The sequence below is a fragment of the Ambystoma mexicanum genome, chromosome 11 (assembly GCF_040938575.1).
Source record: "Ambystoma mexicanum isolate Mex_15411 chromosome 11, UKY_AmexF1_1, whole genome shotgun sequence".
In the NCBI taxonomy this organism is placed as follows: Eukaryota; Metazoa; Chordata; class Amphibia; order Caudata; family Ambystomatidae; genus Ambystoma; species Ambystoma mexicanum.
The window spans coordinates 221,394,451-221,466,539 of NC_090934.1; the positions used below are offsets into that span (position 1 = coordinate 221,394,451).

Genomic DNA, 72,089 nt, shown 5'->3' on the forward strand with positions numbered 1-72,089 from the left:
GAGATCCCCTGCATCTTATTCTAAAAGAGATTAAGTGCTTTCCCCACTCCCTTCCAGTAACCAAGTTCCTCTGCATCTCATTCTACCAGAACTGAAGTGCTTTCCCCACTCCCTTCTAGTAACCAAGTTCCTCTTTGTCTTATTCTACCGCAGATTAAGTGCTCTCCTCACTCCCTTCTAGGAACCGAGTTCTTCTGCGTTTTATTCTACCAGAGATGAAGTGCTTTCCTCACTCCCTTCCAGTAACCAACTTCTGCTGCATCTCATTCTACCAGAGATGAAGCGCTTTCCCCACTCCCTTCCAGTAACCAAGTTCCTCTGCATCTCATTCTACCAGAAATGAAGCGCTTTCCCCGTTCTCTTCAAGTTCCTCTGCACCTCATTCTACCAGAGATGAAGCGCTTTCCCCGTTCTCTTCCAGTAACCAAGTTCCTCTGCACCTCATTCTACCAGAGATGAAGCGCTTTCCCCGTTCTCTTCCAGTAATCAAGTTCCTCTGCATCTCATTCTACCAGAGATGAAGCGCTTTCCCCGTTCTCTTCCAGTAACCAAGTTCATCTGCATCTCATTCTACTGGAGATGAAGTGCTTTCCCCACTCCCTTCCAGTAACCAAGTTCCTCTGCATCTCATTCTACCAGAGAGGAAGTGCTTTCCCCACTCCCTTCCAGTAACCAAGTTCCTCTGCGTCTCATTCTACCAGAACTGAAGTGCTTTCTCCACTCCCTTCTAGTAACCGAGATCCTCTGCGTCTTATTCTACCAGAGATGAAGTGCTTTCCCCGTTCCCATCTAGTAACCAAGTTCCTCTGCATCTCATTCTACCAGAGATGAAGCGCTTTCCCCGTTCTCTTCCAGTAACCAATTTCCTCTGCACCTCATTCTACCAGAGATGAAGCGCTTTCCCCGTTCTCTTCCAGTAACCAAGTTCCTCTGCACCTCATTCTACCAGAGATGAAGCGCTTTCCCCACTCCTTTCCAGTAACCAAGTTCTGCTGCATCTCATTCTACCAGAGATGAAGCGCTTTCCCCGTTCTCTTCCAGTAACCAAGTTCCTCTGCATCTCATTCTACCAGAGATGAAGCGCTTTCCCCGTTCTCTTCCAGTAACCAAGTTCCTCTGCATCTCATTCTACCAAAGATGAAGCGCTTTCCCCGTTCTCTTCCAGTAACCAAGTTCCGCTGCATCTCATTCTACCAGAGATGAAGCGCTTTCCCCGTTCTCTTCCAGTAACCAAGTCCCTCTGCATCTCATTCTACCAGAGATGAAGCGCTTTCCCCGTTCTCTTCCAGTAACCAAGTTTGTCAGCATCTCATTCTACCAGAGATGAAGTGCTTTCCCCACTCCCTTCCAGTAACCAAGTTATTCTGCATCTCATTCTACCAGAGATGAAGTGCTTTCCCCACTCCCTTCCAGTAACCAAGGTCCTCTGCGTCTCATTCTACCAGAACTGAAGTGCTTGCTCCACTCCCTTCTAGTAACCGAGATCCTATGCGTCTTATTCTACCAGAGACTAAGTGCTTTCCCCACTCCCTTCTAGTAACCGAGTTCCTCTGTGTCTTATTCTACCGCAGATTAAGTGCTTTCCTCACTCCCTTCTAGGAACCGAGTTCTTCTGTGTTTTATTCTACTAGAGATGAAGTGCTTTCCTTACTCCTTTCCAGTAACCAAGTTCTGCTGCATCTCATTCTACCAGAGATGAAGCACTTTCCCCGTTCGCTTCCAGTAACCAAGTTCCTCTGCATCTCATTCTACCAGAGATGAAGTGCTTTCCTCACTCCCTTCTAGTAACCGAGTTCCGCTGCACCTCATTCCACCAGAGATGAAGCGCTTTCCCCACTCCCTTCGAGTAACCAAGTTCCTCTGTATCTCATTCTACCAGAGATGAAGCGCTTTCCCCTTTCTCTTCCAGTAACCAAGTTCGACTGCATATCATTCTACCAGAGATGAAGTGCTTTCCCCATTCCCTTCCAGTAACCAAGTTCCTCTGCATCTCATTCTACCAGAACTGAAGTGCTTTCTCCACTCCCTTCTAGTAACTGAGATCCTCCGCGTCTCATTCTACCAGAGATGAAACGCTTTCCCCACTCCCTTCTAGTAACTGAGTTCCTCTGCGTCTTATTCTACCAGAGATGAAGCGCTTTCCCCACTCCCTTCTAGTAACCGAGTTCCTCTGCGTCTTATTCTACCGCATATTAAGTGCTTTCCCCATTCCCTTATAGTAACCGAGTACCTCTGAGTCTACCAGAGATGAAGTGGTTTCCCCGTTCCCATCTAGTAACCGAGATCCTCTGCGTCTTATTCTACCAGAGATGAAGCGCTTTCCCCACTCCCTTCTAGTAACTGAGTTCCTCTGCATCTTATTCTACCAGAGATGAAGTGCTTTCCCCATTCCCTTCCAGTAACCAAGTTCCTCTGCATCTCATTCTACCAGAACTGAAGTGCTTTCTCCACTCCCTTCTAGTAACTGAGATCCTCCGCGTCTCATTCTACCAGAGATGAAAAGCTTTCCCCACTCCCTTCTAGTAACTGAGTTCCTCTGCGTCTTATTCTACCAGAGATGAAGCGCTTTCCCCACTCCCTTCTAGTAACCGAGTTCCTCTGCGTCTTATTCTACCGCAGATTAAGTGCTTTCCCCATTCCTTTATAGTAACCGAGTACCTCTGAGTCTACCAGAGATGAAGTGGTTTCCCCGTTCCCATCTAGTAACCGAGATCCTCTGCGTCTTATTCTACCAGAGATGAAGCGCTTTCCCCACTCCCTTCTAGTAACTGAGTTCCTCTGCATCTTATTCTACCAGAGATGAAGTGCTTTCCCCATTCCCTTCCAGTAACCAAGTTCCTCTGCATCTCATTCTACCAGAACTGAAGTGCTTTCTCCACTCCCTTCTAGTAACTGAGATCCTCCGCGTCTCATTCTACCAGAGATGAAACGCTTTCCCCACTCCCTTATAGTAACTGAGTTCCTCTGCGTCTTATTCTACCAGAGATGAAGCGCTTTCCCCACTCCCTTCTAGTAACCGAGTTCCTCTGCGTCTTATTCTACCGCAGATTAAGTGCTTTCCCCACTCCCTTCTAGTAACCGAGTTCCTCTGCGTCGTATTCTACCGCAGATTAAGTGCTTTCCTCACTCCCTTCTAGTAGCCGAGTACCTCTGAGTCTTATTCTACTAGAGATTAGGTGCTTTCCTCACTCCCTTCTAGTAACCGAGTTCAGCTGCATCTCATTCTACCAGAGATGAAGCGCTTTCCCCACTCCCTTCTAGTGACCTTTCCCATGCCTACCAAAAGCCCAAACTGTTGGCTTTGACAGTGCTTGTTTGGATTAGATTTAAGATGATTTTATTTTGAGGGGTAATTTACAATATTTTTAGCAGTAGTGTCTTGTGTACCATGGAAAAAAAACAAGGAAAGTGGTCACACGGAACAACATGAATACATTCGACTCAGGTAGGTGGAAGAGAGGGGGCACTCGATCAGTAGTAACAATTATATAATCATATTTTATTCATGTAATAGACAATTTCATAAAACTAGACCAAGTATTAGTCATAACATGTATACAAATACATAAAAGGTGGCGGTGGCGGAGCAATCATAGGATCATGCTTCCGATTGTAGAGGTATGTGGCTGTTTTTCGTGATGTGACCTCTGCCCCTTGGATGTGTTTAGTCGGAGCTATGGGCCTCCGTTACGGCATGTGGTTACTGAAGCTTGACTGCACAAAATATGCAGTACGGCTGAATACAGCCAGTTTTTCGACCATACCAAACCGGAAGGAAAACAAATGCTAGTCACGGTGACCTTATGAACTGGGGGTTGTGGCTGGCATCCATCGGCGAGTATTATGGGCCTGCTTCAAAGGGACAAATTTGAATTACTCTTCTTCCATGTCCCGCTCCTCGAGCCTGGACCGCAGGTGCGTCCTTTCAAGGGAAGCCTGGACCTGATAAAGCTGGATCATCTTGACACCATGAGACAGAGGAGTGGAAGGGATGCATGGGCTGGTGTTTGGTGCACCCCATGGGCTTGTTTACTCCGTTGCTTCGTGTTGCATGTTTAGTCCACGGTCCATGTTTGGGAAGCATGCCTTTATATCCCCTGCTTTTTCCTTTCATCTCCTGAACTCGTACAGCGACTGGTCTCCTAAATATCAGATCCACTTCCACCTTTTGTTTTGGTAAAGAAGAAATGTTTAGCTGTCTTTTTTGGAATTGTTGTGCTATAATGACAGGCCTTCGCTTGGTGGAGTCTCTAGAGTGACATGTCCCTCTGGCCACCACATGGACAGGTGCAAGTAGTGGCGTGGTCAATCTCAGCATCATGGTGGGAACTAGAATGTTACTGAAGGTTTGTGGATGTAAAAGGGATCAGAATGCGGGCAGTTTTCGTTTTCAGGAGCAGGGGTTGCTTGGGTGTTGTGCGTCTAATGTTCCTATGCTTAAATATCTTTCCATTACTCTGTGGGTTCAGTTTGATGCCGGTTTCTGCTTTAAAGGTTCCTATTGTTTGTTGGTCAGGGGGGGGGGTTGAGGGTTTGGGTGTGAGTGCAATCTTCGTAATGGGTTTTTGATACGGTTTTTAGAAAATTATTACTTGTGTTATACAATTGTTGGACTCTGGGTTCCTTTGGGAGAGGTCCTGGGGAGGGTTCGGAATGTTGTTCAAATTGTTTTTTGGGCTGAATAGACTTCGCAGTCTTAACTGTTCTTTTTGTTTTATACTTTTTGTTTTTTCTCTATGTTTGAGTGTAGGGCCTTTTTCAGGCTTTTTTTGTACTGTTTTTGCATATGATGTTTTAGTCATACAGGGTGTGAAGATGGCTTTGTGTGCGGGCGGGGCGGGCAATGATCTCTGCATGGTCTCTTGGAATGTGAATGGGATCAATAACTTGCTTAAGAAGAAGAAAGTCTTTCACATGTTGCAGGATATGCATGCTGATATCTGTTTTTTGCAAGAAACTCATATTTTGGCGGACGAAATCTCTAAGCTAGAAAAGGAATGGGTTGGTTCAGCTTTTGGTTCTTCATTTTCGTCAAGGTCCAGGGGAGTTGCCATTCTGTTTCGGAAGAAACTGCCCATTAAAGTTTTAAGGGAGTGTGCGGACAGGGATGGTAGGATGATTGCCTTGTTGGTGGAAATTCAGGGGGAACTGTTGACGCTCTGCAATGTGTATGCCCCGACAGTGGACGATGGCTCTTTTTTTAGAATGGTGGCGCAGACCCTATTAGAATTGAATAATCCTAATATTCTACTCGGGGGTGACTTTAATACTGTGGTTGATCCTTTACTTGATAGAAGTCAGGTCAGGCGAGTGCTACGTTGTGATCATCATCATCGGGCGCTTAGATCGCTCTTGGAGGAACATAATTTGAAAGATTCTTGGCGCCTGAGGAACTTGGACAGACGTCAATATAGTTTCTATTCTAATGCACATAGTGTGTTTTCTAGGCTAGACATGTTTTTTGCGGGTGGTAATGTTTCGGAAAATATTGTTTCTAGTGATATTGGTAATATTTTGTTGAGTGATCATGCCCCTGTGGTGATACATATGAAATTTAAATTTCGGAGTGTACGGACTTTCTCTTGGAAACTGAATACCTCAATCTTATTGGATGATGATATATTGGAGCGGATTGTCTCGGAAGCTAACTATTTTGTTATGGAGAATCGCTCAGAAGAGGTCAGTGTGGCGAACACATGGGAAGCATTTAAATGTTGTATGCGTGGTGTCTGTTTAGGGCTGTCTAGTGGTAAACGTAAGAGGGAGGAGAGAAAGAGACAGGATCTTGACCTGCGTATTGGGGAGATCTCTAGGGATCTGATGCTAGATGTGACTGATTCAGTGAAATTGGCCTCTTTGAAAAAACTTAAAAAAGAAATGGAAGAATTTTTGTCGCTGAGGGCAGAACGTGGCTTGTTCTACTCCAAGTGTGCATACTTTGAAAAGGGTGAACGTTGTGACAGATGGCTGGCATACCGGTTGAAGAAAAAGATTTCGGAGTCAGCAATTGCTTCTATGCTAGACCAGGAGGGTAGGATTACATTCGATCCCATCAAGATTAACTCAATCTTTCGAGACTACTATGAGAATCTATATAGCAGTGAGGTGGGTGTTACTGGTAGGGGGGAGGACTTTTTTGGTAGTTTAAACTTGCCTAAGATTCAGGATGCTGAACGTGATCTTCTTGGTGATATGATAACGGTTGATGAGATCAAAAGTGCTATTTCAGAACTGAATGTGGGTAAATCGCCGGGCCCTGATGGCCTCCCTTGTGAGTTTTATCGGATCCTCCCGAACTCGGCCTTAGAGCTCTTGAGAGATATGTTTGTTTCCAGCAAATTGACTGGGACGTTGCCCAAAAGTACTAACCATGCGTCTATTTCGGTCTTTTTGAAAAAAGGCAAGGACTGTAATCATCCGGCTAATTATCGTCCAATCAGCCTTATTAATACCGACAATAAGATTCTCGCCAAGGTTCTTGCTATGCGCCTGGGGCAGTTTCTGCCTGTTTTAATTGGTGGGGAGCAGTCAGGATTTATGAAAAATCGGAGTACGTCAAGTAATATCAGGAAATTGCTGATTACCATGGAAATGGCGGACAGGATGGACTGTGAAGCCGCTGTCCTTTCCCTTGATGCGGAGAAGGCCTTCGACAGGGTTAGTTGGGATTTCTTGTTTTCAGTACTGAGGAGAATGAATCTGGGTGAGGATTTTGTTTCTTGGGTTGCTCTCTTATATGCCAATCCAACGGCTGCTGTTAAGACTAATGGGGTGGTGTCGGAACCTTTTTGTTTGCACCGAGGCACGCGTCAGGGTTGTCCTTTTTCTCCTTTATTATTCATTTTGGCGGTTGAGCCTCTTGCAGTTTGCATCAAAAATGAACCGGCGTTACATGGTGTTAAATGTTGGGGTGTTGTACAGAAGGCTTGGCTTTATGCGGATGATCTCTTGTTGGTGTTGCAGAATTTGGGAGAATCCCTGCCCTGTCTGATGAGGATTTTGTCGGATTATCACGATTGCTCAGGATACAAGATTAACCGCTTGAAGTCCGAAGTGTTGCCCCTGTCCAACCGGTGTGATAAAACTCTGGTTACGGGACTAGGTTTCACCTGGTGTGATGTGAGGTTGCGCTATTTGGGGGTGTGGTTAACGTACCCGATCTCCCGTATGGTAGATGAAAACATGAGTACTGTTATCCGGGATTGTAAAACGGATTTGGAAAGATGGTCACTTCTTAATCTTTCCCTATGGGGTAAGGTAAATGCCCTGAAAATGAATTTGACGCCTAGAATTAACTTTGTATCTAGCATGCTTCCGTTGAAAATTAATAACTGTTACTGGAATGATCTGGATCGTCTAGTTCAGGAATTTTTATGGGACCGAAAACCTCCGAGACTTCGTCTGTGGAAGTTGCAGCTTCCAGTCCATTTGGGTGGTTTAGGTGTTCCGAATTTTAGGGCCTACCATTTGGCCTTTTCCGCTCGTTCTTTTGTACCGTTTTTGTCGGATGATTTGGACAGCTGGGCGGTGGCGGAGTCGAGTGCCTACGGGCCGTTGGGCCCGGAAGCCTTGATGACAACTAATACAAAGATTCCTGGTGGAAGTCTGTTGACAACGTTATTCTTGCGCAAGTCATGGATTGAAGTCTGGTCATTGTTAGGTCGTGATGCATTCAAGTGCAGGAGTGCCTCTATCTGGTTGAATCCGAGGATTAGGGATAATTCTAGGACAATTTTCTGGCCTGAATGGTTTTTGATGAATATTAAAATGATTTCTGATTTAGGGAATCATGAACGATGGTTGACAGCTGCTGAGCTGAAAGAGCGATGGCATTTTGATGGTATTTCTGACTCGGCTTATAGACGCCTGAAGAAGGCAGTAGGTGAGGTGGACTGGTCAGACTCTTGGGATGTGAAGGCTTTCCTGACTGAATCAGATGTGAAGGGAGGTGGTTTGGCCAGTAGACTGTACAAGTTAATTGTTTCGCATTATCGGAGTAATGACAATTTACGGGGAATTTAGAGTAAAAGGATTGGGTCTGACATTGACTTAGATGCCTGGCGGAATATGTGTGGTAATGTCTCTATGTGTTCACTGAATCTGGGTGAACGGTCTAGGCAAATCAAGATCCTGAATCGTGTATACTGGTGTCCAGAAACACTTCATAAGAGAGGCATGTCAGACAGTGCTGGATGTTGGAGTTGCGTTCAGGCAGTGGGGTCATTGGAACACATGTTGTGGAGCTGTGTGCGGGTCAGAGATTTCTGGTGTGAGGTGTGTGATGTGTGTGTCAGGATTGTTGGAGGGGGGCCTGTCCTGGATTTTAGGACGGTGATTCTGGGTGATGATTCTGGGTTGGATGATGTCAGCTCAGCACACAAAAAGTGGATTTTTCGTGCATTTATTGTGGCCAAGAGGCTGATTCTACGTGGGTGGAAAGGCCGGGTCCCTCCTTCCTTCGAGGAATGGATTCAGGAGATGCATTGCCTGTCAAGGACAGAAAAGTTGATATACAAACTGAAAGGTAAATTGTGTTCATATGAAAAGATCTGGAATGTGTTTAATGATTTCTTTTAGTTGTGTTACTTTCACACATTCTTTCTACAGTTTTGATTTTGATCGGTTATATATTTATGTATATTATATGTATTTTGTATATATTGTAAATAAATGAATAAAAAAAAAAAAATAAAAAAAAAGTGGTAAAAGACATTGGGCCTCATTAGGACCCTGGCGGTAAGGGGTTTGCGCCAGCGTTAGCTGCGCCGACCCCTTACCGCCAACTACGAGTTCCCAAAGCGCCATGGTCATTTTTCCGCCCGCTTTTTGCGGGCGGAGAAATCCATGGCGCTATGGGACCTTGGTGTTAATTACGCCACCGTAATTTACGGTGGCGTAATTAACTCCTTCCCCACTCCCATTATACCCTATGGGGCCGAAATGGGAATGGGGAAGGGTAAATGGGTCAATGGGGACTTACCGCCCCGCCGACCTCGGAATGGGGCGGTAAGTCCACCATCCGCCATGGCGTAAACGGACTTTACGCCATGGCCGGAAAGTCCGTCGATGGCGGAAAAAATCCGCCAGGGTCGTAATGAGGGCCATTCTAATTTGATACTGCTTGAATGGACAGTATACAGTCTGTATATAAGGATCGTTGTCTAATGTGAATAACCCAAAACCAATAGGTACTGGGTTATCTTCATCATAGCTGTCCAATTGCCTATATAAAACTCATTTGGGATTAAGGCCTATGGCTATATTTCTCTCAAATTGTAAATTCGGTACTGCCTCAAATGCATAAATGCTGATGGCAAAAGTGCAAAATATCATAAAGTGCAAACACAGTGCATGAATGCTGACAAAAACCGCTGAGTGTCTAGGGATTGACACTTGTTGTGCACTTATATTTGCTGGTTACATGGCAGATCAGATTTTACAGCTGGGTAGTGGTCTCCCCTTGCGTAAAGGGTAAGCACGCCCCATAGAGGGCAACGCTCTGTGCTCAATGGTATGGACTGCTGGCAGAACTGGGGCGGAGCGTGTTGAGGGGGCTCAGACCCATGAAAGCCCAGGGGATCGAGGGGACTGGCCTGGGACAGCGACATGGCCTTATAACGGAGAAATATATTCCTTTCTATATTACTTCCATTCCGGGGCTTTAAATGTGCACTTTGCAGCGCTCGCATTACAAGCTATGTTTGCTGGAGCTCCTCTGGCCATCTCGTCCCTGTGGGTATACAGACGTGCTATCACACTATTGCCTTTGAACACAGGGTCTTCCACATCAGCCACTTGCTGAGAAAGAAGGATGTATAGCTTCCAGTGGGCATTTAGTGTTCCGTCTCAAGATAATTGAATGCTATTAGCCCCCCCCCCCGCTGTATTTCTTTGTCTCCATTCTAATGTATGCGTCATATGAGTGCGCCCCAGACTGTTTTCCACTTTAAACAAGGGGAGGTCCCAACCATCCTGTTGAAATGGGCCCCCACACATTTTCAGCCAGGCCTGGGACGGGCCTGGTAGCAGGGCTATCATGGTCCTCATGTCTGTGTACAAGTTGGTTTGAGACGTGGGGGGTGAGGGGTAGGTGTAGGAGGTCCAGTTTTTGGGAAGGTTCTCGAGACTCTTGCACGTTTACACGCTTGTTGGCGTAGGCAGCTGTCGCAGCCAATTAATTTCTAAATGATGTTTGATATTCCCGTTGGTGTGTGTAACTTTTTTTTTAAGAATTGCTAAATAAATAATAAACTTCTTGCCAAAATATTGATTTTCCTAACAAAGTGTAATGTCTGTGCTTCTTTCGTGCGGGGGTGTCTCTCGGGTATCACGCGTCCTTTGTCTGCTGAGGCCCATAGTCTCCAAGTGTGTGGCTTGAAATTAAATTAAATTAAAGGATATACAGTTAGCAGGTGTCTCGCACTAACCGAGGTGGAGCTACTGTGCTTCTAGAGAAGTCAAGACACACCTCACAGCAGGCTGAACAGATTCCATGGACTTCAATGGGATCAGCCACCCAGCCAAACTTCGTTACCCCCCCCCCCAATAAATGATTAGTCTCCTTTGAGTCCAAGGGGACCACCATCCATAAGCAGCAGACTTCATCCTCTGTGGGGACTCAAAGGATTGACAGGGTAAACTGGAGACCAAGCATGGAATGAGCTGTGAAGAAAAGGCAGGGAATGTGATAATGGGTGGGCTTAGAAGGCCAAGGTCTGTGGGGCTGATTCACAGGCAGCCGTAAGTCGGAGGTACTCCTAGCAAAGCATTTGTGAATCAAACAGCCCCCTGCAGATTTAAGTCAGGTGTAAGTCAGTGTTCCCCTTGGTACATGCTGTAGAATCTGCCCCTATCTTAGGCTGCCCACGTATATGTAGACTTGCAAATAACAGCCTATGAACCCCCAGGCGCAGAGCTTAATTTATGGGAGGCCTTGCCAGGACTCAGCCCTGGCAATGAGTGCTGATTCCAGCTTGATTATGTTCTGGTGTTTCGGCAGCTTTCGTATTTTAACTGTCAGTAAGTCATCGTGAGATGACAACAGCCGTGCGCACTGGCCAGGGTTCTGCATGGGCCGGCTCATTGCTATCCATGAGCCTGATGACCCAGGTTGGCAGGGCTGTTGATCCAGTATCAGGAATAACAATGAGTTGTACGGTGGCAACGCTGGGCACTGATGCTGGCCATGTCCCCACACTGTTCCACTCAGCCTGCATGACATTGCTGCAAATTCTCCACTGTAATAACCATCAGGGTGGGTTGCCAACAACAGAACAGTCAGCAGCCAGCAGCCCCAACACAGGGACAAGGTCAGTGACGATGCCAGTATGGAAGAGGAGTTCCGGTCATGATTGACCACCTCTACATGACAATCCTGCTGCAGTGTTAGATAGGGAAGCTCAGCAGATTAGTAATGGTTTTGCCTGCATGTGTCCATCAATTTACCGTAGGAGGGAAGCATGCCTGTCCTTTTCTATGGCTAGGTGGCTAACACGTTCCACTTGCCGCTGATAGAAGCAGGGCAAAATGGTAACGATGATGAGTTTTAAAGAAACACTTAAACATTTAGTATATTTCAAGACACAAATAATATTTATTTATTTAGTTACCTTTACGTTTGTATAGCGCACTAAGCCCTCAGGTATCAAGGCGCTTTTTCTTGACCAATCATTCGGAAAAAGGGAGAAAAAAGAACCACACAACACATAGCAGTAGGGAAGGATCAGGCGGAAGAAAGGTTCAAAGTGTATGCAAACAGCAGAGTTTTCAGCAATTTCCGGAAGGCCCAATGGGAGCATTCCGCTTGCAAGGTTGGCGGGAGTAGGTTGCAGCGTTTACCTGAGATGGTTCGGATATATCTGTAAATCGCACAGTGCAGATAAAGAATATAGGGCGAAAACCCTCTTTTTTTGTGGACGGGGGGCCTGACTCGAGAGGGAGAGTACGAATTCAAACAAAAGGAGCAGAGTACAGGCCACCCCTCCCTTTAAGGCACAGGTAGTGGTAGAAAACCTACGGGAGCTGTTTAAACTAGCCGTATGGGATCACACTTAGAAAGTGGGAGAATACAGATAAAAAAAGATTTATTTGAAATTGAAAAACATAGTAAAATCACAAAGGGGCGAGTGAACACCTTTGTCTTGCAATATACAGGTATGTGAACTCACTATATAGTCGGTAAGACATGACAGTGTGATGCCATATGGCTAGTTTAAATAGCTCCTAGCCTCCTGTAGGTATTCTACCACTACCTGTGCGTTGAAGGGAGGGGTAGCTTGTACTCGGCTCATTTTGTTTGAAATTGCACAGCGGATCCATCCTCCTGAACTAACTGGTGGGGGTTGTAGCTTTAATCGCAAATACATGTACATTGCGGAGCAGCCTTGGGCAGGGAGCTGCCCACCCCAACGTGTAGCAGGCGTGAGAGCAAAGGTTTGGGCCATGGCACTCATTTTGTTGCAGACGAAGCGCTGCCCAGGCCTGGAGTAGATTCATAGTGAGTGAGCCACTGAAGAGGCGCCCTCGCTGCCTCCCTCAGCCCTGTGGAGACTGGGTATGTATGATGCGGGAAGCTTGTTTTGGCTCGGCGGAGGGTGCTTTCTCTGGAAAGCTGGGGCTGGGAAACCGCTGCGCCCTACGGAAAGCCGAGCTGGACGTCAGGTTGTGATACGCTATGTGCTATATGTGCCTAGAGCCATATTTGCCCTCCAGTTCATATCTGCATCATACAAGGGCGGTCATGGGTTGTACAGCCTCATCATTCCGAAGAAAAAGCAGCTCCAGTCATTAACACTGCTCTAGCCCTGTAATCTGCCCTCATTTATTGTGTTTCCTAGCGCCAAGGGGCCGCCTTGGTGGACTATGACGGCGCTTTACAAAAATGCCCTGAATAGATGAATAAATATGTCACAGTTTATCCAGAAATCGTGAGTACTAACCCTGGCTTCCATATTTTGCACCGTGTGATCCTGGTCAAATCCTTCTTCCTCCCTGTGCCCGAGTCCCATTATTCCCCTATAAGGGGCTTTTACCATCCCGCTCACCACTACTGACTAAAGGTTGTTTCCAGTCGTCAAAAAGCCATATCGTGAGGGTTTATCAGGTTTGTATTTTAGGTGCTTCAAAAGAAGCCCAAACAATTGGAATGAATCCAACCCCCAATTTGGTTGCCAAATACCCCCCGTAGTTAAGGGGCCGTCCCTGGCAGACGGGAGGAGCGTTGGGGGAGGGGTGGGGGGCCTGGGCCGGACTCTCCGCGGCTACCCGGCCAGGGTGTTTTAATCTCATTGTGTGTGCGGGATCTTTCAGTCTTCCCAGGAGGAGGAGCAGCGCTGGGTCTGAGGGGCTCGGGGGAGGGGAGGCAGCTGAGGCGCTTTTCTGGCCGGCCAAGGAGCGGGCGCGACCGAAGGACACTTGGGAAATAAGCCGGACTCCCGTTCAGTGCCGGGCGGAGCTCGCGCGCGGCGCCGAATTTCATCCACCAGAGCACCGCACTGGCATCCTCACTGAACATGAAGGCTGGGCGCTGCTAGCGGCGACGCACCAACATTCGCTCCGTCCAGGGCGTCTGCCCTAAAGGGGAGGGGCGGGCCGGCGCAGGGTGAAAGGCGGAGATAGAGCGGCAGAAAGGGGGAGACTGGCAGGGGGATCCCGGAAGCGACAGAGAAAGGGGGAGACTGGCAGGGGGATCCCGGAAGCGACAGCTAGGAGGGCAGAGCAAACCTCGGGGAGCGGCAGGAAGGGTGGGATAGGAAGGGTGTCGGCAAAGGAAGAACAAAGAGTGGGGACCCGCGGAGAAGACGAGAGCAAGGGAGGAAAGGGACGAGTGAAGTCGATGGAAAAGAGGTGGGGTCCCGGCTGCTTTTGGTGAAGTCCTCTCATCTCTGCTGCCCATCCCTTTCTTGAGCCACTCTCCGCCCCGTCCATCCCTTTCGTTTGTCCCCTCTGCACATCACTCTCGTTCAGCCCCTCTTACGCACCCAGCACTTCTCTGAAAGTTACTCTTTCTTTCTCAGGTGAAGCGTCTTGTCTCTGGCTTTCCTTCAGATTCAGCCGCTCTCCCCAGCCTGTTTCCTCTGATACATTGCTCTCCTCTGCCCGCCTCTTCCATTCCCATTATGCCCGCCACCTCTCGATTTACGCCCACTTTCCTCTCTCTCCGCCGCCACCCCCAGCCTTGTCCGCCTTAGTTTGAACGTTCTCCCCCGGCCGCGCCTTGGGGTCGCTCCCTGCAGCGCAGCCACTCTCGGCGGCGCTGCCCGCCTTCACTGTTGGAAGTCACTCTCCTCGCCTCATCCAGGGCCACGCCGCACCCCCCTCCTTCCTCCTGAGCTCTAAGTCACGTTTCTCTATAAATCACCAGTGTGTCCGTATTCTCTGTCCATCGCCTCCAGTCAGCCTCTCCCCCTCTCGTCGTGTGTGTGTCTCTCACTTTCTTTCGCCTGCCCCCTGAGGTTCAGCCGCTCCCCCTTTCCATCTTTCGCAGATTAAGCCACTCTCCTCAGCCGGCAGAGATGCCCCTTCCGTTCCGGGGCCCTTGGCTCCTGTTCGGCGCGCTGCTCAGTTCGTGGCCCCCGCCGTCCCTTGCGGCGTGCCCGGTGCCCTGCGAGTGCTCAGAAGCCGCCCGGACTGTGAAGTGTGTGGGGAAGGACCTGAGCCGGATCCCCTCCGGCCTCCCCGGGTACACCCGCAACCTCTTCATCACTGGAAACCACATCCCCAACCTGGGGACCGCGGACCTCAGGGGCCTCCCGCACCTGGTCACGCTGGGGCTGTCCGCGAATAGGTAAGTACTACTATCCGGGGGGGGGGGCGGTGGCTGGAGTGCTGATAGGGTACTGGGGGGTGGGGTGTGTGCAACGAAAGGTGCCAGTAGCGGGAATGGGCCAGGCAAGAGGCCATACAGGGTCGTGGGAGTTACGAATAGGCATGGAAGGGGCATGCTTCGTGGTGGTATTTGGAATTGGGGTGGGGTGGGGAGGGGGGGGGTCAGAGAAGCTGACGGTATTGTGCGGGCCGGAGATATTTGGGGGGTTTAACTGGGGGGTGGTGTTTTGTCTGGTGGCAATAGAGAGGAGGTCATTCGTGCAAGAGATGCAGCCGGGGTGGTTCCGGGTGGTTGGGAGGTGCGGGGGAAGGGGGGAGGGTGAAAGCCTGTTTGGTTATTGTGAATTGGAGTCGGGTCAGTAAGGCCTCAAAGGGATTGTGAGTTCAGAGGCGTCGGTTCATTTACCTTGGGGCATGCCTCATTCCATTAGGGAGAGGCTAGTTGAATCCTGTATTTTGTTCTCTTTGCATTCTGGGTCTCGTAGTCCTGGACTCGGGACTACAAGTCCCAGAGTGCACTTAACACAAGAGTTGGACTATCATCTCCCGGATGGAATGGGGCCTGTTGGCATGCATGGTTGGGTGCGTCTGTCTGAGATCACAAGGATGATTTCCCCACCCATACACTTGCTTCTTGCAATGTACCGTTGGCCATCATGCGGGTACCTGTATGTTTTTGGTGGGGCGGCCTTTAGATCGCAATGTCTTACCGTCAGACAGTAGTTTTAGGGGATTGCCTCCAGGGTTTTGTCGTGACTGGAGAGGATGGCTCCCATCAGTGCCTCTACTTTCACCAGACAGTTTGGTTAAACCCTTGGTTGGTCATCGGGCAGACCATTGGATTTGGCATGCCATCCTGGTAGAGACCTTGAATTCCATGATACCCCCTTTCACTCTTGCCAGAGATTGGCTGGCAATGGGGCACCCTCAGAAGGTGTTTGAGCCCTGTTAGAAGTAGAGCGGAGATGTAGGGGTGGAGAGTAGATGGAAACCTACAGATAAGATGGATGAGTGGAGAAGATGGAGGGGTAGAGACGAGAAGGAGGAGATAGAGAGGAAATGGATGATTGGAGAAGATATGGAGAAGTAGAGAGCGAGATGGAGGAGAAGGGATAGAGGTAGATAGGAAATTGATGATTAGAGAAGAGATGGAGAAGTAGAGAGGGAGATGGAGGAGAAGAGATGCAGGAGTAGAGAGCAGATTGGGGAGATGGAGGGGTAGATAGGAGATAAATGAGATAGAGGGGAGATTGAGGGTCAGATGGGAGATGGGGAGTAGAGAGGAGATGGAGATTGAGGGGCAGAGGGGAGATTGAAGGGTGGAGAAGAGATGGCGGAGTAGAGAGCAGATTGAGGAGATGGAGGGGTGGAGAGGAGATAAATGAGTAGAGGAGAGATGGGTAGAGGGGAGATTGAGGGTCAGATGGGAGATGGGGAATAGAGAGGAGGTGGAGATTGAGGGGCAGAGGGGAGATTGAAGGGTGGAGAAGTGATGGCACAGAAGAGATAGAGGTAGATAGGAAATGGATGATTAGAGAAGAGATGGAGAAGTAGAGAGGGAGATGGAGGAGAAGAGATGGAGGAGTAGAGAGCAGATTGGGGAGATGGAGGTGTAGAGGAGAGATGGATAGAGGGGAGATTGAGGGTCAGATGGGAGATGGGGAATAAGAGGAGATGAAGATTGAGGGGCAGAGGGGAGATTGAAGGGTGGAGAAGAGATGGCGGAGTAGAAATGGCAGAGTAGAGAGCAGATTGAGGAGATGGAGGGGTAGAGAGGATATAAATGAGTAGTGGAGAGATGAGGAGATGGAGGGGCAGAGAGAAGATGCAGGAGTAGAGAGGAGATAGAGGGGTAGAGAGGGAGATGGCGGAGTAGAGAGGAGATGCAGGAGTAGAGAGCAGATTGAGGAGATGGAGGGGTAGAGAGGAGATACATGAGTAGTGGAGACATGAGGAGGTGGAGGGGCAGTGAGGAGATGCAGGAGTAGAGGAGATAGAGGTGTAGAGAGGGAGATGGCGGAGTAGAGAGGAGATGCAGGAGTAGAGAGCAGATCGAGGAGATGGAGGGGTAGAGAGGAGATTGCGGGGCAGAGAGGAGATGCAGGAGTAGAGAGGATATATATACAGGCCTAGAGGGCCTCTGCTGGCGACCAGGTTGGAGCTGAGTCCATTCACAGCGTTTATTTGGTTGAGGGCATATCAGGGAGTCAGACTCTGCCCATTGTTCTGGCAGATTGAGGGGCCCCTTATGGCAGGGTTAGCAGATGCCCTCGCCACTGGCTAGCCCCGCCTGGCAGAGTTACCAGGTGGCACCCGGGAGCTCACATGGCGCACGTCGCCTTCATTTAACAATATAATGCATTCTGAGCCCCCCCCCCCTTCGTTCACTTTAATTGGACTAAAATATCCGATTATGCAAAAGTGGAAGGAAGGGATTAGGGTAACGGAGAGTCTGTCTTTAGAGGGGGTGGGGGGGGGCGCTCCGAGCTAAATGAGTGAATCAATCACCGACGCGCCTTTGTTGCTGCTTAATGTCCGCGGACCCGGTCGCCGATGTCCGCGGGCGTTCGGCATTGGGCTGGTCACATCTCGTCCTCGCTGGGACAAACACGCCCCACAGTTCACAACGTTCCAGTGTCTGCCAGGGCGTGTGGGCGAGCCAAATGCCACCCCCTGTGACCCAGGCGCACGTGAGAAGTAACGGCCTGGCGGGCATGGCTGAGTCCAGATACGGGCAAGCGCCACGTGCAAGTAAAAAGCCGAGGGCATGATATGCACTGTGTCATGATGCCCTCTGGCCACCCTGCAACAGGGTGGCATGTACAGAGAGCCACATATCGCTCAACTAGTGCGAGAATGCTGAGGTGGCAAACGGGCGCCCCACCCCCGTCAACTAGAAGCCATCCCGCCAGGGCACGCAGAGGCCACCTTTATTGAGAGCGACAAGGGCCAATGTATTTATTTAAATGAACCACGGCTTCAATACCAAGAACAGACTAGTTGGTTAAGTAAAACAAAAACAAAAAAAACAGGTCTGAAAAATACATAGTTCCGTCTCCCTACTAGGTTTCATTACCAGAAGCAGAGTCGCTCCTGACTGGGCTCAGCGCTGTGGTGGGTGACCGACCCCATAACTCTGTGTCCTTTGGCACAACATCTAGCCATCGTGGGGGCGGGGGGAAGGGATATTTAGAGTATCCGGTGATACGTGCCCAAAGATGTCAAGTTGTCCCCTCCGATTAGAGCAATGAAGCCAGGGCCATCTTTAGTTTGAGCTGTTATGTGGCTCATTGGCGCTACCTATACGCTGAAAGTGTTTAATTGGAGTGCAGATAAAAGGGGAAGTGCAGATACGCGGGGGATGGGATGTGAGGCATTGTTTGGTTATTGACCGCCCATGGCAATTCCTATCCACTAGCTGCCTCTGCAGCTAAAGCACACCCTCCTTGGATCTCTATCATTCATTAAGTTCACTCCTGGTGCTGTTTAGGGCATGCCAGTGTTATTGCAACGAGTCTGGTCTGGGAGTCAATGGCCTTCGGGTACTTGACTTATATGCATTATGTATTTCCTCACATCTGTTCTTCGTACTGAAGTACTGTTTAAAATAAGCAGTGGTAGGCGAACCGTTTTGGCCTGTGTATGGGTATTAGGCGTTGGCATCATATGCCCAGGTACTCACACCCATGTCCAGCTGCTGCAATATTTCTGTTATGTAGTACCATTACCTCAGCACCTGGCAAATACCTATCCCATACCTGAAGAAAAGCCAAAAGGGTTGGCTTTGCTAATGCTGGTTTTATTTTTTTGGTCTGGTTCGGCTAGTTTTTTTTTTTTTTTTTATGATTTTACAATACTGAACTTTTTGTGGTGAACTACAAAAGGAAGACATGTCTTTGTTTTCTGTTTTGCAGACTTCTGTTTTGCTATTCATTGTTCGCGTTTAGTAACTTTGCATCAATATGTTTTAGCATTTTTGCAGTTGCTATTTGCCACGTTGTTTTGTCTCCCCCGATGAGTCTGCACCACCACAGTTGCTCTTCTGGCAGTGCGCTGAAGTTTGGTATCATTGGCAGATAGCACTGTCTAAGTGCTGCGGTCGCTGTGCATGTCATGAGTAAATGTCTTATCGTCTCCGTTGGAGGTTGTGTATCGTTGGAGCAGAATCTACAGGTGCTTGACTGTGTTTGTCCTCGTACGTATCTTATTTCGTTTGTTTTCAACAGGTTGAGCCTAGCGCGTAGGATTAAGTTCTGTGCTTGCCTGTTTGGAAATTGCTTTATATAGTTTTGTAGTTCGTTTCTTTTTGCAGTGAAACTTGGTAGGTGAGCGATGAGTTTTAGCGTCGAGGAGTCGTCGATCGTTTTGGCCCAGTCCATGTCTTTTATCTTCTTCAGCACTTTGCATGGATTTGTGATGAGTTCGTCTTCATCTGAGTTGATTGCCTCTAATACTTTTTGATTTTGCCTTTGCCAGTTGGTTATCATGTTACGCGTTTTGTCATTCATTTCTTGTTTAATGATGTTGAACAATTTGTTTTTGCTGTCCATTCTGCATTTACGGTAGAGCATGATTCCATTACAGGTTACGGCACATCCTAGGGATTGTAAACTTAGTTCGCGTCGTATTACTGTCCCAGGAGTCGAATTTGGTAGTTTGAGAACTTTGCGCCAAAAATGAGCTTCTAGTTTGCACCAGACTTTCTGTGGAATCATTGGCATGGCTTCACTGCCGTATATGATGGCAGGTACGACTTTCATCTTGTAGAAGTTTATTATTGGTTTCAGGGAGAATTTTCCAAATTTGCTGTTGATTTTTTTTGCTTGCGCTGTTAGTTTGTTCATTTTTGTGTGTAGTTCCTGCTGCATTGTGGTCTCATGGTGGGAACTGTCCATGTGGGCTCCTGGATATTTAAAGTTTGAGACCACTTCGATTTTGGTTTTGCCCAAATGCCATTGAAAGTTTTCCTTTCTTGGATGGGATTGGAAAATCATGATTTTTGTTTTATTAATATTGATTTCCAGGTGTTTGCTATTGGCGTAGATTAGAAGGGCATCAAGTTTACGCTGCAGGCCAATTTGGGTTTGGTCAAAAATCGTTAGGTCATCAGCATAGAGTAGGTGTCCAATTTGTGTTTTACCTAATGTTGGTGGGAAGACTCGTGTTGGACTTCTCATATTTTGAATATCACCTATGTAAGTGATGAAGAGTGCTGATGCTAGTGGGCAACCTTGTTTGACTCCTCGTGTGGTGTTTATTTCAGATGATAGGTCTCCTTCACGACTGAGTCTGACTCTTATAGATGTTTCCTGGTGCAGAGCTTGAATTGGCTCTAACAGAGCGTGGGGACATTTCCATGCTTCAAGTTTGTTCCACAGGAGAGATCTTTCAACTCTGTCAAAGGCTTGCGAAAAGTCAATATAAGCTGCAAATAGACGGTGCTTCTTTTCTAGGGTTTTTGCTTTTAGTATGCTGCACACTAGTATGTTGCATGTTGTGCCTGTGTGTTTCTTGAACCCCGTTTGCATTTCATCGTTACATTCTGCAGAGGCCGCCCATCTTTGGAATCTCGTCAAAAGTAGTGAGGCGTATACTTTCCCCATGACATCTAGTAGGGCGATAGGTCGGAAGTTTGTTGGATCCGTGAGACTGCCTTTTTTGTAGATTGGTACCACAATTGCTTTGGACCAGGATTGTGGTACTGATCTCGTTTCGTTGCATCGCTTGAAGATGACGCTTAGCAAGGTGGCCCATTCCTCTGGATGATTTTTTAATTCTGCATTACTGATGCCATCTGGGCCTGGCGCACGAGAGTTTTTCAATTTATTGATGATGTCGATGATGTCTTCTTTTTTGTCTAAGTTCAACCATTGTTCACCTGTTAGTTGTTGTGCCTGTGGTTTTGCATTTAGATCGGATTTAAAGACTTTACTGAAGTGACTTTCCCATGTGTGTTGACTGATGTTATTTAAAATTTGATTATCCTGGGATTGTTCAACGTTGTGTATTAAGGACCAGAAGTTCCTGCTATTGTTGTTGATGAGCGCTTTTGTTATTTGTTCAGCGTCCTCTTGATACAATTTGTGTCTGTATGATTTTACCCAGGCTTTGTATTTTGTTTTGATATTTTTCATCTCTGATGTACCGTTTGTGGGCATTTGTTTGGAGACTATTCGAAGAAGTCTTCTATATTCGCATCTTTTATCAGTTAGAACTTTGTTGTATGCATGCCTTGGATTTTTGTTTGTTGCATTTCTTTTTCTTATTGTTGATTGTATATATGGCAGTAGTAAGGGTTGATAGTCGACGCTGAGGCATGTCGCTGAACTGGTAATGGCCTTGTATTTTGCTGTGATTTTGAGAATTTCAGCAGTGCTTAATTTGATTCTGGTGCCTTTTGCGTTTGCCTCAATTTGTATGTTCATTTGACGGTTTTTGTTGGTTTTAAGGTTCCATGCAGTTTCCAGCAGGTTGTGGTCACTTGTTGGAGTGTGCCGGACTTTGAAAAGTTGGAGGCGTTGCAACATGGATTTGGATACATAGATGTAATCGATCGTGGAGGCTGAGGATGCTCTCTGCCAGGTTGCTATTCTGTCTGTTTCCACGAACACTTCATCCAAGTTGTATAGCTCACTCGAGTCGGTGAACTTTCGCCAGATTGTGCCACGGTGTACGGACGCCTTTTGTGATTCCGTTGTGTTCGTGTTAATTGTTTGGGTAATATTTAGATCTCCGCATATCAGGATGTTCTCTATGTCGTGCTCGGTTCTTATTGCGTCAATTGTTGTTTCACAGAGGTTTATGAATTTTTTTGTGGTGATTGCAACTGGGTTCCAATAGAGATTTATTATAGCCATTTTTGAAAAATCTGTCTTGTGATTTGCGTCGCTTTGCCAGGCAATCTCTACTGCTAGAATTGATTGATTTGCAGTTATCGTTTGTACAATGGAGGCTCCAGAACCGTTTCGGCAGGCTATTAGGAGACCTGAAGTTGGACGTCCTTTGGATCCTCTTGCAGCAGGGGATAGAATGATTTGATAACCTTCTGGTTCGGCTAGTTTTCCCGTGAGATTTTTTTGTATAGCGCTTGCTCTGCCGTTATGCCTTTTCAGGAGCACTTTTGTGGGGGCGTAGAGGAGGCTGGGAAGGAGGGCCCAGTCAGAATGCACAGCATACATTTAACAGAATAGGTGCACTTAAAGTGCTGTCCCAAACTTCAAGACAACTTTACTGAGTCCAAGGGTTTACTCAGAGTGACACCCTGTGAGTGGAAATACCTTTCTTTATTCGGCAGGTTTGTGCCTAGGCAGGGGTCTGGGGAGTCTGTTATGGGCAGCCTACCTTGGCATATTTGCCAACTCACCCTAAAAATGAATCCCGTCTTTATCCAGTTCTTGTTTTTTAGCCAACAGCATTTGCATAGAGCCAAGAGGCCACCGAAATGGCAGAAGCCGCCCTACAGAAGAGCCAATGATATTACATTAAATGTACTTGTAGTTTTGCTTTCCCGTTATACGTGTGGGCCTACAATTCCAGAATGCAAACTGCTATGGACTATGCATTCAGGGCTCGCTGACATGGGCCCTTGTGACATGTGGCCAGTGAATAGTAGTGGGCTGCAAATCAGCAAGGTACTGCCACCAATGGAAGCAGCCCACCGCGAACTGCTAGGCCAGGTCCCCTCTGCACACAAACACAAGCAACCCCGGACATGTCTCAGCCTTCTTGGGCCTCATCGGTGCGGTGCAGCGAGCAAGGGACCTACGCCTGGGCAAACCCTCCCTCACAAAGGGAGACAAACTATAACCAAAGTGATGGGTGGAAGGTTTTGATTAAATATGAACCACTGGCACGCACCGCTCTGGGCGACCTTCCACGCCACCAGTGGATGGCAGGATTTTGGTCTTTTTGGAGTTTGGTGGACAACTTGGTTGGAAGTGCACAGTAAATGCTGTTGAAGTGGGCTGCAATTAGGGAGCTGTGGGACCACTGGATACACACAGTGATCCACTGGGACCAGAGCAGCAGAGACCGGACCATAAAACGGTGGCATACATGGGGGTTGGGAGGGGGTCTGTCATCTTTTTTTTAGATGTAATACACAACTATAAGCAGCCACATGTAAAGGCAGAACACCAGCATGTCTGGAAACGATGCGCTGCCCGCTCGCTCCGGACCTGGGACAGGTAGAGATGTGGGCCTTTGAGGATGAACCTGAATATCTCAGATGGCAACGGTGATGGGTGGGGATGGGCTGGGAGAGGGGTCCATGGGTGACATGGTCTACATGTTTTACTTTGGGATTTTGAGAGCTTCCATGCAGGGTCGGACTGGGCCATAACATTTTTTCGTGCACCAATGAAAAAGTGTCCCACAGTTGCAAATGGCAGTTCATTCCTTTTGTGACACTGTTTGAATAGTACCCATGGGGGAGTTTGTGGATAAATGTGATGCAAATTGTGCATTTTAAAGAATATTTATTCAGCAACACTGGTCAGAACAATTAGCCGCATGGTCAAGTAACTCATCAAACTGGCCGACACCAGCATTTTGCGTTTTTGGTTCGGCCACGGGCCTATTGTCCTAAACGCCAGTCCGAGCCTGCTTGCATGTCCGTGTGAGTAGCTCACTACTAAAGCACAGGTCTCTGATACTTGGTAAGATCGAGCGCAGTGACAGGGCCGACTTACCCTTTCCAAGGTCGATAAACCGAGTGCCATACAATGGAATCATAATAATGCCTGTTATTGCAGTGCTTAGAAGTTGGAGTAATCTGGCGCTATATTAGAACACACGTATCTGTGTCCCTTCCCAATTTCCATTGCTAGGCAGGTCATGGAGCGCTGTAAGGCGCTTGGGCCAATCGGTTGTTACTGGGATTCACCCCACCACTGGCATTTTCATGGTCTCCAGGATCTGTGAGTTCTTGCAGGCAGTGTGCTGGTGTTGGTTCACGCAGGGATTGCAGGATGCCAAGAGGCACCCATGGGCAGTCGTCCATATAGTGAATTCATCCTTTTAGCGTTTATCAGACTGCTCGTTGGTTTTGGGGCAACATTGTTTTTTGTCAAGTGATGACTTGGCTTATTATGGCTCCATGTACAGTTGTGTAGATCAACATATTATGACAATTTAATGCATTAAAGACAAGTTGAAAGGTTCATTTTAAATTAAAAGGAATGAGTGCTGTAAAGACGATGGAAAGGAAACATTATGGCATTGAAATGGTAGGAGGGTTGTAGGAGTGTGTGGGAGGGAGGATTAGATTGGAGAAATGTGATGTAAGTGGGGTGGGTTGTAGACGGGTGGTGTAGGTGGGTTAGGGTTGTAGGAGTGTGGGGGAGGGAGGATTAGATTGGAGAAATGTGATGTAAGTGGGGTGGGGTTGTAGAAGGGTGGTGTAGGTGGGTTAGGGTTGTAGGAGTGTGTGGGAGGGAGGATTAGATTGGAGAAATGTGATGTAAGTGGGGTGGGGTTGTAGAAGGGTGGTGTAGGTGGGTTAGGGTTGTAGGAGTGTGTGGGAGGAATGATTAGATTGGAGAAATGTGGGTTAGTGTTGGCAAAGTGCATGTGTTGTAGGATTGCTAGATGTAAAGGATGGGGTTGGAAGACTAAGGCTGGAGACACATGCAGGAGGAGGGTTATGGGTGGAGAAGAGTAGGCTAGGGGTTAAGGATGGAGAAAGATAGGATAGAAGGGACAAGATTGAGAATAAACTAGGGTAGGAGGGTTAAGGTTGGAGAAGGATGGGATAGTATGGTTTAGGTCGGAGAAGGGCAGGGTAGTTAAGGTTGCAGAAGGATGCAATAGGAGGGTTAAGATTGGCGATGTGCAGGGTAGTAGGGTCAAGGTTCATGAAGGGTAGGATAGCAGGGTTAAGGTTGGGGTACGGTACAATAGAAGGGACAAGGGTGGGGAAGGATGGGATAGGAGGGTTAAGGTTGGACAAGGGTAGGCTATGAGGGTTGGGGGATGGTAGAATAGAAGTGTGAAGGTTGGAGATGGGCGGTATAGAAGGGTAGGGGGTTAAGGTTGGAGATGGGTGGTATAGAAGGTTTAAGGTTGGACAGGGGTGGTATAGAAGGGTTAAGGTTGGAGAATGGTAGAATAGGAAGGTCAAGGTTGGAGAAGGGTAGGATAGGTGGGATAAGGTTGGACAATGGTTCGAAAGAAGGGGCGAGGTAGGAGAATTGTGGTATAGAAGGGTTAAGGTTGGAGAAGGGTAGTGTAGGAGGGTTATGATTGGAGTGGGGTAGGGTAGGAGTACAATGGTAGACTAGAAAGGCCAAGGTTGGAGAAGGGTGGGGTGGGATAGGAGGGTTAAGGTTGGAGAAGGGTGGAATAGGATGGTTAAGGTTGGAGAAGGGTGGGATAGGAGGGTTAAGGTTGGAGAAGGGTGGGATTAGTAGGATCGGGTTTAGGGAATTGTGAGGTGGTAGGGTTAGATAGGAAGGAAGTCCTAGGAGAATTATATTTGGAGACAGATAAGGTAGGATGGTTAGATGAGTGGTAGGGGTACAATAGTTTGGTGAGAAGGGTGGGATATGAGGGGTAGGTTTGCAGAAGGCTGTGTTGCAGCTTCTTAACCAAAAATGGGCCATCTCCCCATTCAGATGCTGATCTCCTTTGCCACCCTGTGCTGCCCGAAAAGTATTGAGATGGTATGGATTGTCCCATGAGGAAGGGGCACCCTTCCAACATTTGGTGCCAATACCTGCCTACACCATTCGTCGCACACTGGCTATTTAATGTGCACCCTGTTCTCTGTAGGGCACCTGTCTCAGCTGCGAACCATCTATTACTTATTTTAAACTGCCTTTGGCTATCTTAGGTAGTGAGGTGTGTACTTCTATTTTGGGAGAGACCATCTGACTGAGACTCATCTGTGAGTTCTTGAGACTTCCCTTGGGATAGTTGGTGGATGTAATAAATTCTATTACCTTGTTTATTTCATGTTCTATTCCTCGATGACGGCCACCCCTGCTTCCTGGTTCTACTCAAACCTCTCGGCCACTGTCAACACAGTAGACCACCAGGCACTTGCGGACACCTCACATCGGTGCATGGGGATCAGCAACTCTGTTCTATGCTGGTCCAAGTCCTACCTCGCCAACCGCTAGCAGTTTGTTCGAATGGACTCCTCCAGATCGCCAATGCCCCTCATCACCAGTGGAGTCCTGCAGGGTTCCATACTCTCCCCAGTGTTCTTCATTCTATACATGGAGACGCTCAGAGCCCTCCTAGCCATACACAACATCCACCAATACGCTGATGACACACTGCTATACCTCAAGATCGACTCCATCGAGGACATCCATAGGCTCAAACCCTGCCTCTCGCTGACCAGTCGTGGATGTCCAGTGCATACTTGAAGCTCTACCCCTACAAGGCTGAATTGCTACTCCTCGGCAACAACACAGAACACCCAGACATACAGACCTGGCTATCAACCTTTAACTCTGAGGGCTTCACACCTGAGCTCACCTCCTGTGTTATATCCCCCGGGTTCCACATCGACAAACACCTCTTCTTCAAGGCACACATAGCTAAAAAAAAATCAGACAGCTTAGTATCAGCTCTCCCTCCTGTGGAAAGTCAAGCCCTTGCACCCTCTGGACAGCTTTTGATACACAGTTCAAGCACTGCTCCTATCCCTCCTGGATGGGGGCAATGCACTCCGTGAAGGCCTCCTGTTGTCCTCCACTGTGCCCCTAAGAAGTGTCCTACACGAGGCCGCACATATCATCAAGGGTCTACACAGATACGACTACATCACCCCAGCCCTCATCACCCTTCACTGGCTCCCACTGCATGCAAGAATAAGTCTTGCTGCATCATCTATAAGACAGTCGCCCTTAGGTCATCCAGCTACCCCATGGTGAAACTCAGCATCTCAGGCGGACAGAGCACCACCAGAAGCCAGGACACGTGCAGACTTGAAATCCACTGCTGCAAATAGGAAAGGACCAGAAAAAAAGCCTTCTCAGCTTGTGCCCCAAGACTTCGGAACCTCCTCCCTGTTGGCATCAGACTCTCCCCCACGCTCCTACAATTCAGAAAAGAACTCAAGACCCACCTTTTCAAGGAGCCTCTGCTCCTCAACACTTAGGCCATCATGTCCCCCCTTGCACCACCTGACTCACTAGAGGTCGCCCGCCTCTCTCATCCCCGCCATCCGGTACAGCTGTGCCCCTCTGTATCCTACCCCCGCTGTATATCTGTTCTGTTGTTACCACTGAAAAGCGTTCTGTTCATCTGTAATGTTGTACACCCCTGTATAGCGCTCTGTTATGTATCGGTATTGGTCTATACCTCTGTCAAGCGCTCCGTTGCTTCTCGAAGCTAGGTCCGCACTCAATAAATAGCATAATAATAAAAAAACGCATTCTCATCTGGTTTGAATAAGTTCACCAAATGACTACATGTCATGGCTACCCTGTATTTCAGTCCTGCAGCTTTGGTTTTTCTGAAGTCCATTTTATTCAGTTAAAGTAAGCCACAGCTCCCAGAATGGTGTTGAGAGAGAATTGAAAGCTCTGTACTGTAGCATGGGATCCCTGGTGAAATTCAGCCAGTCATCTGGTAACTTTTCGTTTACATTTTCATTGCAGGGCCGAATGGCTACCGGTTTAGCCGCTTCCAGGCATTTCCAAAGCTGGCAGAATAGGAAAGCGGGCCGTGGGGGGTTTAGTGCAAAGAAGGTCATGGTTATATCCTGTCATGTGATTGGCCCATTTCCCTGTGATGGCTGTGTCCTATGGCGTGATTACCCCCACGAGATGTAGTGGGTAAACCTCCAGTAACTCCTCTACCAGGTACGCCCATGTGCCCACATCTTTCACACCCCCTCACCCGCCTTTCGCAAATAAGCACCAGACCCGCCCTACCAGGCAACGGCCATAAAACGCCCCCCCCCCCGACTCGCCTAATTCGCAGAGAAAGGTGTCTACTGAAAAATAAAGCCCTATGACGTACCAGCCAATCATGGATGCCACAGTACATGGCACGGTCCCCAGCCCTTCTCACTTTGGGCGAAAGCCTGACAGCCAGTGAACACGTGGCACGCACTGCCAGTGACCTGCATGCCAGCACCTGCCCTGCCCCACCCGCTGCCAGGGGGCACGTGGTCTTGTGAACGAGGGGGGAGACCTAGAGCTCCTTAGGAGGTGGGTGAAGACTGAGTTGCATGTAGGTGGCCCACTTTTGTACTGGCACAAACGAGATAAAACCCAAGGGACTGGAAAGCTGGTACACAATTACCGGTGCTCCTGGTTGATTTAAACGTTCCGTTGCTGGCGTTTTTGTTTTTTAAAGTCACCCAATGTATCCCAGATGGGGGGTCCCTAGTGTGCTGTAGCTGGGGCCCCAAGCTACACATAACTAACCAACCCCGAATAAGTCAGAAACATGCCTGGGGCTGTTTGTGGTCCAGTGTGGGGAGGACTAATACTCATTTACTTTGTGTTGCTATCCTTCTGCAATGGCACGAATGAGACACACGTTTTAGAATGTGGGGTGCTGACTAAAGCAATCTGCACCTGTTGGTGTTGGCTAGTGCCAACTATAACTATTGCACTTCAGTATAGATAGGAGGGCGATGGGATGTGAGGAGGGCCACACAGCTTGTAGGTGTTGTTTGGGGATTTTTACCCACTCATTGAATGGCCATGGATATGCTAATCCCTATGGCCGTACCCACCCACTAACTGCCCATCCCCACTCAAAACACACATGCCCGAGATCTCTATGAGCTAGCTCTATCATGCAGTAGCATTAAACTATGGGCTGTAAACAGCCTGCCAGTGTTATTTCTAAGCAGTCCTCTGAGAGGTAATGGCAAAGCAGCATTGGTAAATGAACCCTTGGGATAAGAAAAATATTGTAACTAAGTGTGCCTCCGAAACTTGATGAGGCACACTTCAGGAAAACACTTTATGAAGCAGTGTGTGTCCCCTCACATCTGCTCTTTGTGCTAAAGCCATGCTAAAAGCAAGTACTGGAAAAAACAAATACCTGCAAAGCTAGCTTATAGGCACTTTTCAGGTACACACATTATTCTCTCAGGTACTTGCACCATTTTCCAGTTGTTGCCACACTATGTCTATACAAAAGCCCAAACTATTGGCTTTGTCAATGCTGGTTTTTATTGGTTCGTAGCTCTTCATCAGGAACACTTGGCTTGTTTTATAGAGGAGTGACTGTCACTCCTGCGCTGCTTGTTCAGTTCTTCCAAAGGCCCCAGATGGTCTCTCAGCACAGGTTGCTGGATCGACCCACCTTGACGATTGGATGGGGAGAACTGGCCTCGTTCTGAGCAGAAGCTTTTCTGGCTCATGTCACGATCTGTGATGCACCCATAACCCTATTCCATAAACAATCATCCCGTTTTCAGTTTTACCAAACAAGGTATTTTTCTGAGCAAGAAAGTGGGTATTGACTTGTATTCGCACACTTGGAACGTATGGTACCCAATCAGGAAGTGGGGAACACGGGTTGACTCTGTGAGTATATGCCTCGCGGCTCATTCCTCCTCTCCGCAGTCTTCCTACATGGTTCTCTGTGATGCACTGTTATCAGTGATGGCTCTAGGGCCTTTCAACTCTTTCAATTGAAATGGACCTTGAGCCTCAGGAGTCGCAAGCTGCTGCCCCCACGTTGGCAGTCTTATCACAAAGCAAAATACTTATTTAATCGCTCCATTACATATCCGCTATTCAGCATGCATATTACAGGCTTCCTTTGCTGGAGCCTAAAGCGCACCACCACCTGAGCCTAGCAGTATCCAGTAGCATTTTCTCACCATGTTGCCTTTTTACTTCAGTTTAGACTACACTAGCACTTTCTGGCATAGAGAGCTTACACACTTTTCAGTGGACATTTAGCATTTCAGCTCCCAGCTGGCTGCCTTTCTTTATTCTCAGCAGAGGCTAGTAAACCTGTTCTCTGATAATCTGCAGCTATTCGCCCTCTTGATCCATCCTTTATCTCTCCTTCGTAGTTTATACCCCCCAAATGTGCCTCAGACTGCTTTCCCCATATGTAGGAAAGGGCATCCCCAAATATCATTTTGAAATGGCTGACCCATCTTCAGCTGGCCCTGTCCGTTAGTGTTCCTGAGTGGGCCATCTTGCTCCCCAATCACACTGCATGAACTTCTCCTGCTGCTACACCGTTTTTCTCTCCTGTGGCATGTACGATGCAAGCTGCGCACACCGTACCACCCATCCCAAACCTCTTTCACCCGGCCCGTTTGTTACCCCCACCATGCAGCCCCTCGTCACACAGAGTGAGCGCGAATGTCGTTAATTGCTGCAGTGGGGACTTTCACCCCGGTGATGTCTCTTCCTTTTGGTCAGACCTATCATCTCCGGCTAGCGGGCCATTACTGGCCATCAAAGCCTTTCACCACAGAAATCAATGCTTGCAGACAACGCAGTGACCCAATAATCCTCCTTCCAGCTCAGCCGGCCAGGGTCAGACTGGGACATAACATTGGCCGGGCACCAATTAAAAAGTGTCTCGCGATCGCAAATTGCAATTCGTTACTTTTCCGAACAGACTGTTTATGTCCTACCCAATGGGGAGTGTTTGGTAAAAATGTGTTGCAAATAAAGCACTTGAAAGCATATTTGCTTAGCACAGTGCAGTAACCCATGAAACTGGCAAAAAACGGGTCCACTCTGTAAACATGGCCTGGCATCTGGCCACCCTCTGTCCCCTTGGCCCAGTTACCTGCTCACCCTTCTGCACTGCTTCTCGGCCACCACTTGCACTCGGGATTGTATCTGTACCGATACAGTCCCCCGTCCCCCCCATTTTCTTCTTTTTATGCACTTATCAGACTTACCCAGTTCTGCTGCCGTAAACACAGCACTTGCCACTTGCTGGCTGTTCTACCTCTGTTTATTGCTCCATTATATATTTTATTTGTATTTATCTGTTTATCCTCTGCTTTTTCCACTCTCTCCCTTCCATGCACTTTTGCCCTTTCCCATACACTTGCACGATCTCAGTGTCACTGGACCCTAGTAAGATAGTTCTCTTGTTCTCCCCTGGTCGCCTCCCCTGCCTTGTCACGCTCTGAAACACTTGTGTACGAGCGCGATACAAATAAAATATCATATAGATCATTCGGGCATTGCCCTATAGGCCAGTCCGAGGCCACTCAACCCTCTCCCATAGGTGGACTGTAGACAAAAACTCTCTCTCACACACTCTTATCTCTTTCTCTCACACACACATGCTTACTCTCTCCTCGTTTAGGCCGAGAATGACAATGTTTGTGCCACGTAACTGTATAAGCATGTTGCGGCCGGAACGACCCCGACACGCCCCCATGCAAAGCAAAAACAGCCAGAAACCGATATCTTTGCGTTCCCCTCCCGGCGCGAATACATGCACCCTAACAGTGCATGGAGTTCCCCACAAGCAGACTGACCACAAAAGTGATGAGTGGAAGGTTTAGAATGAATCTAAACCACTGGCAATTGCTCTGGGCAACCTTCCACACCACCGTTTTTAGCCCGTCTGCGCCATTGCAAAAGGGGACCAGCCATGTGCAAATCAGTCGGCAGCTGCCGCCACCGAAGGTAGCAGCCCAGCCCGAACTGCTAGGCCAGGACCCCCCTTGTTAATTTGCATATTAAAGTAACTTTGGGTCTCACCCTAAGTTACTAGGGGAATCCAGGCGTGGACCCCTTGCTCACTATTCTTAGAGAGGCACAGATCCACCCTACTGATGAGGTCCAACCAGACCGAAACACGTGTCTGGGGTTTCTGTTGGTACTCTTGTTCAGAGAATTGCCTAGCATTTCAGTGCTTGACTGCCCCAGGGCAGGACAAAGACTGATATGTTTGGGACATTTCTTCTCTGTTAAAGATAGTGAGCTAAAGACTCTGGGTAAGTCTCTCGTAACCAGGACTAATGTCTGGCAAAGGGACTCCCAGGACCCCCCTTGTTAAGTTCCCCACAAGCAGGCCTGCATCTCGGGGACCCTGCGCGGGGTCCCCCATAACTGTTACCAGCATCCCAACAACATGCATATGATTTATCATAACTCGGGTAAAATTCGGAAAATCGGCGTGCGAAACCCCGTAAACCTATTGTGCACCCCGCTACACTGTGTATGCACTCCCCCAAGTTAGATCGGAACCCTGGCTGCGTACACACCCTAAGTCTGAGACCTGATCTTACCTTTCCGTGGTGAATCCTATGCGCGAGTGCCTTTACGCCTGCCTTTGGGTGGCGGATATTATGAGGGCTTTGCATGGCCATTTCCCCACGAGAGGTTGCGCAGTCAGATCCATGAATATGTATCGTTCCGCGCAATACTGGGCGTGCGATGGACTGCCTGCGGGCCGTCACTTGTAACACCCACATTTTCCATTGTTCTTCCTCATTTTCCGCACTGCGCCCCTTACCGTGCCCTCTGCACAAGCCACGCTGACGCTCTGCGTGATGTCTAGCGCCAGCCACTTAGCCTCTTACCAGGGGTGTTGCTACATCTGGAACAGATCCAGGGCTACACTAATGTTGGGACTGACGGGACCCCAGACTAGCAGGCCTTTTGGTTGTACCCCCTGAGCTTTTATCTGGGACTACAACCAAGAGACCTGGAGTTATAGCCCCCTTAGCCTCCCCTAGCAAGACCTCTCTTTGTTAGGGTAAATATTGTGACCAACCAATACAGAAAAGTCCATTATTCGCTTAAATGGTTTTCTTACTGAATCACTGTAAGACATGTTGAACATTCATAATTTTGAACATTATGATGTTCCCATAATGCTCTTTGCTTTAATGCAAATCGCCAGGATTGGGGTCTATAAAGAGATACTGGGCCTCATTACAAGTTTGCCGGTCCGGTAACAACATTGCTGGTAAACTACCGGCACCCTTGTTACATGACCAGCAAACTACGAGGTCTGTGGGCGGGTGCCTTTCCGGCCACCAGGTCTGACCTGGCAGGCGGACTGGCACCCGCTCGCAGACCTTGATGGATGCACGTCAGTGTATCCGTCCTCCCCATTCCCATTGAGTCCAATGGGACTCAAATGGGAATACGGAGTCATTTTTTTCCAGAGCCCGGCAATAGGGAAATACCGGGACCGCTGGCCGGAACTGTAATGCCCTGGTAGGTCCCCATTGCCGGGTGCCAGAAAAAAAAAATGACTCCGGCGGCAGCCGGCTACTGCCAGACTCATAATGAGGCCCACTGTGTTGCGCAACCTGCCCAGGGCTCCGTCCCTCTTAAGAAGTGACGGTTCCCCCAATCAATGTTTTCCATTTCCAGCACTGCTTAGGCGCCCCCCCGCACCCCCTCTCCACAGCACAGAACTCGGTTGCTGCTTGCAGGTTTGATCTCGTGCGTGCAGTTCTGCTGTTGGCACCCAGAAGGCCGTCTAGTATGTCCGTGCTGTGCAACGGGGCATTGATATATATATATTACTTGAAATCCTGTGCCTCGCCTTCTTCTGCTAAGCCAGGTTCCCTCCTCAACTCTGCAAAGTGCATCTCTTGTTTTAACACACCTGACCAACTGGATCTGCTAATGAGTTTCTGCTCTGCTTCCCGCCCTGAAATATGTGGAATAGGGCGCCGCCCTGTGGCAGCGGAGGGGAAGACTTGGCGAACGGATGAGGCGCCCAAACGGAAATCTCTGGTTTGAGGGAGGAGACCGCCATCAAGTGGCAACTGATTGCAACTGTCATTTCCTTAACATTATCAGGGGTCTGACTACTATGGGACAGAGCAATGGGGAGCTCTGGTTTACATGAAGCAATGGTGTCCACCGCTCTGCTATTCAGGCCAAACACTTCGTAACCATCTGTCTCCCCACATTAGAAAACACTCTACCCGTCCAACGGGAAGTCCCCCAAAATAATATCATTAGACCCTCGCCAATTTGAACAGTTGCTCGCCCAAAGTGCTTTAAAATGTGTAATTTTCCACACATGTTCCCGAAACGGAGTCCCCAGGTTACTACTCAATTAGTTGCAAACCTTCTCACAATACTATTTGCAAATCTGGGTGACTTTTGCATTTTTGGTTCCTGGAACAAATTGTTCGGAAAGATGGCTCAGCTTGCAGCTACGATCTGTGTGTGATCTGCAGGTTTCAGGTTCCAATCCCGGCAAAGTCAACTCAGCCTTTCATCTTTCCGAGATCGATAAATGAGTGCCAACTTTTGCTGGGTGATATTCTATGTAAATATGTTCTATCCAAAGCGCTTTGGCGAAAGCGCCATAAAAATGGCACATCCTTATCATTGTCCTCCTATAGCGAGGAATTGCTCTGAATAAACATGGGGGAATAAGAAGAATTGTAATTCAAGTGAAGGGCACTCCGCCGATGAGATATGGGCATTTCAAACATCTCCCACACAAGCTTGCAGGGTTTCCTCTTTCTTTTTTACTCCCTTTGTGCTTTTTGGGGATCACTTTGAAAGGTTTGGGCAGTAGAACATGCAGAGAAAAATTGACATTATATTCCAAACGGCGCATCATGTTGGATCGCCAACATATGGGTGTTGTTTTCAGTCATGCGGGAACAAGAAGCACAGTTGGTTAAAGTCCCTGCGTCCCAGAAGTTTGAACCGCAGATACTCTGACCGCTTCTTACCATCCTCCTCATCTTAATAAAATGAGGACCTTTGTGTAAGGGACTGGTAACTGCCAGTTGCTGCACTGCAGAGCCTCATGAAAATGGCGACGAGGGGTCAATATGATATGATAGTTTATTTATATAGCGCCTATACACAATGTGTTTCAAAGCGCTTCAAGACAAGCGAGGGAACAAGGGAAAATACAATTACATTCTTACAGGCCATGAACAGTAAGGATTTGAAATTAACTATCATACTCGGCGTGACAACATTTCAGATAGGGCAATAGCTAAGACCTAGATAAGGAAGGGAGGGGGAGAGTGAGAAGGAAATGTAAACAGACAGGGGACTACCGTACTAGGCCTGATGACATTTCCGGTAGAGCTGGAGAAAAACAAAAGATTAGGGAGAGGGGTGCGGAAAGGGAGGGGAGGAAGCGACTATTATACTAGGCCTGACAGCATTTCAGATAGTGCTGGGGGGGGAACAAGTAAGGGGAGCGGGGACGGAGACAGACAGGTTGCTATGATACTAGGTCCAGGCACAATTCTGATAGAGTAAGTGCATAGAAGAAAGTAAGGGGAGGAGGGGAGGAGATAGGAAAAGTGAGAGGAGGGGAGAACAGAGAGTGAATTCAACAAAGGTAGCAGGCTCCCCTCTCTCAGAAGAACAAGCATGATAACCTGTTAGTGGTTGTTAACCACATGGAGAGTTCGCAGCCATTTGCTTTTTGCTCACTGTACCTTTCACAGATGGGAAATATCCATTTGCATATCAGTCTTTGTCCCGCCCACATGGGCAGTCCAGCACCGAAATGCTATGGCAATTCCTCCCTGAACAAGAGTACCACCAGCAACCCCATACACGTGTTTCAGCCTTGTTGGGCATCATCAGTGAGGTGAAGCTGAGCCTCTCTAAGCACAGTGAGCATGGAGCAGAACAGAGAGTGAGCAGTCAAAAAGAGTGGAGAAGCAAGAGGGAGAGTGAATATAATTGCAGAAGTCAGTAGTAACATATAATGTTGCAAGCCAGGATACAAGATGAAGATGGGAACAGCATGAATCAGGGCCACCATGAGTACAAGATGCAAAGGAAGTCCAGCATGAGAGTTGAGAAAGGGTGACGCACAGTGAAACAATGAAGTCCATAAAAGTCAAGTCCAGCATTGGCCTCAAGACAGTGATGGTCAAACCAGAATGTATCAGGACAGACACCTGCAGAAGTAGGCTGGAGGGGGAGCAGGGTAGAAGAATCAAGCAAAACAGGCAACACCTGTGTCCGAGAAGGGGGAGGGGCACAAGGGAACATCACAGGGGTGGTAATGGCCTGTGGGGACAGAGGGAGTAAACACATGTTGGTGCATGCTTACCTGCGGTCTGAGCAGGGGTTCAAGCACTGGATCTTCCTGGGAACCAATGTTGTCACCTTATGTTATTTTAAAGTTCCAAGCGTGCTGTACTGGTGTCACAAAGGAGACAAATGATAGGTGTTTAACTCGGGAGAGGCAGAAGGCATTATGGCTGGTCGGAGCAAGTGTATTTGTGGGTTGCAAGTAAAAAGGCTCTGGGTTAAGTCAGCCACGGATGGGTTTGATCTGGGAATGAATAGGAAATTGGGCTGAGCGAGGCAGCAATCGAACTAAAGATTCTTTGAGCAGGAGCTAAAAGCCGCTCCTGGGTAATGGGCATGAAATAATAAGCAGGAGCGACCGCTGGGGAACGAGGCGCGAGTGCATGACGCGCCGCCAATGCACGTTCCTCAGAAGCAGGAAGCAATCCACGATGTGTAAATACAAAGGATTCACTCTGTATGCTTTTACATACCATCTACATGACCTATAATGTAGTCCTATACAATGACATGATGGTTCACGTAGCCATTTGCTACATTAATGCACTCTTCATACAATGTGAATGCCCTCTGCTTATTTTACCAGCTTCCCTTGAGCCATTGTGAACCCAGAGGCAGAATCGATGGTGTGCATCTCCTTCTGCAGAAGTCACCATCCTTTTTAAACACGTGCACTGCAGTCTCTATAAGCATGACTAAGAAGCATGTTTATCTGCATTCCCAAAACGCCAACACCGATGTGTTCACACCGGATATATGTGGACAGCAACAAAAGCTTAAGACCGTAGTCTCACTTGCCCTACATAATAAAGAGCTAATGCATGCTTCTAAACAAAAGCAGTGTTTACTTGTCATATCTCAAGTGGTCAATCAAAAATCAGGCTCTTACACGGTCTAAAACTGCTTTGTATACACACATAATTGACCTGTGAACCTTTCAACATATTTGCTATACCAGACAACAAGTCTCAGTCCAGCAGAATGTTTTTCTTATGCTTCAAAACAGCAGCCCAACATGTTTCAGCCAAAAGGAAATGTCTAGGTTTTCCTCCCGTTTTTTTTCGGCGATTGCACAATGAACTGCATGTTCCTGGGTCTGCAAGGGAAGCGACAGCAGGCACGATCACAAGTGTATGTTAATGGCAACATGGTTGTTATGATAACACTTCTATGATGAATATTAGCATGTCACCTGATAAGGCCAGTTTGTGGTGTGATGGATCGAATTGTCATGCATCCATCCCTCTGATTGAAGGCTGAACTGTGGCAACAAAGCACACAGAAATGGCTCTTGGGCTCATTATTTAAAAGCATCTCTGACAGCGGACAGTTTCTTCGGCCAGCCTAGCTATTCGTTGCATTATAAAATAAAGACACAAGGAGAACCAACTATTACTACATGGTGGAAGGTGTGGATGGATGAATTGGAAATTGAAAAAGATCAAAGGGCTTAGAAGCCCTTTTTGTACGATATGGCATTCATAACGCGCCTATACACAAGTGTAAAGGGCTTCTATGTGCACACTGGTGCATAAAGATCAGTGCTACTTTTAATAAGTATTGGCTGGCACCGCAATGCAAGGACAAAAGGAATCTCTCAAACCATCCTTGTGCATGTACCTGTCCGGGCGAGACAGGAACCATGTACCTCAATGTCTGCCGATGGAGGCCTTCGCTCTTGCTGTACCAAGCATTGAAAGACTGAGTGGGAGCCCAGCTCGTGTCTTGAACGGAGATGTAGTCCTTTATTGATTTCTATAACAGACTACTTGTAGGAAAATGGGATAGCTGTCAAAGCACCCCGAGTCTGTTCTTTATGTTCACTGTTCAGAAAAAAGGGCGGATGCTGTTGACTAAAATTCTAAACTGAGGACCCACCGGAAGAGAGAAGAGTGGAAAACTAACATGTCCCGAATACCTATTTGTCCATTGTTATATTTCTAAATGAGAATTTAATAAGTTAGCAAAGGAAAGAGCAATGTTGATGGGAAAATATGTACTCACCAGTGGTGGGTCAGAACAAAGTGTGACGCACCACAGCTGGATAAAGGCAGTTTTTACACAGAATTCCAGTATTTCTCGGGGTATGAAGGTTAGAGGAGCCTGCCTAGGCCTGGTTACCCCCATTCCACGCCTTCACTCAGCCCAACTTCACAGCCCTTAGTTTTTGAAGCAAGCCCTTGTTACCAATTATGGCATCTCTTTTCCACATTGTCTGTTCCTTTGGGCTGTAAGATTACAGTCCACTTAATTATCCTTTTTCTTGCACTTGCCACCAGCTGGCCGCACCTTTTAGTTACTGCTTTGATTTATTCTATTTATTTTTACTGTCGATCCCATGTACTGCATTGCCCTCCCCTTGCATTTTCCCCTCCTCCCCACCGCACTTGCACGATCTCAATGTCACCTGGCCTAGTAAGATCGTTGTCTCTGTCTTCCCTCTGTTCCCCCTCTTGCCGTGTCGCTCCTTGAAACACTTGTGTATAGGTGCTTTATAAATACCATATCATATCGTATCTGTGTTTTTGCTGAACAAAATGTGCTGCGCGTGGCGCTGTCCTGTTTCTAGTGTGGACGCAGCTCCTGTGCGCTGTTGTGGGTGTTTTGAATGGGCGCACGGTCACCCCGATATACGTCTTACCACATGGGTCGATGGCCTCATACGTCACCCTGGCAACAGTACAGTTGGTCATGCTGTTCTGTTTCCATGGGTACGTGTGTCCTATTTCTACTTCTGCTCTGTGACTTGCAAACTTGCAGACTACGGAGCCCCCACAGGGAGGGCGTCCCATAATCGTTGCAAAACCCCAGAACTCTGTATGCGTGGTTGTGCATCATTTCTAATCAAGCAATTTCAAATACTTTTGCAAAAAATGGTGGTGTCAGTTTATTGGGAGCTGTAGCCAAGAGGTCCCAGTGTTTTTGATTATTCACTTGTCCTTAAATGAAAGGTTGCTAAGAGTGCTTAGACAAACCAGTCTTGCTTCTTGTTGGCTGGAGATCTTGTCTCCTATCATCGCTTCTTGATCACTGCTCAGGGCTCTCCTCCAAGGTCTTTTTTTGGTGTAGCCCACCGGTTCCAGTTTCTGTGATGGTGTTCTGGCCTCTTTTTCAAAATGTGATCCGTCTGTGCCGTTGTGGTGCTAGCAGAGGAATTGCTCACTGGCGTTGTTGTCTCTCAACTTACCCAACTCGCCCAAGGGGTAAATTGGGTGAAAGATACTATAATTCAACATAGAATTGTTATACGTTGGTTTGTTGTGTGACTTCAGAACAAATCAGCAGAGAGCAATTCTATGAATGAGGGGGAACAGCTTGTTCTGGTATCTCGCAACACAGCACTTCCTGGCATGACAGCCGAAGAATCGCACTGGATCTTCTGCTTAGTCGAAGCCCCTCACCGCTTCACTCCGGCTTTGTCGCTACCAATGTATCTTGAGTGTAAGCTCATTATTGATAACACTGGTTCCTAGGCTTTGGTAGTTATAACTGTTAAAATGTAACTATGCCTTTGCCCCACCATGGGCCCCATGTAACTGGTAAAAGCGCCCTGATGCCTACAGGTTTGGGAGCCCTCCACAAATGGAAACATAAATAAGCAAATAGCATAGTGCAGGTAGTACGTTCTTGTACATCATGAGCAGGGCAGGTCCAGGTATACAATGGGCACAGAGTGAGCTGGCATATCGTGCCTGCATTTATTTTTCTTTATTGGGGTTCTTGTAGTACAGCACTGCCTCGTGGCCGGCTCACAGCGCTGAAAAGGGTGCGTGTATAGAAGCAGGGAGGACAAAATATGATATCACTAGAGTGAAATAGCAAATATTTAATTTGACCTGATCCTCCAGGGCCGGGTCTGCAACCTTTGGCGCACCAGACGTTTTGGACAACATCTCCCAGAGGCCCTCAACAGGATAGTTAATAGTGAGGGATCACAGGAGTTGTAGCGCAACCATTTGGAGAACCTAAGTTGTAGACCCCAGCCCCCCCCCTGCTCCTGAGGGTTATCAGTGGGTGATGGTGAAGCTTCTATATTTGAACCCCTTTATGGATAGGCATCCTGGAGCGATAGAGGAGTTACCAATCTCAGCTAGACCGGTGAGTCACTCCTGTGATGTCATCAGGGGTAAGGGTCATTTGACAACACTTCCTGGGATGTCATCAGGTGTTTGGTGTCACTTCCGCATAGCACCTCTGCAACCCCTCTCCATTATGGTTAATCACCTTCACTGACCATGATACACCCAAAGTGAAGAATACTAACCGGTCACATGAGAAGACCAGCTTGTGGTGTAATACATTCAATTGTCATGCATTGGTCTCTGTGGTTGTCCCGCCTTTCTAAGTGAACCAGCACTGTGGCAAGTGTCTCAGTGATGCCCAAGTCTGGAGAATAGTTCAAGTTGTGGGCTCCTGGCCAATAATGGAAGAGATGAGTTTTCTGATCCCCCCCCTGAACATAAGGATGTCCTTCCCTAGTCTCTGGGGCGGAGGGTGACTATTTGAGAGGGTGGAAGGAACCATATATATATATATATATATATATATATATATATATATATATATATATATATATATATATATATATATATATATATATATATATATATATATATTTTCCCCTAGACCCGTTCAGGCAGATGGAAAGTACCTTCTTATTATCCTGTGCATAGCACACACTGGGCCAATTACGAGGTTGCCGGTCCAGTAGCAACGGTGCCGGTAAGCTACCGGCGCCGTTGTTACCGGACAGGCAAACTACGAGGTCTGCGAGTGGGTGCCTTTCTGCCTGCCAGGTCAGACCTGGCGGGCGGACTGGCACCTGCTCGCAGACCTTGATGGATGCACCGGCATCATTCATGAATGGTGCCAGTGCATTCGTCCTCCCCATTCCCATTGAGTCCAATGGGACTCGAATGAGAATGGTGAGAAATATTTTTCGGCACCCGGCAATGGGCAATTACCAGGATCACCGGGGCTGTAATGCCCCGATAAGTCCCCATTGCCGTGCTCCAGAAAAAAAATGACTCCGGCAGCAGCCGTACCGTTTTTACCAGACTCATAATGAGGCCCACTGATTTACCTCATAAGAGGCTGGCACATGGGGCGAGCGACTTGACAAATCAAGGGTTGAGTGAGCTAGAGTGGTGCGCATGGGCGTAAGTTTAGGGGGGGGACAGGGGTGTTTGTCCCCCCCCCCCATCTTTCATGGCACACGATTTTGTCCCCATTCATTTAGCTGGGGCACCTTTGTTTTCAGAAGTCATGTCCCCCCCAACATTTTCAGCAAAGTTACTCCACTGGTGGTGGGCTCACTGAGCTCATGAGAGAACATGGAGGTGGACTTGTGAGGGTAGCCTTTGGGGCTTACAAGTCGCAGGCCAGACGGGCAGCTCTCTACGCTGCAGAACTCTGGGGGCGACCCCATATTTCAGGCTTTGTCAGTTACAGAACATAGATTCTTTAAAAAATCCTCTAGGCTTTCCCTCTACTGCGCCGAACCTTCCGGTGACCCTTGCACTGGATGAGCAGCCTATAGGTAATCTTTGGGAAGTGGAGCCAATGTATTAGTGGGCCTGGTTGTGGTCCAGTGGTGATCTTCTGTAATTGAGGCAAGCAGCAGATGTGCTGTCCCAGAGCGCAGCTAGGAAATTGCTGTGGTCTCAGAATGCGAAGAGGGAACTACATTCTCTGGGCCTTTTTCACATTTGGACCGACCCAGAGTTAATTCATAGTGGGACCAAAGCCCGTATTGCAATTGCTATTAATGTGAAGAGGAAATCCAGGTGAGGAGGATGTTATCTGCTCAATGTACGGGCTATTGGCAGCTCAAGCAGTCACCAGACCTCGAGGGCTATTAAGACATCTTGCAGCCCAAGCAGACGAGAGCCTTGTTTCTGACGGCCCATATAGGTATCCTTCCCATGACAGATACCAAAAACAGATGGAACTCCTTACAGCAGCCGTTTTGCTCCTTTTGTTTAGAGTGCAGCATAGACTTAGTCCATTTTGTTCTATTCTGCCCCTGTTATACTAATCTGAGAAGAAGTTTGTTAAAACCCCTATTTTACTCGCGTCCGGTAAGAACCGTGCTTGAGGCTATGTCATTGTGTTTTCCCTGGCTACCCATTGTATGGGTAATTATTTACTCAGGGCATTGGGTTTTCCCTGGCTACCCATTGTATGGGTAATTATTTACTCGGGGCATTGTGTTTTCCCTGGCTACCCATTGTATGGGTAATTCTTTACTCGGGGCATTGTGTTTTCCCTGGCTACCCATTGTATGGGTAATTATTTACTCAGGGCATTGTGTTTTCCCTGGCTACCCATTGTATGGGTAATTATTTACTCAGGGCATTGGGTTTTCCCTGGCTACCCATTGTATGGGTAATTATTTACTCGGGGCATTGTGTTTTCCCTGGCTACCCATTGTATGGGTAATTATTTACTCGGGGCATTGTGTTTTCCCTGGCTACCCATTGTATGGGTAATTATTTACTCAGGGCATTGTGTTTTCCCTGGCTACCCATTGTATGGGTAATTATTTACCCATGTCATTGTGTTTTCCACGGTTACCCATTGTATGGGTAATTATTTACTCAGGGCATTGTGTTTTCCCGGGCTACCTATTGTATGGGTCATTATTTACTCAGGGCATTGTTTTCCCTGGTTACCCACTGTATGGGTAATTATTTACTCGGGGCATTGTGTTTTCCCTGGCTACCCATTGTATGGGTAATTATTTACCCAGGGCATTGGGTTTTCGCTGGCTACCCATTGTATGGGTAATTATTTACCCAGGTCATTGGGTAATTATTTACCCAGGGCATTGGGTTTTCGCTGGCTACCCATTGTATGGGTAATTATTTACTCAGGGCATTGTGTTTTCCCTGGCTACCCACTCTATGGGTAATTCTTTACTCAGGGCATTGTGTGTTTACTCAGGGCATTGTGTTTTCCCTGGCTACCCATTCTATGGGTAATTCTTTACTCAGGGCATTGTGTGTTTACTCGGGGCATTGTGTTTTCCCTGGCTACCCACTCTATGGGTAATTCTTTACTCAGGGCATTGTGTGTTTACTCGGGGCATTGTGTTTTCCCTGGCTACCCATTCTATGGGTAATTCTTTACTCAGGGCATTGTGTTTTTACTCGGGGCATTGTGTTTTCCCTGGCTACCCATTGTATGGGTAATTATTTACCCAGGGCATTGGGTTTTCGCTGGCTACCCATTGTATGGGTAATTATTTACTCAGGGCATTGGGTTTTCCCTGGCTACCCACTGTATGGGTAATTCTTTACTCAGGGCATTGTGTGTTTACTCGGGGCATTGTGTTTTCCCTGGCTACCCATTGTATGGGTAATTCTTTACTCAGGGCATTGTGTGTTTACTCTGGGCATTGTGTTTTCCCTGGCTACCCATTCTATGGGTAATTCTTTACTCAGGGCATTGTGTGTTTACTCGGGGCATTGTGTTTTCCCTGGCTACCCATTGTATGGGTAATTCTTTACTCAGGGCATTGTGTGTTTACTCGGGGCATTGTGTTTTCCCTGGCTACCCATTCTATGGGTAATTCTTTACTCAGGGCATTGTGTGTTTACTCTGGGCATTGTGTTTTCCCTGGCTACCCATTGTATGGGTAATTCTTTACTCAGGGCATTGTGTGTTTACTCGGGGCATTGTGTTTTCCCTGGCTACCCATTCTATGGGTAATTCTTTACTCAGGGCATTGTGTGTTTACTCGGGGCATTGTGTTTTCCCTGGCTACCCATTGTATGGGTAATTCTTTACTCAGGGCATTGTGTGTTTACTCGGGGCATTGTGTTTTCCCTGGCTACCCATTCTATGGGTAATTCTTTACTCAGGGCATTGTGTTTTTACTCGGGGCATTGTGTTTTCCCTGGCTACCCATTGTATGGGTAATTATTTACCCAGGGCATTGGGTTTTCCCTGGCTACCCATTGTATGAGTAATTATTTACTCTGGGCATTGTGTTTTCCCTGGCTACCCATTGTATGGGTAATTATTTACTCAGAGCATTGTGTCTTTACTCGGGGCATTGTGTTTTCCCTGGCTACCCATTCTATGGGTAATTATTTTACTCGGGGCACAGAGATGGAGAATGAGTCTCATTTCAAGTACGTGATGATCACATGCGATCTGTGGCACTTTTTGTTACGATTAGGTTCAAATGAGCGATTTATTCTGTATGGGAAATGGTATCCAGTGATTTTACCAAGGATTTATTATTCAAGGCTTTTTTTACCAAAAACGTTTTACCAAAAAAGTACTGATTTAAAAATAAAATATATTTATATAGGGCGGTAGGGTAAGGGGTTAAAACAGATTGTGGGGGTAAAAACATGGGAAAACTGGGGGGATTGGGGCAATGAGTCCCCCAAATAAAGCATTTAAAACAGCATTTTTTTCGGTAAAAAAGGTTCAGTAAAAAATCCTTGGTAAAATCCCATGGAACCTGTTAAACAGCTCAGCCAGAAGCATCAGCCGCATGTCAAAGGTCATATCCATGAGATTGTGAATAGTTTCTAACTCGATTTCTTATCCCCCTGGTTGACTTCATGGATTGATTGTTTTTATTGATCGCCGTAATTGTATAGTATGTTATAATCATGTCTCTCCATAGGGTTTTAATTATGTCAAATGCACTTTTAATTGTTTCCATTTTAATTTAATTTGAGCATAATAGGTTGGATTTGATTTTTATCTAGGGTTTAATTGTGTTTTTTATGTTTTGTAATCCCTGCTTTTATGACGCGTTTGTCAAAATAAAGCTTGAACGAACAGTACAGCAAAGGTTGGGGATATTCTGTTTGGGGGAGTTGGGGGGGAAATGCGGCTACGAGAAGTTTAGGGTTAGGGGGAAACCTGGGGCACAGGTGGTTATGTGGCCAAGGTTGAAGGTTCTAGGGTGTGGGCGATACTGCAATGTACAGGGAAAGCAGTGAGTAGCCTGGCACAAGGAGGCTGTAGTTAAAGCGGTACATGGCTATGCCCAGGAAAACTGGGGGTGTGTTGTGGAAGACTTGGGTATGGGGAGCACTGGCGATCCTTATGCTAGTGGTAGGCGAGGCATAGTAGGTAGGAAGATGAGTACAGGGAATGTGGAGCGACATTGGGGAATATGGAGTTTCACTGCTTTAAGTTGCACTCCACGAACCATTGTAAAATTGGGGGTACACCTAGCTTACAGAGGGTGAATCTGAGACTAGGAAAATGCGAGCCTCAGGAAGCTTGGTCAAGCTGACATGACTGACTATGCCCCAGCCATGCCAGCCTTCCCCAGAAAAGGCCTGTGGAAAAATGTTCTGTTTTCCCAACAGCCCATTAGGCCTCCAGAAAGGAGGATCACTCTCCGCTGGGTGCTTTGCCATGTGCTTTGCATCTTGGGAGGATAGCTGAGGGGCAACGTGTTCGCCTTGGAAGCAATACGACACGGAGCAACACAGGTTTGATCCCCAGGTCCACGCTTAGAAACCTCTGGATATTAACCTATCATATCATGTCATGCAGCAGAAGGTTCCACATGGGCCTGTGGTAGCCCTGTTCATGGTCATTAAGAAGGTGTGTTGAAAGTGGGGATGTATTGTATTTCATTCTTTTCATTACATATTTGTCGTTCCAGGATTAACATGGTGGAGTATCAGGCGTTCGCTTCTCTGCCCAACCTGCGCTTCCTGGACCTCAGCAACAACCTCCTGGCCTACGTTCACCCCGATGCTTTTAACCCAGTCAACAACTCCATCCAAGAACTGGGCCTGAGCCGTGCCCTCTACAACTCCTCGGCCATCCAGCATGTGGCCACCTCCCTCTCCCGCGGGGGCTTCCGGCACCTGTCCAAGTTGGAGCTGGCGGACAATGCCATTGTGTACCTGCCACCGGGCATGTTTGTCGGCATGAGCAACCTGCGGCAGTTAGACCTGAGGAACAACTCCCTGGTGGACATAAAAAATGGCACCTTTGCCGACTTGCGACTTGACTCTATTGACCTCTCTCTGAATGCCCTGAAGACCTTACGGACAGGTGCTTTGGGGGACCTGGGTGTACAGGCGAGCCTCCACCTCTACCTGAAGGAGAACCCATTTGTCTGTAACTGCGACATTGAGGAGCTGGCTGCCTGGTTGAACGTAAGCACCCAAGTCCAAGATACAGAGCAGCTGGTTTGCGCGTTCCCTGAGGACCTTCGGAATGTGTCCTTGGTGGCCTTGGCTGAAACCGAGCTGGACTGCCATGCTGTTGAGGATGTACTGCACCCATCCTACGTCTTCCTGGGTGTTGTCCTGGGCATCGTGGGAATGGTCTTCCTCTTTGTCCTCTACCTCAACCGGAAGGGTATGAAGACGTGGATTATTAGCATGAGAGATGGCTGCCACGACCTCATGGAGGGCTACCACTACCGCTACGAGATTGACTCTGACCCCAGGGTCACGCGGGTCTCCACCACCTCAGACATATGATGGTGCGTCTTGAGCGTCTTCCACTTCTTGAAGCGTTATCTCTGGAGCTTCTTCCCATAGTTGTCTGTTATTGCTCGGGTTCTTGAGATCTTGATGACACTCTTTCGAGCAGGTCCACCCAGGTCAGGCAAAGATGGCCGACATGAAGTGACAGTGGGATTGGCTGCCATGGGATGCTTTCAGGCAAGCAACTCTGAGGTTTTCTAACTTTGTTGTCCTCTCTTGGAGATCCATCCAGCCCTTTAATCAAGGTTCTTCCATTCCATGTCTTTGCCTGTTCTGAAAACAATACTTTCTTGGAATGGGTTCCATCTGCTGGAGGTCAAACACCAATCCAAGACCATGGCCAAGGAGCTCAGTGGCTTCTTTGGGATGAAGACTCTGCACAGGTGGAGCTGTGTTATCGGGACCGTGGAATTCTCTTTGTGGAATTATCTAAGCAATACATCTCACACCCACAACTTGTCTAACCAACACAGCTGACACACATCTTTTCTCAAACTAATGAAACTTCAGTTCAATTGTTGCCAACCAACGCAGCTTGGGATCATATGGTGTCCAGCAACCTAGCTCAAACACACTTAAAGGCAAACGCTAAACCTTGCAATCTTACTACCCAAGTCTGCTTTAACATCACCTGCTGCCAACCAATGCATCTCTGATACACCCAGTACAACCTAGATAGCTCTCGATCAGCAATAACGATGTCGATCTCTAGGGACAAGTAAATACAACACATGGTTACCATGACGGATTCCGAAGCCCCAAGAGATGCACAGTCGTGTCTTCTACAGACCCATTCGCTGAACCTGGTCTTCCTAGGCCACCGCTCCTCTTTTCAGACTCTGTGCTGCTGTCCGTTAGCCTCCTGTCTAGTCCTGGTAGCAGTGGACTAAACGGAGGATGTGTACCTCACTGTGCCACATTTATCGACGACCAGACCTCTTAGAAATGCCAGTGTGCACTGCCCAGGGGTCAGATCAGCAGTATTCTCCTGCGGGCGGGGCGATCTGCCAACTGGTTTGGACTCCCAAAAGGGGGCCACTCATTGAAAGGGACAGTTTTTTGGACTTGTGGAATGATATCTTGTTTTCTTGCTCGTGCCTACAGGGATGTGGGAATTGCACGATAGACGCTTCTGCGTCAATCGAGCCATTGTAGGGGGCAGTACGGGAGGCATGTCTGTGGTTAAAAAAGGTAACTTTTGTGTTTTTTTTGTCTTTCTTTTTAATGACTAAGGGATTACATGATAGTCTGTATATAACGACCTTTGGAAGCCTCAAATGAATGCAACCTGCACGTGCCAACCAATACTTTAGGACAAGTGCACTGACCGTGGCATTTACCCATGCATGGGGCTGATGGACAGATAGATCTGCAGTGCCCCGTCAACCTCCTGCTACACAGTTTGCACACGATCGCCGCTTTGAGAGATATGCATGTGTACCCAGCACACTCTTGCCTATAGCGTCCATGATTGCATGCAGGCATCCAGGTCTTCTTGAGACGCAGGCATAGATGTGGTGCCCACCGGCAACCCCTCTGACAGGCCGAGATGCCTTGAGCCCACAGGAGTGTTGAAGCAGCCATGCACGCCGCACACATGGTACCTTAAGGAATGCTCTCCCTTACATGCCACAATGCAGACAGCATGCACAGGCCTGCAGGCGATCCCCCTCATTTCCAGGCAAACCTGCCTACTGCACTGCACTTCCCTGGTGGGAGTTCCAGTTGTCAAGTTGCAAATGATTTTTACAGGATCCACTTGTGACTTGTGGGTTTCTGAGCATTGGAATGCCTTAATCCAGTGGGATAAACAGGCTAAGGAAATTCCATTGGTTAAATACAAATAACAACTGACCCCCATTGGAGCTTCTATTGGTAAAATACAAATAACTGACCCCATTGGAGCAGGGGCGTAATCACTATTCCAGCCGTGCTCCTCCATGCGGCTTATGGACTTTGTATGTGTCTGGGTAGTGGGAATGTAAGGGGTCTCTCACGACCCTTTGCTGGGGGGGGGGCTATCATTATATATTCTGCTACAGCACTGCGCTCCAATTGACCGCTCTAGTGTGCCAATGATGGGATCCACTCGGATGTCTCCAGCGGAGTCCCGTGAGTGTCTTAAAATGTCATCTGAGAAGCCACTTGAACGGGTCACCTGAAATTCTCCCCAGTGCCTCCTCCAGCAGGATGCTGTGAGGTGTCTCGTTGGCTGGTCAGATGGGCGTGCCACTCCCCAGTGTCTCCTCCAGCAGGATGCTGTGAGGTGTCTCGTTGGCTGATCAGATGGGCGTGCCACTCCCCAGTGTCTCCTGCAGCAGGATGCTGTGAGGTGTCTCGTTGGCTGGTCAGATGGGCGTGCCACTCCCCAGTGTCTCGTCCAGCAGGATGCTGTGAGGTGTCTCGTTGGCTGATCCAGATGGGCGTGCCACTCCCCAGTGCCTGCTCCAGCAGGATGCTGTGAGGTGTCTCGTTGGCTGGTCAGATGGGCGTTCCACTCCCCAGTGTCTCCTCCAGCAGGATGCTGTGAGGTGTCTCGTTGGCTGGTCAGATGGGCGTGCCACTCCCCAGTGTCTCCTCCAGCAGGATGCTGTGAGGTGTCTCGTTGGCTGATCAGATGGGCGTGCCACTCCCCAGTGTCTCCTGCAGCAGGATGCTGTGAGGTGTCTCCTCATTGGCTGATCAGATAGGCGGCCACTCCCCAGTGATATTCCAGGCTTAGCTGTACTCCTGTTACCAACCCCCGCCCCCCCACAACCCCCCCCCGCCCAGTGCAGTTCGCATCAGGACTAGTGCATGAGGTAACCTAGTTCTGTTGAGTAGGGAAGACACAAATGCACGAAGGCCATTTCGTGAAATTGACGGGTGAGTAGGTGGTGCACTGGACTGTAAGGTGGCGTCAGAAGCTGCACATCCAATTTTTTGTTCAAATGAAGGAATTAAATTAATTTTCTGTCTAAAATGTTAAGTGGTGTTTCACGTACGAGTAGTCCTTCCAAGTGGAGCCTGTGGGGTGATGTGTGTGCATCGGGGTGGGTGGGCAAGTCGAAGTGAGAGCTTGATTGGCAGCATGAAGTAAAGCAGCAAGCAAAACAAGATGGCCGACGAAATATGCACAGTAATGACTGGGAGCGAGTGGTGTATTTGAGGCAACTGTAAAGCAGGTCTTTATTTAGAGTGAATGGGGAAAAACATTGCAGCACAAAGAGGAGGGAAGTAATGGGCAGTTTTATCCTAATTATAAAGGCGCCTCAGGCAATAAGTTGGGGAAGAGCCATTATCCCAAGCAGCAATGACCCTTCTCGGGATATATAAGGCGATTAGCTCATGCTGGTAGTAGCAAAACAAGTTTTGGAGTTTTCGTGCTGAATCAAAAAATGATGCTGGAATAGTGAGAAAAGTAAATAGACAAACTTAGTTAGTAAATTAAATGTGGTTTTCTTTTGTAGCATTTAAATAACATTGATGTCTTTATAAGTGAAGTATTTTAATTTCAACTTGGTTGAACTGGAACATGTTTAACATGAACATGCATGAGCTGTCATGTAAAAGTAAATGGTTTCTCTATAAGAAAGTGAAAGCATTTTCCAGTGTTTTTCTCTTTCGTGTGTGAATTTGCACGTTGCAGCAAAAAAAAGCTCCTCCCAGAGGGGCGAGTGTCTTGTTGAAACAAAATATTGCCTGGTTTGCTTCTGAAAATAGAATGTTCAAAATTCAGTCCATACCAGTAGTTATTGACTGCACTCTAAACATTTTGATTGTCTGAGAGGAGGTCAATAACGATTTCCATGTGCTCATATTATTTGAATTCATCTCTTTATTTAACATTTCTTTAAAGCACGGTCATCGCCCGTAAGTACCAGAACACTGAACATTATTATTTCTTTTTCAAACTACAAAATGAAAAAAACACTGCAACAAACCTTCATTTTAACCAATTTGATCTGCATGAACTATAAAATGAGAAGAAAAGATATCCCTTTTTAACATAACTAACATACTGAGTGCAGTGACGGTGTGGTTCACTGTGATCTATAATTGAAAAAGAGCGACAAAAATTGAGCCGTTCTGCCTGGATTGCTGAGCAACATTAACTCTTGAGAAGGTCACCCGAGAGCCCAGACATGCTTCAGACTTGTTGGACTTCATCAGGGACTTAAAGCTTGGACCCAATTTCAGGCAATACGCTATAAATATCGAAAGGTGATAGCTGGAAACCTTTGAATCCCTCGGTTAGAAACATGGCCAATCTTGATTTACATATGAGCGGATCTCTTCTGTAATGGCACAGATAGAATATAAAATGATAGACTAGACGCTCACCATAGGGATTGTTAGAGGGGGGTCTGATGGTTCCATCTATCTCATTTTGTGTTTGCAGTGCAATCTATTCCAGATCCTATGGCAAAGATCATGGGGGAGGAAAACCCAGAATTTTAGACAACAGCCCAGAAGAAACACTGTAGACATCCTTTCTAGCAAATATGGGCCATTGCTATTACTCGTGATGTACCTTCAGGAACAGCCGTCCACCTGGACTAAAATCGGCCCAACCCATCAAACACTTCTGCAAGAGCTTTCTCTTTCAATAAACCTGCACTACCCCTCGACAGTGGTGGAGTTGGTGGGTTGTATTCACCCCCTTTGGGTCTCCATTTAGATCCCAAAGCACCTCCCCCTTTGCCACCCACAAAGTAGGGCAATGGTATTGACTGGTGTACTTTGATGGCCTATTTGCTCAGTGGTGGAAGTGGGCGGGAACTAAAAGGTGCAACGTTCCTCTACTTTTTGCCACCCTCAGCATCGTTCCTCAGTGGCAGGCAAAGGTCACTTTTGTTATTTGCTGCCTGTCTTCCTGGGGATTTGAACCTGGGCCCTGCTGGGACGTTATGTCTCATCTGGCTTCCCTATCCTGCTTTTGTTCATTTCATTAATCTGGTTGGGACATAAAGCCAATTCCCAAGCCACCAGATAGACTTGAGCCCACAGTGGTCAGTGTTTGTCTTATATCCGGGGTCTTCAAACTGACTTGCCAGATGTTTTGGACTTTGACTGCCATGATCCCTCGCCATTGACTATTGTTTTGGTATGCCAGAGAACCAGGGGTTCGCACAACAAAATCACAGTTCAACAGAGTGCCCAATGCTCATCGGACCCTCCCCTGGCAATGACAGAGAACTCATGGAGTTAGAACTGTCTTTTACTTTCCAAACAGACAGAGATCATACAGGAAATGCAAAATCTCCAGCAATCACGAATCCTGAGCCCGAGTCACAAGCTTTTATCACGTTTATTTGTTTGTTTATTTTATTTGTATAGCGCACCAAACCCGTAGGTAACTGGGCATAAGCAGTACAGGTAGGCGTTAGGCTTAGGTTACAGATATTTACATATATAGCTACTTAGTTGCAGTATTTGCAGGTAACAGGGCAGTCAATGTAAGGAGAGCAAACAGCAAAATGAGTACATAGAGGCATCAGCAAAAATAGTCGTACAGAGTGGATACTGTAGCGTGTAGTTTGATTAGCACATTGTTTTTGGTAGTAGGTCCTAGGGTGAGCGTCGTTGGTTCTCAGCCATTTCTGGATGTTGCGTCTGAAGCTAAGGTCGGTTTGATCAGCACGGAGTGAGTCAGGGAGTGAGTTCCACGTTTGTGCTGCCAAAACTGTGAAGCTTCTACTGCCAGATTTGGATAGGTTGAATTGTGGTACTTTAAGGCAGAATGAGTTAGCAGTTCTGGGCGGGCAATTGGTGGTTTTCCTGACTACACGGTTGGTGAGGTAAAGTGGGGCGGCGTTGTTCAGGCATTTGAAGGTCAGGGAGGTTGTAATTAGGATTCTGTCCTTGATTGTCAGCCAGTGGTTTTGTCTTCTGAACTCGGGTGATTTTTGTTTGGGATAGTTAAGGCCATTCTTAGGGCATTGTTCTGTTGTGTTTGTATCTTATTTAGGATGTACTTGTTAGCTCCCAAGTAACGGGCATTACAGTAGTTTAGTCATGAGAGTATAAGGGCGTTTTCTAAAATGATACAACTAGATGAGGATAGGTACGGCCTGCAAGCCCTAACTAATTTACAAGTATATGCTGATGCGGAAGCCAAGGAGTTGACTTGTTTGCTCAAGGTTTGAGTGGAGTCGGCGTAAAAGCCTAAGGATTTTACTTCCTTTACAACCTTGATGGTATTGCCATCAACATTGAAAGATGAGTAATCAGAGTTAAGTTTTTTGAGGTTGGCCGTGGTTCCTAGAATCAGCAGTTCAGTCTTATCGTCATTCAGGCAGAGGCCATGGGTGGCCATCCATCCCTGAATGAGGAGATAAATTCTGTTCAGAAGAGCCGTGTCACTAAGGTAGTTGCTCGAAAGGGGTATGAAGATCTGGGTGTCGTCTGCATAGTTGGTGTAGGTGACACCCAGATTATCCAATTTGTCAAACAACGGCTTTGTGAAAATGTTGTACATTGTGTGAAAGACACATGAACCTTGTGGAACGCCACATGTTATAGGGATTGGGTCTGCTGAGTCTGAGAGGAAAAGACTTGCAAGGTGCTGTTGTTAAGGAATGATTGGACCCATGCTATTGCGTCCTTAAAGAAGTGATCCGCCCGTAGTGATGTCACAATCCCCAACCCTTCCCACAAAACATAAGAACCGAACCTATTGGGTAGCTTGGGTAATAACACCTATAGTGATCCCCTATATGGATTATTGGATTGGTCTTCCCATGTCAGGTGGGTTCGCCTGAGACTTCCACAAAAACAATCTATTACAATGTTGCAGGGTCGCAGGACAACCATTGGCCCTTGCACCAGTCCAAACCACCCCAGGATTTGAGCGTCTTGATTGACTACAGTGGGACTCCCCAGGCCTTGGACGCTGCTCTGTTCAGAGTGCTCAGTGTACCTTTTCAAGGTAATGAGAAAAACTGTGTGTCCCCAATGTTACCACTGATATAGCCACCTAGCCTGGGAGAGTGCCTGCAGGTTGCAATGTTCGGTGGACAACATGTGCATCAACTCTGTCTGTCTTTCTAGGAATGGCTCTGCTTCTCACCACAAGTATAAGGCCATGTTCGGGTCGGCTGAGTCACATGGTTGTGGACGACAAAACTGAGCTTTTCCATCTGTAATTACTGAGGATTTTATTCTGTTATTTTGCAGGTGGCTCCCTACCCCTGGAGCCAGGTATCTTCCACCCGCGCTTATCCTTGGCTGCGAGCACTGGCTCTGTGCTTACACTCTATCTACAGGAGTCTGCATCTCTTCTTCCATTTTCCTGAGGCTTCATGTGAATTCACTACAGTCATTCTATGGTCTCCCTATATAATGTATTGTTTTCTTTAGCGGTTATGAGTAGTTGAGCCCTTGCAGGTTCCCTATATGTTCCTGCAGGTCCATATGGTTAGTTGCAATGAAGCGGTTGTAAGCTCGCTCTGGGTGAACCTTTCTTTCTTGCGTTTATGCGTTTGGCTAGTGAAAAAGGAAAGGATTCTGTCAGTATGTATATGCATCTGTCCTCTACCTACAGAACGGTGTATGCATGTTCTTCGTGTGTCTCTGCGTAACTTTGTGTAGGGATGCGAGTTTACTTCGTGACTAACGCTCCTATGTCGTATTGTCACTAATGATGTCAGCAAGGCTAGATATTTACCATTAGTCAATCTGGTCCAATGATGAGGCACCTGTATCCGCAAAGACATCGGCTGGATAGGGTTTGAACGGTTGTCTAAGCGAATATCTGTTAACATATGTAGGATACACTGGCCCCCCCTGGGGGTTGGCCAAACAGCAACTGGCATCTCTTGTTTCTCATCCTTTGGGCTGTGATGCGTATAGGGGACACGAGTGCCATCCTGTGGAACTTCCCTTCATTATGATATGATATATGTCATTTATAACGTGCCTGTACCCAAGTGTTTCTAGGTGCGTGGGAAACATAGTTCCACTACCTTTGTATGTACCCAGACTTTGCCGTCTGTGTTTTGGGGCACTGATCAGTCCATATGGCTATGAGTGCAGGCAAATTCAGTTCTCCATAGTAGAAATCTCTGTTTCTATTCCCCAGCACACATCACCTGCGAAGAATGGTAGAGGCAATTTGTGTCCCTATAACTTTGGTTTTGGTAAGTTTGTGGGTACTTCCATGAAGTGTCCAGGATAGGCTGGTGGCAGTGGATACTTTTTTACATTTTAATTTGTTATAGTCTTGTGCACGTTTACTCCACTACCAAAATACCATATACTCTAAAATGGCATGAGATTTTAATCTGTTCATTGTTCATTTTGTGGTTTGACCTTCTTTCCGCCCTGGAGTGTCCCGAATTTCAATATATGGTAAACCCTTTCCTGGAGAAACCCCCATCTTTCACAGGCAAAGTAGCAGTATGTGTGTGTGTGTTTGTGTGTGGCTGGATGTGGGGCTCTGTGTGTCTGGAGTCAGTCCGCATTCATGCCAGAGTTTGTCTGTTGCTGTAGTGTAAATTTCTCTTCTTTGAAAGGATGGTGAACTAAAGACTGGTTGAGACTCTAACCTGGAATATAGGCCAGCAGATAGAGACTCCCAGGACCCCTGTTGTTCGTGCATATTAAGAAGCTTTGGGTTTTCACCCTAAATTACTAGGGTAATCCAGACATGGAACCCTTGCTCACTCTTCTTAGAGAGGTACAGCTCCACCTCACTGACGAGGCCCAACCAGGTCGAAACACATGTCTGGGGTTGCTGTTGGTACTCTTGTTCAGAAGAGAATTGTCTGGCATTTTGGTGCTGGACTGCCTTTGGGCAGGACAAAGGCTGATATGTAGTGGACATTTCTCTTCTGTGAAAGGCTGGTTAGCTAAAGACTCTGGTTGGGACTCTAACCTGGGATATAGGGCGGTGAGAGACACTCCCAGGACCCCCCTTGTTTGTGCTTCCTAAACCTGGCCTTCAGTGAGCTGGAAAGCCCATCCTTGCTGCTGCTGGTGAGTTTGCAGTGAGTGCTGCATGCATTAAGAAACACAGGAAGCAATCATGGGATACCAAACAACTTCCAATCGAACACAAGCATGGAGGATCGCGATACATACTTGAAAGCTGGTTGCACTTGGACAAAAGTCAGTTACATTGCATATGACTGACTTGTTCACACCTTACTAGCCTTTCAGGGTCATCAACTACTGCACACTCTCTAGGTTTTGAAATAGGCTAATCCTTATCTGGCAACATGCGTGGCAGATTACAGGCCAGGACGTTAATTGTGGGATGCAGACTTGTGCCATAGCCAATACTGTGGTGGTGATGTGTGTTGCTGGGTACCGGTTCTCCTCTTTGTTCTGGGTTAGCTCGGTGTCTGGCCTCTCCACGCTCATCACATGGCCTTTTCTCTCGAGAGTATTCTGGCTACTCACACCATGTGCCTAAAGGAGCGAACAACCTAAAATGGCAGGTTCTACGTGTTTAAGGTTAGCACTGTTTCAAGAGCCAGGCCTTAAATGTGTCCGGGCTCTGCACACGGCAGTCTCCAAAAATATCCATTGAGCTGGGGCTCTGCCAGGAGTTTCCAAATAGACTTCCTACAGAGCAGTCGAGATCTCCATGGCTATGCATTAGAAGGTCCTGTTTTTGCTTGGAATTCTGGGACTTGTAGTTTTCCTAAATTTAAAATGAGAAAGTAAAAACTACAAGCCACAGAATACATATTCTTTAAAAAAAAAAAAAGGGACGGTATAACCCTGTCACGCATGGCCACAGGAAACCTGAGAGCTCTGTTTCCTAGCCAATAGCAAAGATAAGTGCCAATACTGCTCTTCCTCCATCGATGCCCCGATCAGCCATGTTTTTATCTCCTCATATGGCACGGACATATGTAATTAGACCATTTATTTTCTAACACCATAGGTAGATCATGAAAGTGCAATATAAAAATACATGAATGCTTGCAAAATATTATACCAAAGACTTTTAGAATGCTTTAATAAAATAAATACATTCGAATCAGAGATTTCCTTCAAAGTAACCGAGGGGTTGAAACGTGCATTCACCTATTTTGATTTCTATTTTATATTTGATTACATTTTTGTAGATTTTTGACCTCCCAACTGAAATGCGACTTTGAGGCCACTCTCTTCCTTACATGGCTGGCAGTCCTATTAAAGGTTTCTTAGCTATTTGAGGTCCTGACACCACACCAAACTCTTCTCAAGATCCACCCTACAAATAACGCTTTAGAGCCCCCATAGATTTTCTTGCCCCACTTGAATCAATGGCCGGTGGTTCGTAGGTTTCTGGGAGAGCCATTGGTGGGGCGGGGCATTGTGCAAGTGTTGGAGGGGAGTTGGAGGGGCAGATATGAGTGATTCAAGAGGAAGAAGGGATTGAAGATTCACATAAGTAGCTTGGTGAGATTTCTGTCACCCCACCTTTCTAATCATGCCACTGTGAGCCAGGGGTGTAACACAAACTGTGCCTCCCCTCCCCCCCGTAAACCCTGCTGTGCCCCCCCTCCACTGCCACTGGACTCTCCCCCCCGCGCCCCTCCTGCTAGGCGTGAGTAGCATGGGGATCCCTGCACCGCGGGGGCTGCGTTGGCCTCTGTTACGCCACTGCTGTGAGCCTCTTTCGCCGGTTTGTCCCACTGCGAGACTCCCTCTCCGTGAATTAAGCAACTGTGAATCTTTGCCACTTTGGTTTCTGCTGCTGAGAGACTTTGCTGCTTTGGTCTCTTTCACTGGAAGACTCGGACCATTTCAATTGTGCTACTGTGAAGCAGGGGAGCCGATTTATACATTTCTTGGGGGGGGGGGGTGCCCAAATATAGCAAGTAACGTCACCGGCAGCTATATGACCGCATTTGCACGTAGTCGCCAACTTGGTGCAAGAGGGGTGGGGGAGGGCAGAACAGTGGAAACATTGGCTAGCATGTACTGCATATACTAAAGTCAAGTAAGAAGGAGGTTTAAGCCTTCCAGTTACATTCCAGTAGGACATCACTGCCCCTAATCCACCCCTCTATAATCATCCAGGTTGTAGTAGCCCTCAAAAGGCAGAGCAACACAACTAGGATGGGAGAACGAAATGCCATCCCATCCTGTGAGTGTGTCAAACCTCAGAGCAAAGACTGTGGGTGTGACTCCTACCTTGGAGCACAATCGCACTAATTTGGTGCAAATCTCGCAAGTGGGAGCATGGGAATCCATCCCCTAAGTGTGTGTGGGCTGCAGTCCCCGGATCACATGCTCACTTATTCAGTGTGAAACTTTGGCCAAGGCTCTTTGGGCAAGCATTCAGGATGGGTCTCACACCTATAAACAGTGTGATATATTGAGTGGGCACCTCACTCCTTGGAGCATAGTATCACCTGTTGCTGGTAATCTCACAACTGAATGTACAGTTTCACTATTGGTCATCTCAGTGACCCCATGTATATTAATGGAGTCAGTCTCCCATCTGGGAAGACAATTCTATTTCTGTTAAAACACTCTGAATATGGTATGGATCTATAGATTGAGAAAACTGTAGTGAGAATTCAATGTGTGTACAGGGGTGATAACTTGTGTCTGAGAGAGCTCATTCTTTCATTCAGGAGAGATAAAGGGGTAACATCCCCCCTGTATGTGGTATCGGGTTCATTTTGCCCTATGGCCCCTCACACCAGAATGAGTGAGCAGGTTTTAAGACCCTGCTGATTCTGATATCTTACAGGCTCGAGCCTTCTATCCCTTGCCCCATGACGGCTTCCAACATCCTGAGCGGCAGCTTATGGACAGCAGGCAGCACGGGACATGCTTGTTGCCAATTGAATGTAGCCAGATCTACTATTTAGACACTGGGAGAGTGCCATGAATCCACATTGGTGGGGAAGAAGCACTCAACATACAGAACACAATGGTATAGTGTTGCGGTCCTGCTGAGAAATGACAATTTGGTCTGTTTAAATGTAAAGCAGAGTGGCTTAGAAGTACACACACTGTGCCATTAAAAATAAAGCGGCTGTGGTGGGTGGAAGTGCTGCTTCTGTGGCATCAAGAGTATGCAATTCCCTGCGGGATAGTGTTGGTAATTTCCTACTGAAGTATAGCAGTCACATTGAGAAGGGCCATTAAAACTGAAGCTGTCCAGTAGGCTGGATCAGTGCTGCCCCATAAAAGGTGTAGAAGCCTCTGTGGGAAGTGGCAGTACTGTCCCAATGGTGAGAAGTGTAGTATTTTCACATTAACTGTGCTTAAGCACTTTGGGTTATTGAATAGTGCTGCTACATTCTGACTAATTCCATCCCTTTAAATCTATTAGCTCTTGTAAAACCACAATAGTATTGAGTTATTCTGATGAAAATGAAGATGATATTAGGCTTGGTCAATAGTTCTGTATCATTAAATGTACTTCAGATCTTCAGAGTCACGGGAAGATAGCTCAGGGGCAACGTGCTCGCCTTGGAAGCAAGACGACACAGAGCAACACAGGTTCGATCCCTAGGTCTGTGCAACACAGTTTTTTCGATCCCTCAGTCCGCGCTTAGAAACCTCTGGGTATTACGTGCATTATAAATAACCAATAAAAATAAATAAATCTGCTGAGAAGTGCTGGGCCTTGTCAATAAGAGTGTAGCAGCTCAACTGAGAAGTGCTGATGTTGTCCCATGTTAATGTTAAAGGATATTTGTACCACGCACAATCAAAACCGGAGTCGTCCCCTGGTGCTCTGGCGGTTCTGAAAAAAAAGGGAGGGAGGGTGAGTTAGTGGGAATAAGCTGAAAAAGTGCAAGAGAGCACTGATGTGCTGTTGGCGGCCTCAGCCTGGTGGGTCCTTTCTCTGGGCTTGTTTTTTTTTACGGTTGGTAGTCGTGTGTTGTTGTGCGAGTCTGTCTGGTTTGCTTTGTTGTTGCATTGTAGTGAAGTTTGTGCACATTGCTGTGTTGTAGGCTTGTGGTTATGTTTGGTTAGCGTTTGAGAGGTATATGCAGAATGGTGAAATTGTTAGTGGATTGGTTAGTTGGCATTGCTGTCCAGAAGTGAGGTACTAAATTTCCATGTTCTTTCCAGGCTGGGGGGCAGGAGCATTTCTGCATCTCTGTCCTGATCTGGAGCCGTCCGATACTCCCTTTCACACATTGCATCCAGTCACATTCGTGACCTTATCCAAGTTCGGCCTGGGCCACCTACATAACGCCTGTCTGTATGCGGGGTAAAAGACTCGACTCATATGATCAACATCATCCAAGGAGTCCAAATTGATGAGGGCGATATTTTGGTGACCATGGATGTAGAGTCATTATACACGGCTATTCCACAACAAGAGTGTCTACAAGTGCTAGGCCACTTTTTAAATCAAAGAATGAGACCTCATTTGCCCCCTACTGAGTTTATACAGGAATGTATTAGGCTGGCAATGACTGAAAATTTCTTCCTGTTTAAGAACCAACTCTATAAACAAGAGAAAGGGGTAAGCATGGGTGCCACTTTTGCTCCTGACGTTGCCAATTTATATATGGCTGACTATGAGGAGAAGTTTATTGTGGGACCACATAATCTACTCACCAGCCATCCCACTCTGAGTGGCCATCTTAATATATGGCACCGTTACATTGACGATGTATTTCTAATTTGGAAAGGGACAGCTGCATCCCTTCACGAATTTCATACATGGTTGAACCAATGTGATACACACATAAAATTCACCATTGAATATAGTTATCTACAGGTGAGTTTCCTGGACCTTGTGATCAAAAAAACTGGGAATCATCTCACGACTACCTTATTCAGAAAGCCCACAGATAAAAACACCTTACTGCATTTTAATAGTTTCCATCCAGCGAGTTTACGGCAGAACCTACCCTACGGTCAGTTCCTACGTATCAAAAGGAACTGCTCTGTAAGGGATGAATTTAAGATCCATGCTGAACAACTAAAAGAAAGGTTACAAAAGAGGGGGTACCCGAGAAGGTTGGTGAAAGACCAACTTAAAAGAGCGGAAAACACAAATAGAGAAATTTGTCTTACCCCTCGAGAAAGACAGAAGAATGAACGTTTAGTGTGTGTTACAACTTTTAATCCAGTGAGCGTTGACATAAAGAGAATAATCAATAAACACTGGAATCTTGTAAAACACCCGGGGTCATTATTTCAGAAACCAATGTATGCATTTAAACGCAATCAGAATCTAAGACAGAGATTAGTGCATACGTATAGAGAACCGAAGAGGGCTACCACCATCAATACACAGTGGGGGTTGCCCCCCATATTGGGCCACTATAAATGTGGCAAGTGTGTAGCATGCCCTCTGACAGTAACCAAACAGGAATTCAAATATGGCGAAAAGGTGTGGAAGATGAATTGCCACACTAATTGCCTGACAAAAAACGTGATCTATATTATCAGTTGCCCCTGTCAACTCCTATATGTTGGTAAGACCACACGTGAAGTACGACAACGAATATCAGAACACAGGAGCTGTATCAGGAATGGTGTAGCAGATAAACCGCTTGTCGACCATTTTTTGAAAATGAAACAAAGATATAGAAATGAGATGGTTCGTACTCCAACATATTAGGAGTAATATGAGAGGGGGGGACATTAGTACAATACTACACCGTACAGAACAGAAATGGATTCATACTTTGAATACCGTCAAGGAAGGACTGAATGTTTCAGTAGAGTGGAACACTCTTGTTACAAATAATTAACATTTTCCATTTTTTCCAATTAACATGTGTTATAAGCAATTAACATCTTTGCTATTGATGTATACACCGCTGATAATGAATAATACAGGTTCATTTGGTGAATAGTATTGAATTCTTTTAGTCAGCTTTTTAGTCAGCTGTTTATGTATGACCTATGAATTTGTTTTGTGATGCATAAATTGTGTGTACGATAATCTTTATCTGCCAGACGCAGTACTTCAACAAAGCACCCAGTTCCTAAAATCAAGCTGTGTTACAATAAGAGCTAATATATCGTAAGTATTGTGTACGTGTATTCACCACGATTTTAGAGCCCGCCCGGATGTGATCGACCATTGTTGTTCAGCCGGGCATGGGGTTCGAGACACAGAACCATGGAGCGTTCATCTTTCTAAAATGAGCGGATATACGCACCCATTGATTACCCACGATTTGGATACACAGTCTGGTTGCGTGACATTAGTGGTTTGCCCGGAGAGAGTCCCTTTTTTGTGTCTACACATGAGGATATTAGTTGGTCCCCTTTTCTATGTCCATTGCTTCCGATTGAGTCGGCAGTTACGCGCGAATTGAACGCCGTCCGGAGCAGTGGTTTTCCTGCTTGTGGTTGCCGATTGACTGGACTGAGGTAAGAAGTATGTGCGATAACAGGCATGATTTAGATAATGGCAGTATGGTGAGGGCATACGCAGTGTAAAAAACAACATGTAATTTATGTTGTTTATATAAGTGTGGTAGAGTTTACCAGTAGGCTGAGATGTTTACAGCGATGGCACTCCGAGTATAATGTTCTCACTGGGGTAAGCAGCATGTGAAAGAAGGTTATAGCATCGGCACTCCGAGTATAATGTTGACAACAGATGAGTCCAGCACGATGGTGATCGTATATTTGAAAACAAAGTGACACCGTGTGGTTCACGGGGGCTAATCCGTATATATTTTTAATTTTATTGCAGTTGTTGATGGGTCCAGTGATGATTTAGTGGTTGCAATACATCAGTGCACGTCTGACCTACATAACCGTGCAGTCTTTGCACGAGTTGCTCCTTGTGCCATCAGATAGTTGTAAGTGGCTTTTTATATATCATTCTTAGCTTGACAGATGTATAGTTACAAGTCTCGTTTTGATTCATGGAATAAATATTAAGTGTGTTTTTTGTATGTGTTGATTCCACAGGCTCGATATAAATACCGAGACCAGTGGAGGATTAATCCCTTGGGTCCTTTCTCACGATCCTAGGAATTGCTTCTTGGGGGTGAGTAAGGCGAGTGTCTCGATTTAATTTTGACACAAATGTGACACTAATGCGTCACCTTTTAAAAGAAATAGGGTTGACATTCTGGTTTTTCTTATTGTTTTTAGATTGAATTTTGGCCCATACAAGCATACAATAGGGCGGAGAAGTGTCCTCCTGCCCAACGTCCTGAAGAAGGTCTCTGACCGAAACACGTGTCGACGCTTTTCTCTAGAAATACGATATCTGGTCAAACATCACACCAGTTACACAATGACACTTGAAACTATGGACTGGGTCATTGCTGAAAAATGCTAATAAACAGCAATAATAGATGCTCTACTAAAAAATTAAGCATTGGGTATCACTAGATGTGTTTTTTTAGATAGATATGTTAGAATGGGGAATGTCTGAAAGTATGAAAGAGATGATGAATTGTTGATTTTTTAGAGTTCTTATGTAATTAATGATATATTTTTGTAATAAAACAACTTAAATAAAAGGTGATATGTTCTAAATTCTGCCAGAGTTAACCCGTTTCACTGATCCAACTTATAGTTTTTCGCTGTATGCGGGGCAGGCAGTCGTTTGTGCATCCATTCAAGTCTAGCCCAGAGAGCATTCCCAGTCCAGTCAGTGCACGGCATCGGCTAGCCAAGGCTACTCCATCCATATGTGAGGGGTGGTTGGCATTCATAATTTTATTCAGTTGTTTTTGCAGGCTATCGCTCGCAGCCCCTTCGAAGCGTGGCACATGCCAACGCTTGCAATAACGTACAGGGGCAGTGCCTGCCTTCATTCATAACTGAATGCCCATGCCAATGTCCACAACTTATTTCAAGTGTGGCAAGTGCTAACATTCACACAACTCTATACAAGTATGATACCGGGTAGTGATTATGGAGGGGGTGAGGTTGTTGGCTAGGGATGCTGATTTCTGTCCTCATGAGTGTTGTTTGTGTCCTTTTCGATATAGCATCATCTCCCTTGTTGTAGTTAGAGTTTCTCTGGTCGGTTCTGGGTGTTGTCGGTGTCATCCTAGATTTTGACATCCTTTTCTTTGTGTTTCCTGTTCGGTTGTTTTGGTTTTTCAGTTTGAATCTGTGTTGTTAAAGAGCCAGGTTTTTAGTAGTTTTCTGAATTGTAGGTGGTTTTTGGTGTTTCTTATTTCTTTCGGGATATTGTTCCAGGTTTATGCGGCTAAGTGGGAGAAGGAGGAGCCCCCTCGTTTTTTCTTAAGGTATGGTTTTTGTTCCAGGTGGATTTCGTTGGTTGACCTGAGGGGTCTCGTTGGCTTGTAGATTATTTTCTTTTGTAGGAATTCTGCTCCTTGTCCGCTGATTGCCCTGTGAATTATGCACATTGTTTTGAAGGTGATGCAATGTTTGACTGGGAGCCAATGCAGGGTTTTTAGGGCTGGAGTGATGTGGTCTCTTATGGATAGTTTTGAGGAGCAATCTGGCTGCTGTATTTTGGATCCGTTGTAGTTTCTTCAGGAGGTATTCTGGTATCCTGAGATGGAGGCTGTTTGCATAGTCGATTCTTGACATGATGAGAGCGACGATTGTGAGTGTTTTGTGGGTGAAGAAGAGGAAAGTTAGGATGATTCTTGCCTTGGGGAGGAGGAAGAAGCATTTCCTGATGATTGCATTTATTTTTGGTTCTAAGGGTAGGGTGTTGGCCATCAGAACTCCCAGATCTTTTACTACCCTGAGATGGTGTTGGTGTGGTTCCCATTTCAGTTGGCCATGGAATGTAGGTGGTGTTCTCTTGGTTTTTGGATATAATCATGGTTTCTGTCTTTCCTGGGTTAATTTTCAAGTTGTTGGCATTCATCCAGTTAAAGACTTCTTTTAGACACTCGATTAGGGTTGAGTGGTCTGCTCGAGTGTCTTCGATTTTGTAGATGATTTGAGTGTCATCTGCGTAGTAATTGAAGATTCTGATTACTGGGGTCTAGTAGATGTTGAAGTACACTGGTGATAGTGAGGACCCTTGTGGTACTCCACAGTCGTTAACTCGTGGGGTGGATTTGAAGGGTTTTATCCATACGGTTTCTGTTCTGTCGGCTAGGAATTATTTAATCCAGAGTAGTGCCATGTCCGTTATGCCTATGTCTTCTAGTCTTTTGCTTAGGGTGTCATGGCTAACTGCGTCGAAGGTTGCAGAGAGGTCGAGCAGAATCAGGGCTGAGGTTGTGTTGGAGTCTGTGTTAGTTTTTAGGTCGTCCCAGATGGATAGTAGTGTTGTTTCTGTTCCTCTTGCGGGTCTGAAATCGACTTGTGCATGATCTAGCAGGTGGTGTTTTTCTACATGTTCTTGGGTTAATTTGTATACGTAGGATTCAAGGAGTTTTGCTGGGTAGGGAATGTTCAAAATTGGCCTCTAGTTGGAGAGGTCTTCTACGTCGCCACTTGTGTTTTTTAAAAATGGTTAGATATATGCTGATTATATATGCTGATTTGAAGGCTCTTGGAACAGTTCCTGTTGTTAGTGAGGGATCTAGGAGGTTTTTGTAATATTCTGATGGCGTTCCTTGTGCGAGGATTGATTTGTAGATGTCAGTGGGACAGGGATGCGTGGGTGATCCTGCTTTCTTGCTGTGTTTAACCAACAAGACGAATGCCTCTGCTGATATTTCAGGAATGTTTTGGAGTTTGTGCTGTGGCTCTGTTTCAGGTGCGGTTGGTTGAATGTTGTGGTTGGTCTGTTTTGTATGATTTGTCGGATGCCGTTGATTTTGTTCTTGAAGTGGTCTGCCAGTCCTTGCAAAGTTTCGCTGAGGGCGTTGGGGTGTTGTCACAGCCTGGTGGGTTTCTCATTTCTTTAATGATGTTGAACATTTCTTTTTGTGTGTTGGTGGCATTGGTGATGCTGTCATCATAATACCTTCTCTTTGCCTTTTGTATTTCCTTCTTGTATGCACGGATTTGTTTCTGGAACAGTATTTTTTTTGTCTGGGTTGTATTCTTGCCTCCATTCCAGTTCCGTCTTTTTTCATGGTGCTTAGTAGTGGGGTGATCCATTTAGCCATTGCTCTTTTTTTTTATGGGGTGAATGGTTTTTTCCACGGCGATCTTTTCAATTGTATCAGCAATCCATTTGTGTAGTAGCTCCGCTTTCCCGTCTAGTTCAGCTAGCTCTAGTTCTGTAGTTGAGGGTTTGATCATTTCCAGTTGTTCGAATGGGTTGCTTGCTTTGACGCTTTTCCAGTTTCTTTTTGTGGTGGTCGTGAGTTTGGGGGGTTGGATGCAGGCTTGAGTTGGTAGTCTGATCACGAATGGGATGATATGATGGTCGCTTCATAGTATTTGTATTGGTGGTGCCGTGGTGATAACGTTTTCCTTGGCGAAGATTGCGTCAAGGGTGTGTCCTGCCGAGTGTGTTGCCCCTTTGACCAGCTGTCATAGTTTAATGGTTGTAAGTTGTCCAGTGAGTATAGCAGCCCCACTAAGATGAACTAGCATTGCCTAAAAAAAAAACTTAGTATTACTGCTGAGAAGATTCAACAATTATAGAAGCCCTGTTGGGAAACAGCAGTACTACCCCATCAAGAGTATAGCGAGCTAACTGAGGAGTACCAGCATTGCCCCATTTTAAATATGCCAGCTCTACTAGAAAGTGCTGGCTCATATAGGTTACACAGCCCTGCTGAGAAGTGCTGTTACTGTCTCATTGAGTTACAGCAGTGCAAGTACTGTCCCATTGAATGGTATTGCACTGAACAAGGTCAACCTTATGGCAAGGTCCATAATGCGTTCTATGTGATAATTCTGCATTTTGAAGAACAAATACAAAAAACACCAATTTATTTTGGCCGATTTGTGTGGTCTTCAAAATGCTGAATTATCACATTCTACTGCCCCCCCACTAAACCCCCAAGAAGCTGATCCCATCTCACCCCACACTCCCCCACCCTCTCCCGCACTGTTTCCTTACTTAGAATTCAGGATAGTTCCCTCCCTCAACGCCTCCGTTCCCCGTCCATAGCATTCACCCTCACCACATGCACACCCGGAGACATGCAAACAGTCTCATTTGCCCTCTCCCTGCGCCCTCCCTCCGCAGATGCAATGGATGCAATGCATGAGGGTTGCACAGATGTAGAGCTACACCTAACCCAAAACGATGTTTAGAAATTGAGGCACAGATGCAAAGCAAGAGCCTCTTGCTTTGCATCTGTCCCTCAATTTCTAAACATTGTTTTTTAACCGGCTTTTACCCAGGCCGCCAGAGAGAGACACAGTATGGATGGAACAAAGGGCCAGCCATACTGCGTCTCTTCTCTCCGGCCCGGGGTGGGGGGTCTCAGCCCCGACTTCCTTCTGGCGGTGGGTGCCCGGGCCCCAGAGCACACCCATACTCAGCGCCCCTGCTGTGAAGCTTGGCCACACTGCCTTTCTTGCTACTGCGGCACTTTACAACCCTTACACTCCACCATCTCAAGCTTTACAATCTGTACCTCCTTCTCTCTGAACTTTGCCAGTGTGAAACCCTGTCACCTTAAACTCTGCCACTTTGAGATTTTGCCACTTCGCTTGCACTGCTCACTTCGAACGTTAACACTGCCAGTTCTGCCACTGACACCCTGCCACCTTTTCAATTATTCCACTGTGAGACACCTTTCTTAGAACTCTAAACCTTACCACTTTTGCCTGCACACTTAAATTTGAATTCTCTGTGGTAAGATCTCATCACTTTGAATTCTTGTGCCTATATAACTCTTGCCACCCAGATCTTTCCCAATGCGAGACCCATTCCTGTAAGTTCTGTCACCGGGCAAGACTTTGAACTCTATAATGATCCCTCCCACTGCCACTGTGAGACTTTATTGCTTTGAATGTTGCCACTCTACATCCCACCGCCCTGAATTCTGCCACTATGAGACTCTGACTCCAACCACTGTTAGGCTGTGCTTCTCTTGTGCACCTCACCACTCGGAATTTTGCCACTGCAAGAGCCTGCAACCATTGCATTTGAAAAACTCTGCCTCTAAGACTTCTGACCACCCGAGACATTCAATCCCCCTGGGATATTCTGTCCACCCAGGACATGCTAACCCCCCAGGATGGCCTGTCCACTGGCATACTCCACCCTTTGATAGTTTGCCCCCTAAGGACAGTTGGCCCCTGGACAGTCGACTCCCGAAGGATGGTTTGCCCCCTGAAGTATAGTGGAAAGTTTACCACAAAGGACATTTGTCTGCCAAGAATAGTCTGCCTCCTGGGATAATTTACCCCAAGGATAGTGTGCCCCAAAGAACAATTTGCCCCAAGGATAGTTTTCCCCCCAGGATAGTTTGTCCTCCAAAAGGATAGTTGCCCCTGGAGAGTTAGCCCATGGGACACTCTACCCCCAAGGATAGTTTGCCCTCAAAGGTTAGGTTGGTTGCTGAAGGATAGTCTGCCTCCAAGGACAGTTTGCCCCTTGTAAAGTTTACCAGGAAGGACAGTGTCCCCCAAGAATAGTCTGCCTCCCGGGATAATTTACCCCAAGGATAGTTTGCCCTAAAGAACAGTTTGCCCCAAGGATAGTTTGTCCCCCCAGGATAGTTTGTCCTCCAAAAGGATAGTTCCCCCTGGAGAGTTAGCCCATGGGACACTCTACCCCCAAAGGTAGTTTGCCCTCAAAGGTTAGGTTGGTTGCTGAAGGATAGTCTGCCTCCAAGGACAGTTTGCCCCTTGTAAAGTTTACCATGAAGGACAGTGTCCCCCAAGAATAGTCTGCCTCCTGGGATAATTTACCCCAAGGATAGTGTGCCCCAAAGAACAGTTTGCCCCAAGGATAGTTTGTCCCCCCAGGATAGTTCGTCCCCCAAAAGCATAGTTCCCACTGAACAGTTAGCCCATGGGACACTCTACTCCCAAGGATAGTTTGCCCTCGAAGATTAGTTTGGTTCCTGAAGGAAAGTCTGCCTCCAAGGATAGTTTGTCCCCAAGGACAGTTTGACCACAAAGGCAGTTTGCGCACCCCATCCCCCTGTGCCAGTGTTTCCCCTGCACAGTTTGCAAACAAGGACAGTTTTCTCCCAAGAATAGTCTGCTGCATGGGGTAGTTTACTCCCAAGGATAGTGTGCCCCAGAAGGATAGTTACTTTGTCAAGGATAGTTTGCCCCCATGGATAGTCTGCCCCCAAGAACAGTGTGCCATGTTAGGATTGTTTGTCACAGTTAGGATAGTTTGCCCTCCTAGAATATTTTGACTCCCCCAAGGATAGTTTGCCCCCCCCAAAGACAGATTGCCCTCACTGGACAGTTTTCCCCAAGGATAGTCTGCCCCAAGAATAAGCTGTACCCCCACCAGAATAAGTTGCATCCACCACGTACAGGTCACCCCCCAAGAATAGGTTGCACCCCCAAGGATAGTTTGCCCCCCACCAAGATAATTTTCCCATGCACAGATAGATTGCCCCCCTGGCATAGTTGGACCCCCATGAACAGTCTGGAAAATGTACAGGGCTCTACCAAGCACCATCCGCTGTGACACCAATCGACAGAAAATACTAACCAAGTAAAGATAACACTGCCCATAAAATCCATGCAACTAGACCCCAAGAACTAAATCATACAAAATTTGTGGACACCCAGACAGAAATAATATTTAAAAAACTTAATACGGAAAAACAGAGTAAAAACAAGAAACCTAAACCCAACCAGCAAGCACGCGATGCAAAAAAATGCCTTGCACTAGTAAAGCTGCATTCAAGTACGGGCCACATAAGAAACAATGGAAAAAGGACAACTAGCTCTAACCATCTTGCCGTAGAGCTAACACTGAGAAACAACAGAAGGCCCCTCATTCTGGAGGAGAGCCGCTTTGCAAGAACAAGACCAAAATCGATATACTTATCGCGCTACCTATCAACTTACTACCCAAGCAACCATAAACACCTACAAGAAGAGATGCTGAAAACACAACAAAAAGACACGAAGCCTACTTAAGCTTAACACAACAAACTGCACTCAACACCCAGGTCATCACAGAAAACTGGTAGAGACTCAGACAATGACTAACATGATCAGATAGACAACCCCGAAGTCAACATCAATCCAGAACTTAATCTTCTAGATCTACTCAATGAAAAAATAAAGCAACAAACCCAAATGCAGAACCTACAAATAAATTAGGCCAAGACCAAATCACACTACAAATGCCACCATCAAAGGATAAACAAAAATTACTTGCCAATACGAATACAAGCTAACCCCCCCAAAATACCACCCAAACAACCAGGCTGGAATCCACAAAACTGTTCATCACCATCTTGAACTCAACCAACATCAAAGCCAAAAACTGGGAAAATTCAAAAATGGATCACTAAAACACTCTGTGACATTGCATCAGAAAATCCATTCACCCCTTCACAAAAGAAAATGACGGCGAGATAGATCACACCTCACCTCATAAAACTGAAATAAATTAACAGAAACCTGGAACAAGAATGGACGAAAAACTATAAATTGCATACCAAAAACAGTTACAAATATACAAAGCAGAGATCCTCAAAACAAAAAAGCTATACTACATCGATCGTATCACCAACTAACACCCTGAAAGAGATGTTCAGTATCATCAACAAACTAAGAAAGCTAACATCCTGCAACAACACAGCCACGCTCTATAAAACATTAGGGGAAACCTGCAAACCACTTCAAAAACAAATCACAAGCATCAAGCAAGTCATCAAGAGTAAACCAACTAACACCGGAACAAAACACAAGACCAACTTCCCACCTATCTCGGCAGAAAAATGTACAGACCCAGTGAACAAATGCAATGGTGCAAGCTCACTGACGGACCTTTGCCCACCAGGCATGTACAAGACTATTCTCACCCAAAAAATACCAGCAGAATACTTCCGCAACATATTCCACCACTCATTGACAACAGGAAATGTTCCATGGATCTTCAAATCAGCATACATCAAACCGCTCTAGAAAGACTCTTCAGGAAACACAAAAGACCTGACCAACTACTGACCAATATCAAACATCCCATACTCTGCAAAACTGCAAGAAAGCTACGTATATGAAAAAAGCCTGGAACTCGTAGAAAACAACTGCATACTAGACAAGGCACAAGTCGGCTTCAAACCAATGAGAGAAACAGAAACAGCATTACTGTCCATATGGGATGATCTACAAAACCAACGCGGATTCCAACGTCATCTCGGCACTAATACTACTAGACCTATCCACAGCTTTTGACACAGTGAAGCACGAAAACCTCATCAAAAGACGCTGGGCAATAGGAATCAACAACACAGCTTTACTAGGGCTTAAACCTTTCCTGACAGAAAGAACGGAAACAACGTTGCTAAGCCCCTTCAAGTCAGCCCCACACAACACAACCTGCGGAGTCCTACAAGGTTCATCACTCTTGCCACTGCTCTTTAACAACTACATGATCCCTCTCATCAATCTCGTCATAAGAGCAAGACATGAACTGACGTGCTACAACTACGCAGCTGACCCAAAAATCGCAGACGATAAAAAAAATCATCTATAAAAACAGCGTGAGTGATGAACCACACCTAAAGCCTACAAACTGCCTCACAGAAACAAATGAATGGATGAGCGCCAACAACCTTAAACTGAAACTGGAAAAAAGAGAAATCATGATCACGCCCAACAACCCATGAAGCCGACTCTCCATTCCATGGGCTGTGGAAATGGGAAGTCGACCAGAACCGTCCAAAGTAGCTAAACACACGGGATACTAATTGGAAAACACTAACACTAGAACCACAAGCCAGCGCAGTAGTAAAGAAGCGCTTCTTCCACCTACACACAATCTAACGGCTATTACCCCCTCGCCTTCCAACATAGAACACCCAGCGTCATCTCCCTCGTTACGTCAAGAATAGACTTTGTAAACAGCATTTACCTCTGAATGCTGGACCACTGCAACGCAGCTGCACAACTCCTGCTCAGACTCGCCGAGAGAGAACACACCTGACCATCACTGAGAACTCTACACTGGCTACCAGTCCAGAAAACATTTTCCTTCAGGCCTCTCTGCATAACCCACAGAGCCATCCACGGGCAAGGAACAGAATTCGCATCAGGAAAGAAATCTCCATTTACAAACCAAATCGAACACTGAGATCCAGCAACGAAGTTCGCCCTTGAAATCTGCAGTATCAGCATTCTCCTGCATCTCGGCAAAACTCACTCCTGAACAAAATTCGAACAGAAGATCACCTTACATTCTCACCAAGCTAAACGGAAAACTTTATCTGAGAAAAACAGCCAAGGGTCAAGGCCACCATAAAAGAGTCTAAGCCCTACCAAACCAACATCACCCCGAAGAGAAGGGCACAGAGAGGCCTCATCCCTAACCCTACTAACAACTTTCCAATTTCCTGCATACTCACCCTAAAACACCAAAATAAAAAAACACCCCATACGCAAAACACCATCACTGACCAAGAACAAACCCAGCACACAGTGACGGTTTTTCCCCAAACTGAAGCTACCAATGACGCATCAAAGCTCTCTTGCGCTTTCCATCTCAATCCCACTAACTAACACTCCCAACCCCACCAAACCCCCCCCCCCCCGTGACCGCCCTTTCTTTTCACATCCACCAGAGCGCCTGGAGACCATGAAAATGGCAGCGGTGCGAAGTATATTTTACATACACACACGAATATCACACAACACGAATCGGCTGGAAATGCGTTATGCTTTTCTGCCATCTAGTGATTTCATCTGGAATCGTCTTCAAGGTTTCATTAACATTTTTTTTTTATTTATTTATTTATTTAAACATTACCCGAGAGATGCACTCATGTCATTCGTATTTGACCTCTTCTGTGACTTTGGCCGGATCCCCCAAAATGTATCCCAGTATTTCCTAATCCGACTTTACCTTTGATCCAGGAATCCGGTAACCTTGAGAGCGCGAAACAGTCAGTGGTGTAAATACTAGGGGGGGCTG

At 46.8% G+C, this 72,089-nt stretch overlaps 1 protein-coding gene across 1 annotated transcript; it reads left to right on the plus strand.

The window, feature by feature from the left end:
• The first annotated feature begins 13,288 nt into the window (after positions 1 to 13,288).
• Positions 13,289 to 49,838, plus strand: LOC138503289 (trophoblast glycoprotein-like). The gene is made up of 2 exons (XM_069622893.1): positions 13,289 to 14,785; positions 45,421 to 49,838. Exons 1-2 carry the CDS (start codon positions 14,514 to 14,516, stop codon positions 46,250 to 46,252), a joined length of 1,104 nt encoding a protein of 367 aa, XP_069478994.1. The 5' UTR covers positions 13,289 to 14,513; the 3' UTR covers positions 46,253 to 49,838.
• The last annotated feature ends 22,251 nt before the right edge of the window (positions 49,839 to 72,089 follow it).

Bases quoted from the DNA above. Each gene is read 5' to 3' on its own strand.
- LOC138503289 (XM_069622893.1), top strand. From the start codon at position 14,514: ATGCCCCTTCCGTTCCGGGGCCCTTGGCTCCTGTTCGGCGCGCTGCTC. The intron at 14,786-45,420 runs GTAAGTACTACT...TTGTCGTTCCAG, and splicing joins CTGGGGCTGTCCGCGAATAG to GATTAACATGGTGGAGTATC.